Genomic DNA, 72,089 nt, shown 5'->3' with positions numbered 1-72,089 from the left:
GCCAGTGACTGATGTTGTGTACTCCCCAATGCCATCGGAAGAATCCCGGAACATATTCTAGTCGGTGCTAGCAAAACAGTCCTGTAGCTTAGTATCTGCTTCAGCTGACCACTTTTTTATTGACCGAGCACTGGTGATTCCTGCTTTAGTTTTTGCTTGTAAGCAGGAGGATAGCATTATGGTCAGGTTTGCCAAATGGAGGGCGAGGGAGAGCTTTGTACACGTCTCTGTGTGTGGAGTAAAGGTGGTCTAGTTTTGTTCCCTCTGGTTGCACATGTAACATGCTGGTAGAAATGAGGTAAAACGGATTTAAGTTTCCCTGCATTAAAGTTCTTGGCCACTAGGAGCGCCACCTCTGGATGAACGTCTTCCTGTTTGCTTATGGCCGTATGCAGCTCATTGAGTGCGGTCTTAGTGCCAGCATCGGTTTGTGGTGGTAAATAATGTGGTCTAAAGCTTATCATGAGAAACTCTACCTCGAGACTTCCTTAGATTTTGTGCACCAGCTGTTGTTTAGAAATATACATAGACCGCCCCCCTTGTCTTACCAGAGGCAGCTGTTCTATCCTGCCCAAAAAGTTTAAAACCCGCCAGCTGTATGTTATTCATGTCGTCGTTCAGCCACAACTCCGTTTTTGAAGGAACTCGGCAGGTAGGTTGGCCCAAACATCTTGGAGAACTAACCACAGATCTTCTGTGGATTTATGAAGCCTCAGGTGCTTCTCTCTCTTCATGTAATCCCAGACAGACTTGATGATGTTGAGATCAGGGCTCTGTGGGGGCCATACCATCACCCCAACTCCATTTGCAGAAATGCAGCCCCAAACTTGCAAGGAACCTTCACTATGCTTCACGGTTGCCCGCAGACGCTCAATTGTGTACCGCTCTCCAGCCCTTCAGCGAACAAACTGCCTTCTGCTACAGCCACATTTTTCACATTTTGACTCATCAATCCAGAGCACCTGCTGTCATTTTTCTGCACCCTAGTTCCTGTGTTTTCGTACATAGTTGAGTCGCTTGGCCTTGTTTCACGTCGGAGGTATGGCTTTTTGGCCGCAAGTCTTCCATGAAGGCCACTTCTGACCAGACTTCTCCGGACAGTAGATGTGTGTACCAGGGTCCCACTGTTTTCTGCTAATTCTGAGCTGATGGCACTGCTGGACTACTTCCGATTGCGAAGGGAAGTAAGCATGATGTGTCTCTCATCTGCTGCAGTAAGTTTCCTTGGCCGACATTACCCTTTTCTTTGTGCTTCTTCAAAAGAGATTAGACAACACATCTGGAAACCCCTGTCTGCCTTGAAATTTCTGTCTGGGAGAGACCTTGCTGATGCAGTATAACTACCTTGTGTCTTGTTGCAGGGCTCAGTCTTGCCATGGTGTATGACTTTTGACAGTAAACTGTCTTCAGCAACCTCACCTTGTGAGCTGAGTTTGGCTGTTCCTCACTCAGTTTTTTTCCTCCTACAAAGCTGTTTCCCTTTCAGTTAATGATTGTGTTTCAACCTACATATTGAATTGATGATCATTAGCACCTGTTTGGTATAATTGTTTAATCATACACCTGACTATATGCCTACAAAATCCCTGACTTTGTGCAAGTGTACCTAGAAGACTTTATGCTATTTTGAATGCAATGGGTGGTCACACCAAATATGGATTTGATTTAGATTTTTCTTCTGTTCAATCACTTTGTATTTCGTTAATTGATAAATATAATCTATTAACATGTCTATTTTTTAAAGCATTCTTATTTTACAGCATTTTTTCACATCTGCCTAAAACTTTTGCACAGTACTGTACGTGCTCGTAGTTCGTCTATTTTATTATCCAATGATTGTACATTGGCTAATAGGACAGATGGTAAAGGCAGATTACCCACTTGCAGTCGGATCCTTACAAGGCACCCAGACCTACGTCCCCGATATCTCCGTCTCTTTCTCCTGCGAATGACGGGGATGAGGGCCTTGTCAGGTGTCTGAAGTAAATCCTTTGCGTCCGACTCGTTAAAGAAAGAATCTTCTTCCAGTACGGGGTGAGTACTGGAAGAAGATTATCACTGTCCTGATATCTAGAAGCTCTTTTACGTCATAAGAGACGGTGGCAGAAACATTATGTACAAAATAAGTTACAAATAACACGAGAAAAACACACACAATAGCGGTTAGCGGACCGTAAAATGGCAGCCATCTCCTCCGGTGCTATTATCAAACACCCCACTTGTCTATTGTACATTCAACATATTCTTTCAATCCTTAGTGGTGATGGTGAATGTGCCGTGTAAAGAACGTGTTGCCCATATGAGACAGACGCTAGAGCCACATTTCCATGGCACAAACTGTGTGTTATATGAGCTCATGACTAGTACATTGGGACTTCACTGACCTGTTAACTATGGCATATATACTGAGTGTCTCAGTTTCACTGCTTGGGGTCATGACCCTGCCTCAAATGCTGTAGCTCAGTAATTACAACACAACATTGGTACAGAAGTAAAGTATTCCTCTCATAACATTCGAATGATAGGTACGGTTATTGAATCTCATCAGCATGCAGTTCTTGCTTGCTTGAGTAGAGTGAGATTGTCCTTGTCAAGAAATAAAGAAAATTCACAGGCATCCGATGATCAACTACAATACATTTAGAGTAGACCCTGGCAAGCTATGGCAGTATTTGTAGATGGTTATGCCAACACCCACAGGCTGGTACGTCACGGCAAACCCCGTCAGCCTGTGGTGGTTGTTGTGAAGTTGATTTGAGCTATATGAATGTTCTCAAGGTCACAGAATCGAAAAAGCAAAACACTCATATAAGAGGTCAGACTCAAGTATTGTTTTCACCGTTTGGGTTTTCCAGACAAATGACAAACACTCCACTATTTCCTGATATCTCTGACTTACCAACTGCCCAATATCATTTCACCACTAACAGCACAACTGCTGTTGATATAATAACCCTGTTGACATTATCAGGATAATAGAAAGACCATATACAACAGGGTAAGCTGAAGAGTATGTTTAACAAATAGGTTTTATTGTCATGGATTTGAATTAAACTAGACTAACTTTATGAGGACATCATGTTGTGGACGGTGTAAATTGCATTAAATGTTCACATAGTCAAGTAACAATGTAAATGTGTACACGTAGACTGAGCACATCTTGAATTGTGTCTATCCTGACCTTGCATGTCTGCTATTGTTTCTGGTTTTGGCACTCACAATTCAGTGTTTATTCCAGACTTCAAGGCTTCCCTGATGTCCTCGGTGTGTGTGTGTGTGTGTGTTGTGTGTGCCATTCTTGATATCCTGTTTTGACTGAGATTGTATTATTCAAATTGAGTTTCTTGCAATGTGCTCTAATTTCAGGGGGGGGGGGGGGGGTGAGTTAGTTATAAACTTTGTCTCATAAAATTATGTTATAAAAGGAGTATGAAACATAGACAGGGTCACTGCCATCTGTCACTGCCAAATGTGTACAGCATGCAGCAGTGTGAAGAGTAGCCAGGATGTAGGGAATACACCCTCACCCACACAAAAATTAACACGCTTGTCCTAGTGACTGTACTCATGAACACTATGCCACATCCAATGGCAGTAGAGGTCAACTTTGAAGAATATTGGCTGTGAGTGGTTGTAATATTCCTGAAAACATGAGATGAGTGCATGTTCAGTTCATGGGGAAAATGAAAAGTGTGCCAACTTGAAGAGTGGGGGCAGTTGGTGTTCATCCCCATGGCTCAGACACGAGAGGTATGTGGCAGGGTCTACAGTCAATCACGGACTACAAAAGAAAAACCAGCACCGTCGCGGATCACGATGTCTTGCTCCCAGACAGACTAAAAAACTTTTTTGCTCGCTTTGAGGACAATACAGTGCCACTGACACGGCCCACTACCAAAACCCGCGGGCTCTCCTTCACTGCAGCCAATGTGAGTAAAACGTTTAAACGTGTTAACCCTCGCAAGGCTGCAGGCCCAGACGGCATCCCCGGCCGCATCCTCAGAGCATGCGCAGACCAGCTGGCTGGTGTGTTTACAGACATATTCAATCAATCCTTATCCTAGTCTGCTGTCCCCACATGCTTAAAGAGGGCCACCATTGTTCCTGTTCCCAAGAAAGCTAAGGTAACTGAGCTAAATGACTACCGCCCTGTAGCACTCACTTCCGTCATCATGAAGTGCTTTAAGAGACTAGTCAAGGACCATATCACCTCCACCCTACCTGACACCCTAGACCCACTCCAATTTGCTTACCGCCCCAATAGGTCCACAGACGACGCAATCACCATCACACTGCACACTGCCCTAACCCATCTGGACAAGAGGAATACCTATGTAAGAATGCTGTTCATCAATTACAGCTCAGCATTTAACACCATAGTACCCTCCAAACTCGTCATTAAGCTCGAGACCCTGGGTCTCGACCCCGCCCTGTGCAACTGGGTCCTGGACTTCCTGACGGGCCGCCCCCAGGTGGTGAGGGTAGGAAACAACATCTCCACCCCGCTGACCCTCAACACTAGGTCCCCACAAGGGTGCATTCTCAGCCCTCTCCTGTACTCCCTGTTTACCCACGACTGCGTGGCCATGCACGCCTCCAACTCAATCATCAAGTTTGCAGACGACACTACAGTGGTAGGCTTGATTACCAACAACGACGAGACGGCCTACAGGGAGGAGGTGAGGGCCCTCGGAGTGTGGTGTCAGGAAAATAACCTCACAATCAATGTCAACAAAACAAAGGAGATGATCGAGGACTTCAGGAAACAGCAGAGGGAGCACCCCCCTATCTACATTGACGGGACAGTAGTGGAGAGGGTGGAGAGTTTTAAGCTCCTCGGCGTACACATCATGGACAAACTGAAATGGTCCACCCACACAGACAGTGTGGTGAAGAAGGCGCAGCAGCGCCTCTTCAACCTCAGGAGGCTGAAGAAATTTGGCTTGTCACTAAAAACACTCACAAACTTTTACAGATGCACAATCGAGAGCATCCTGTCGGGCTGTATCACCGCCTGGTACGGCAGCTGCTCCGCCCATAACCGGAAGGCTCTCCAGAGGGTAGTGAGGTCTGCACAACGCATCACCGGGTGCAAACTACCTGCCCTCCAGGACACCTACACCACCCGATGTCACAGGAAGGCCAAAAAGATCATCAAGGACAACAACCACCAGAGCCACTGCCTGTTCACCCCGCTATCATCCAGAAGGCGAGGTCAGTACAGGTGCATCGAAGCGGGGACTGAGAGACTGAAAAACAGCTTCTATCTCAAGGCCATCAGACTGTTAAACAGCCATCACTAACATTGAGTGGCTGCTGCCAACATACTGACTCAACTCCAGCCACTTTAATAATGGAAAAATGTATGTAATCAATTTATCACTAGCCACTTTATATAATGTTTACATACCCTACATTACTCATCTCATATGTATATACTGTACGCTATACCATCTACTGCATCTTGCCATCTTGATGTAATGTATCACTAGCCACTTTAAACAGTGCCACTTCATATAATGTTTTCATACCCTACATTACTCATCTCATATGTATATACTATACTCTTACCATCTACTGTATCTTGCAAATGCCGTTCGGCCATCACTCATTTATATATTTTTATGTACATATTCGTATTCATTCCTTTACACTTGTGTGTATAAGGTAGTTGTTGTGGAATTGTTAGGTTATATTACTTGTTAGTTATTACTGCATGGACGGAACTAGAAGCACAAGCATTTCGCTACACTTGCATTAATTAACATCTGCTAACCTTGTGTATGTGACAAATACATTTGATTTGATTTGAGTAGCTTTGTATCCTTGATATCACTATTACTGCATTGTAGTTATTGCTTTACTAAACTCAGTATTATGAAATCTTTCAGTGCTGTTCACAAATATCACCTAGGTCATAGCCATTCTGATGTACCACCATTCTGATGTACCAGCATTCATCATATGACATGTTTTTCCTCTGGTGTTGAATTCAAGCTGAGTAGATCTGGGCTCAGGAAGGACTGGTGGTGCGGGATAGTCGGCGACCCCCAACATGGATAGGTAGATAGTCACTCTCAAATGTCACCAGCCCAAGATATTAGTGACTTTAAACAAACAACTACATCAATCAGTCGCTAACTGGATGGCTAAGAGAAACAACCTTCGTTTAACCTTCTGTCCTAAATGACTACATGAGGATTATGTCATAGCTGAACATTGTAATGTATCAACAACCAAATACAGATGTGCTTTGCAATTCAGTAATATGTCATTCAGGGACGATTGCGTCACTTCATTATAAGTGATATTGCAAATCTATTATAGTTGACAGTATCTTTTATTCATCTACAGTATATAGCTCCATTGATTATGTTGTGACTTGTAATGATTGTGGTAAGTGGTTGTTTCACTGTCCATTCTGCTAAATTACTCAGATGTCAAACTTTCTAAAAACCAGGGGCTATGTAATATTTGCTAATGGTACATACCTATCTTGCTCTTATCAAAATGAATGCTAAAAAAGCGACCAGGTACATTATTACAGTAATGTATGTGAAAATGCATATATACAGTATACAGTACCAGTCAAAAGTTTGGACACACCTACTCATTCAAGGGTTTTTCTTTATTTTTACTATTATTTGTACTATTGTGCAAAGCTGTCAAGGCAAATGGTGGCTACTTTGAAGAATCTAAAATACATTTTGATATGTTTAACACTTTTTTGGTTAGTACATGATTCCATATGTGTTATTTCATAGTTCTGATGTCTTCACTATTATTCTACAATGTAAATTCATCAGAAATACAGTGTAGATATTGTTAATGTTGTAAATGACTATTGTAGCTGGAAACGTCTGATTTTTAATGGAATATCTACATAGGCGTCCAGAGGCCCATTATCAGCAACCATAACTCGTGTTCCAATTGCACGTTGTGTTAGCTAATCCAAGTTTATAATTTTAAAAGGCTAATTGATCATTAGAAAACCCTTTTGCAATTATGTAGCACAGCTGAAAACTGTTGTTCTGGTTAAAGAAGCAATAAAACTGGCCTTCTTTAGACTAGTTGAGTATCTGGAGCATCAACATTTGTGGGTTCGATTACAGGCTCATAATGGCCAGAAACAAAGACCTTTCTTCTGAAATGCATCAGTCTATTCTTGTTCTGAGAATTGATGGCTATTCCATGCGAGAAATTGCCAATAAACGGAAGATCTCGTACAACGCTGTGTACTACTCCCTTCACAGAACAGCACAAACTGTCTCTAACCAGAAAAGAAAGAGGAGTGGGAGGCCACGGTGCACAACTGAGCAAGAGGACAAGTACATTAGTGTCTCAAACAGACGCCTCACATGTCCTCAACAGGCAGCTTCATTAAATAGTACCCACAAAACACCAGTCTCAACGTTAACAGAGAAGAGGCGACTCCGGGATGCAACTAAGAGTTGTGAAATTTTACCACATACTTGTGAAAATAGTACTAAAGCGATAAAAAAAACAGTAAAAGCCCTGATCTCTAATTTACATGGCATGTCATCATCATCACACACTGAATTAATGTAAATTAGACGTCCACCAACCACAGACTATGTGACTGGCACTATTGGCCAATAGGGTAGTGAGGATGGCTCATTATCACAGAAAGGTGTTATCATGGGTGAGGGGGAAATAGTGTGCTTGAAAAGAGGGTGAGGGACAATGTACGAAGGCAAAGTCATGTCAAAGCAAAATCAACCCAACTCTCGCAAAGGGACCCTGAATGAAATGGTTGGCCTTTGAAGAGCTGTTTCTTTTTTTCCCAAATTTCATGTTTAACCTTTGGAGGAAGTTGTAGCAATTAGCCTATATTTAGCGGGTTTGTTGACCATCTCTTCTTATCTTAATTTCCTTTGCTGCAGGATTTGCTTTCAAGGTAGCTATTGGGACATCTTGGGATGGGTTACCTATAGTGCCCTTTTAGGCCAGCACATTTAGGTGAGGAGCATAGATGGGTATATGTGTTACCTTCTTTATAACAGTAGCTGAAACAGAAGTATGATAGAATGCATGCACACTGTCCTATAACTGTAACAAGTCAAAACCTTTAAATCATATAGGGCAGATGTGAGTGAATAAGTCAACCCACTTAAAATACAAAATGGATGTAAGGTTGATTACTGGCCATATAGACTGCAACAGTACTGAAGGACAATGATACAATATATATGTGAGATTAAAAGGACATAAATTAAAGCATTTCAACAAACTGTCTTTGTCAGAGCAACTGATTTTCATTGTGTTGGACAGTACAGCTATGATTGAGCAGTGGTTCAAATGGGCAACATGTACGCGACGGGAGACGTCAGTCACAATCTCGAGGAAAGTTCAAAGTTTAGCTGGTTATATAAACACACATGGTTGAAACACAATGTCCAACAGACCCCAGAGGACTTTTTCACCATAGGACCAAAGGTTTAGCGCGATATTATTAGACCCCAACTAAGTTTGATCTTCGATGCTTGTGCTATATCGAGAGGTGTCAGCTTATAATGTTATCACAGTGGGATATACTCGTTGATATGAGAAGTGTGTCATTGTACTACAACACATACTAACAGTTCTAGGGATATAAAATATTGGGTTATTTTTAAGTACTTATGTGTGTCTCTCTGTGTGTAATATAATTATTTTGATGCATACAGGTTAACAAAAAGAATGTAGTTCTGTTTGGCCAAAAGGAGGCTTGTGCCAAATCATGCCTTGAGATTCCTAGTTGGGTAGGGTTTAGGTGGGCATCAGCCATACTCTAGAGGTAGATGGGGTGTAGTGACAACGACTTACTTGGCAAGATTCTTTGGGATAGCATTGAGTTGGTGGGTCCTCAACAGACAGCTAGCAGGGCAACTAGGAAAGAGAGAGCGAGAGAGAGGCTTTTTTGAGAGGGGTTGCTCTTTGCGAACAGCTGTAGAAGTGAGTAAACAACAGCATAGGGTTTCTGGTGGCTTGCTGCCGGCTACCCAACTTGGTGTGGTTGTCATTAACCACCACCCCAGCCCTCTGCTGTGTAGGCTAACGCATGCATAGAGAGTGCTACATGAATGCCACTTTACGATCCTGTATGTAATGGGAGCAGCGGTAACCTCGATGGGAGGGGGGAATGAGCCAGCAACCTACTGCTGATATTCCCTTGAGCAAGGAACTTAACCCCCTAAACTGTTCATTGGGAACTGCACTGCGTCTATCATCTGCTCCAGCTTCTCCAACCTAATGTGTTTCTGTGTGTGTGTGTGTGTGTGTGTGTGTGTGTGTGTGTGTGTGTGTGTGTGTGTGTGTGTGTGTGTGTGTGTGTGTGTGTGTGTGTGTGTGTGTGTGTGTGTGTGTGTGTGTGTGTATTGGGGTGGGGGGGTTGGATTAAAGCAAAAGACAAATGTCCATCTCATGTGGACTAATAAACTATATCTTATCTTATGTTACGCCAACTGAGTGTTGTTTCTAGATGACCCATAAGTATCCATATGTTTTCCCTGCTTGTCATAACCTTGGCTTATAGTGTACAGAGCCTGTCTGGTTGTCACGTTTGTCCTGCCCAGTTAGGGTAACACTGGATCTTCTGTACCACATAAAGTCAACTCACATAGGGTTGGTCCCAAATTGTTTCCAGCTAATCAGAAACTGTGTGTGTGTGTGTGTGTGTGTGTGTGTGTGTGTGTGTGTGTGTGTGTGTGTGTGTGTGTGTGTGTGTGTGTGTGTGTGTGTGTGTGAGACAGATTGATGCACTGGGTTATTTTGGTCAGCCTATCTGTTCATTTCCATCATTCACCTTTATATATAGTGTATGCTGATTAACCTTTCCCCTAATTCTTCTTGAGATCTTTATTTTCAAACACTATATATACAAAAGTATGTGGACACCCCTTAAAATTAGTTGATTCGTCTATTTCAGCCACACCCGTTGCTGACAGGTGTATAAAATCTAGCACACAGCCATGTAATCTCCATAGACAAACATTAGAATGGCCTTAGTGAAGAGCTCTGTGACTTTCAATGTGGCACCGTCATAGGATGCCACCTTTCCAACAAGTCAGTTTGTCAAATTTCTGCCCTGCTAGAACTGCCCTGGTCAACTGTAAGTGCTGTTAATGTTATGTGGAAACGTCTAGGAGCAACAACGGCTCAGCTGTGAAGTGGTAGGCCACACAAGCTCACAGAACAGGACCGTCAAGTGCTGAAGCGCAGTGTAAAAATCATCTGTCCTCGGTAGCAACACTCACTACCAAGTTCCAAACTGCTTCTGGAAGCAACGTCAGCACAAGAGCTGTTCGTCGGGAGCTTCATGAAATGGGTTTCCATGGCCGAGCAGCCGCACACAAGGCTAAGATCACCATGCACAATGCCAAGCGTCGGCATAAAGCTCGCCGCCATTGGACTCTGGAGCAGTGGAAACGCGTTCTCTGGAGTGATGAATCACGCTTCACCATCTGGCAGTTCGACGGACAAATCTGGGTTTGGCGGATGCCAGGAGAATACTACCTGCCTCAATGCATAGTGCTCACTGTAAAGTTTGGTGGAGGAAGAATAATGGTGTGGGTCTGTTTTTCATGGTTTGGGCCAGGCCCCTTAGCTCCAGTGAAGGGAAATCTTAACACTACATCATACAATGACATTCTAGATGATTCTGTTCTTACAACTTTGTGGCATCAGTTTGGAGAAGGCCCTTTCCTGTTTCAGCATGACAATGCCCCCGTGCACAAAGCAACGTCCATACAGAAATGGTTTGTCGAGATCTGTGTGGAAGAACTTGACTGGCCTGCACAAAGCCCTGACCTCAACCCCATCGAACACCTTTTGGATGAATTGGAATGCCGACTGTGAGCCAGGCCTAATCGCCCAACATCAGTGCCCGACCTCACTAATGCCCCTGACTGAATGGATGTAAGTCCCCGCAGTAATGTTCCCACATCTAGTGGAAAGCCTTCCCAGAAGAGTGGAGGCTGTTATAGCATTAAAGGAGGGACCAACTCCACATTAATGCCCATGATTTTAGAATGAGATGTTCGAGGTGTCCATATACAGGTGTCCATATACTTTGGTCATGTAGTGCACTTATTCTTCCTTTATATTTCCTGGGGTATTTGAATAAGCCAAATGTATATTCTCTTGCTCTTTGATATTTACAGAAACTGTGTGAACAACTTTATGGGAATAAGAAGTGTTCTATCATTTGAACGTCTTTCTATGTAGTCAATAATAATAAAGCCATGTTTGTTTCCATGTGAAAAACATCTGAGCAGTTTGAATTTATGACATTTCATTGGTATCAGTGTCTGTAATTTGGTCATGAGTTACAGTTCATGGTCAGTGAACTACAACAATAACATCAACATTTCATTCTGCTGATGAACTGTGGTTCACCTAACATAAAAGGTCATTAGCAGCAGGTATGTTAATATCGTCTTGATTCCCTGTTGTCAGCTGTCAGCTCCATAATTATATCATTTTCCATGAGTTACTGTTTAGTAAGGCTGAATAAGTGACTTAAATACTAAAGTGTTGCGCTACGCTTCCTATTGTTTCAATGACCGTGTCAATATGCAGCCCCTCTGCTGAGAGGTCATTTATGAAGGGCCATTGGTAAAATGCAGTGGCATTGTGGTTAGTGTCCACCCTGATATTGGAAGGTTGGGGGTTTGAGTCTTACCAAAGACGCCAAAAATGGGACCTGATGCCTCCCTGCTTAGCACTCAGCATTAAGGAGATGGATTTGGCTTAAGACCCTGTTAACATCCTCTTCAATATGTACTTGTACATCAAGCTGCCTCATGCTACAGAAACAAGAGATAGGCTCCTGCCGTTCTGGCTTGGACAAGGGTTACTTACTGTTCAAATGCATTGACAACCTTGCTGGAATAGAACCAGAACACATTCCAATTTGTCAAATCTAGAATAGAGACAAATATTTTTCATTCCTTGAAAGGAAGCAAATATAATAAAGGCAAAGAGAGAGGGAAACAATTCAGAATGTAATATATATTTTTTTCTTTGCATAGAAAACCAACCCATAGGTTCTCCTCATATAAAATACTTCTCGCATTTTCACATACCCAAATTCAAAACATAATGTAGATCTCTCATTTAGTCATTCCCATTCGACAAGATTGGTCGTTACCATGAAAAGTCACTGTCTTCTACCATAAACCACTGAGTTAACATTCATGCTAAATGATCTGGAAGACTATTATGAATACAAAAAGGTGTCATTTTTCATTATCTAATTACAGAGCCATTTATATTAATATAAAGTGCAATAGAATATAACATTAAAACACTTTCTATCCCTTCATTACATTTGCATGGTCACAGCAACGTATCTGTCTGACCTAAAATGATAGCTGTGCACACTCAATGTATGGATGTGAATTCTAACATTGTTTCATTCCTCTGAGAGAATATGGCAACTGTCAAAATGCTCGAACACACTGAAGTACAGAACTACTGTGGAATGGCAAGAGGGTTACAGACAGACATAGAACAATCAGTTTCTGAAGACTGCAATGGTGACAGTGAACGTGGACACCAACATCTACAATCCATATTCATTCAGCCTGAATAGTTTCACTTAAACTTGACTCTCAAGTCCACATCTCAGTTCTGTTTCTTGAAATAAACTTCAGGGCTAGGGTCCCCCACTCTTTCTGCTTCACAGCTGTGCTGCTCTTTAACCAGTCACCAGTCCGTTCCCTGATCTCACTCAGGCAACTCTTACTCGTGGTTCAGCAGACCTGAAGAACATGGCCCTTGCTGTTTGAGATCCTCGTCGACCTGAGAGAAAGTTGGAAAGAGAAACAGTTGGAAAGAAAATAATTAGACTACATTTGCAACGGTGCAAATTCAGTGCTATCTGCTTCACTTTTCACTAGTAACTGACTATATCTGTTAAATGTCCATCTCCTATTCTCCATCTCCTTACCTCGGAGTAGGCAGGGGGAGGAGGGTACCAAAGCTCGGGGGCGCGCATGAACAGTCCTTCATCCTCATCTGCGTCGTAGTCGACCAGCAGTGGTGTGAGGGGGGAGTCGATACGGCAGTCGCGGGAGATGTTGCTGTAGCTGGGGGGTTGTGACGGGAGGCGCAGCGACCCAAAGCTACTGGAGGGGGTGTTCAGGGACTCTGCCTGGCTGCTCATGCTGTTGGTGCGGCTGCCAAAGCCATTGAAGGGGATGGTCCCGATGACCAGGGGCAACTCTAGGACCACCTTGTCACTGCCGGGAATGTGGACATAGATCTGATGGATAGACAGATATATGTCAAGCCTAGGTCACAAGTCCTTTCATTCATTTTCAATGTGAGGTTTATGGTATTAAATCAAGCAACAAGTTGTCTCAAGTTTATGACTCACCCTAAGGGCATAGTCCACGTGAATGATGTCGCACCCCAGGAGTGAAGGCTTGAGCCTGGGCACTCGGATGGTCTTGCCCTGCCACATGTCACACATGCCCGAGATGATATGGTTGCCCCTCACGACTGAGAGCTTCTGCCCTAGGACCTTGGTCCGGCCATTGGCCTGGTAGGTGTGCTTGACCATGATGGCTGCCTTGGGCACCACGATGCGTGAGCAGGTGTTTTCAAACTTGGCATTGATGCAGATGTCCTCGCCCTCGCAGAAGCCCTTGCGGTCGATCTTGGCACTGATGGACACATGTCCATCTGGGATGAACATGCAGGTGAGCTTCTTCTCCTTCATACCTGCAGCTGGAGCCTGGATGAGAAACAATGAGAAACATTAACATGAGTTAAACATAAATCACCAAGCATGTTGATTCCAAGTCAACCATCAAGCCTAACACCAACCACCCAGACCTCAAAATCTCTCACGCATTGCTAGTAATGGCAAAGTTATACAATTGTCATTAACATTATTCATTTTAATATTGAACCTTTATTTAACAAGGCAAGGCAAATTCTTATTTACAATGACGGCCTAGGAACAGCGGGTTAACTGCCTTGTTCAGGGGCAGAACGCCAGATTTTTACCTTGTCAGTTCGGGGGATTCGATCTAGCAACATTTCAGTTACTGGCCCAATGCTCTAACCACTAAGCTACCTGCCACCATGCATTAAGCCATGCATCATCATTACATGGCTCATTCAGGAGAACAAGGTGTATAATGTAATAACTTTCAAGTGGCATATATTCCTTGTGGTGATAATTATGATGATGTGAATGAGCTGTTACGTACCAGGAGGTCAGGGGTGTTGATGTCCAAGGGCTCCTCCACCTCAAAGTGTTTCTCGCACTGCAAGGCTGGCTGGGAAGGCCTCTCCATCACGGCCCTGACATAATACTGGACACAGCCAAACTTCCCCTTGTAGGAAGACACCAGTTGCCTGTTACAAAAGCAGGAGGAATTTTTATTGTGGGATGCTGTCATTATTACATAATGCTATGCCTTTATAGGTAACAAACAACAAGGTTTTTACAGTCCTTGATGCTTACCCAGCATGTGGCAGCTCGAAGCCAAACATGTACTCATATCTGTTCCCTGGTCTGAGAGTTACCGAGCCATTGGAATCTGAGGATGAGAGAAATACATGATGGTCCATTCATTAAACTATGAACAGGTTCATATATTTGAGTCTATTTGTACAATCCACTGTAGACCACAGGACACCCTTGGTCCACTTCTAGTGCTTATGGGCCAATAACAACCACCACTGGCGCATTTGATCACCCATAAACATAGACGTATGCAAATAAAACATACAGCAAGTCCATAACGCATAATTTCTCATGCTCCATCTTTGCATACTGTACTCGCAGAATTCAGTAGCCAACTAGTGGCAGTGCATAAAACCTGAATGACACAGGGTGTAGCCTGCCGACTGCAGTGAATGTCTATATTCACATTCGATACTGACATTTACTTGTGTTTATAATATTACCTCTAGTCTGGTGGTCCAGATAAACGGTATCTTCGTATTTCAGATAGTCAATGTCTTCACGGCATCTGTGCTTTCCTTTCGCGTACTCTACTTTTGCGCATCCAATTCCAAACACTGTCATAGAGGACACCGTGGTCACCTCGGACACCTCAACCACAATATTCCCCGCTACCTTGTCGCCACTGGAGTAGAAAGCCTTAGTAGGGTCATGGAAAACGATCTCAAATATCTTCAATTTCTTTGTAATGATTACCATTTTAATATTCGTTTAGTGTGCCAGTGGGTAAGAAAATATAAGTGGAAAATAGCCGACCACTATTATTAGCTACTTAAGCCTATTGAATTCCACGGATGAACAAATGTCCAACAGTTTGATTGCAATCCAAATCACTATACTGTCACAATGTTAGCTTCTTATCGTCATAAACCGTACAATTCGGAGCTGACTGTAAACAGCAAGACTCCGATTTGGTTTTATATGGATGGGAGTGGACATCCCGACCCAGTCTCGCCGGCTGCATACTCACTATCCTGTTACGGGACTGTGCATGCTGTCGGTGAATGCACAGTCTGAACTGCTGCATGTACAGCGTTCTCATTGGTAAAAATATATTGTTTGTGCCCCTCCTTGCCAATCAGCACACAGAAAGACCGCGTGGACACCTCATGGTAGAGTAACGAAGAAGAGTAGATATATCTCATGTATGGGCGTGGTTCAGGGGTTAGATTCATCTAGATATTGTCCTCCAAAATGAGTCAACCAATCATTACCCAATCAATACCCAACATACACGTGTTAACAGAAAATGTTCTCTCTGTCTCTAATAATAAAATGTTGATTGAACGCAAGCATGAACAAGTTTGTTACCTCCAACAAACACCTTTCATTTGGGTAGGTAGCCAAATGTCTCTGATGGTAGGCTATGCTTGCTGACTGTCAACAACACGCAAAAGGTACGTAGCCAATAGGGTAGAGAGTCGGGTTCAAATCCCAAATCTGACAGGAAGATCTGGTGGGATGTGACAGGATGTTGCAACATGGTCTCAGAGCATTTCGTATTGTAGCGACCCGCACAGACAGCTATGAGTTATGCTGTTTGTTTGTTGTGTTGTACTTACCAGTACCCAGTATTCCGACATGCCAGTCAACCTGCTATCTGCCAGCCTGGAATGTTCCGGTGCGGGCATCCTTGTGGTTGGTGGAGCGGTGGGGGGTTTGGCAGGGGGTGGAGCACCGCAAGTTTAAGACCATGCTTAGCCATTGTTCTCTCTCTTAAGTTTTGTCTTAAAACAGTGTCAAGTCCACGGGATGGTTGAGCTAACGTAGGCTAATGCGTTTAGCATGAGGTTGTAAGTAACAAGAACATTTCCCAGGGAATAGACATATCTGATACTGGCAGAAAGCTTAAATTCTTGTTTATCTATCTGCACATTCTAATTTACAGTAGCTATTACAGTGAAATAATACCATGCTATTGTTTGAGGAGAGTGCACAGTTTTGAACATCAAAAGTTATTAATAAACAAATTAGGCACATTTGGGCAGTTTTGATACAACATTTTGAACAGAAATGCAATGGTTCATTGGATCAGTCTAAAACGTTGCACTTACACTGCTGTCATCTAGTGGCCAAAATCTAAATTGCAGTTGTGCTGAAATAACACATGGCCTTTCTCTTGCATTTCAAAGTTGGTACAAAACAAATACAAACGAACTGTTGTTTTTTTCTTTGTATTATCTTTTACCAGATCTATTTTGTTATATTCTCCTACATTCCTATCACATTTCCACAAACTTCAAATTGTTTCCTTTCAAATGGTACCAAGAATATGCATATCCTTGCTTCAGGACCTGAGTTACAGGCAGTTAGATTTGCGTATGTTATTTTAGGCGAAAATTGGAAAAAAAGGGATCCTGAAGAGGTTTTAACAAGAGATGGGCACTGTACTGTGATCCTTGATTTATTTGGCGTGGGCTACGGCCAAACAGTAGCCTGTGTTGAGTTGGGTTAATAAACCGGGAATTCGTCAACTCAAGCCTCTGTCTCGACATTTGTTCATTTATGATCTAGTCAGGTCATTACATTGGTGTCAGAAGTAAAAACAAAAAAAGTTTGCACGCTGGTTGGAGGATCTTCAATCGTACGACTTCATAGTGGTGCAGAGGGCAGGGGCACGCCACTCCAACGCCGACACCATGTCCCGTTGGCCCTGTACTGCAGACAGGTGCCGCCACTGTGAGTGGAGAGATGCCTGTGAGAGAGAGCTGTGTGCGGAGGAGGGGGTCCGGCCCACAGTGTGTCGGGCGAGCGGGCCTATCTGCTCTGAGCCGCAGTCTGTCGACGTGGCTGAATGGGGGCAGCAGCAGGGACGGGACACAGACCTACAGCCAGTGCTACAGTGGGAAGAGGTGGCAGCGCAGGGTTGTGGTCAAAGTTTGAGAGACTGTGGCTGGCTGATGGTGTGCTACAGCGGGCATTAAAGGAGCCAGCTACGAGACAGGAGAGGTGGCGGGTGGTGGTCCCAAAAGCACTGCGGTAGGCTGTGCTCCATGGCATTCATGGGGGGGTGGGGACTGGACACTTTGGGGTCACAAAAACCCTCCACCGCCTCCGCCAGGGCTTTTACTAGGGGCAGCACAAGAGGGATGTGGAGGACTTTTGCCATTCTCATGTTTGGCTCCAACAGTTCCCAGTTGGGGCTCCCATGGAGAGGGTGGGAGTGGATGTGGTTGGGCCATTCCCCACCACAGACAATGGAAACCAGGCTCCAGACAGCCCACTCATCAAGTCTTCCTCCCTGTGTCACTGAGTGGTTCCCCGGAGCCACGGACTGTATCCCCTTGTCACGACTTCCGCCGAAGTCGGTCCCTCTCCTTGTTCGGGCGGTGTTCGGCGGTCGAAGTCACCGGTCTTCTAGCCATCGCCGCTCCACCTTTCATTTTCCATTTGTTTTGTCTTGTTTTGCGCACTCCTGGTTCACATTCCCTCATCAGACTAAATGTATATTACCCTCTGTTTCGCCCATGTCTGTGTGTGGAATTGTTCTTTGTGTAGGGTGTTACGCTACAGGCTGGCTTGCGCTAGGTTTGTTTCAAACCTAGGTTTGTTTGTTTTTGTTTAATCCGGTTCATGTTACCGTGGTTGTGCTTTGTGCTGCCTCGCCTGTGTCTTTGGGCCAGGGTGTATATTAAAGTTCTCCTGTTATCACCCATCTCTGCTCTCCTGCGCCTGACTTCCCGGCAACCAGTCACTCACCCCGTTACACCCCTGTTCCCTCATCCTTGTCCTCTATGTCCCTTCCTTCATCCCCTGAGCCCCAGAGGGGCTGCCCCCTACCATGGACTGAGCCCCCTGTTCCACATCTGGACACTCTGTTCCCATCACGGCCACACAGGCAAAGGAGACATCCGGGTCGCCTCAGAGACTTTGTTTGTTCCCTCGGGGACGAGGGACTTTGTGGTGGGGGGGCTGTGTAGCACCCCGCACAGACAGTTGTGTGTTATGAGTTATGCTGTTCGTTTGTTTTGTTGTACTTACCAGTACCCAGTGTTCGCGGGGTCTGACATGCCAGTCAACCTGTTATCTGCCAGCCTGGAATGTTTCGGTGCCGGGCATCCTTGTGGTTGTTGGAGCGGAGGGGGGGGGGGGGGGGGTTTGGCAGGGGGGTGGAGCACCACAAGTTTAAGACCATGCTTAGCCATTGTTCTCTCTCTTACGTTTTGTCTTAACAAGAGATGGTCACTGTTGTTTTATACTGTGATCCTTGATTTATTTGTTGTGGGCTACGGCCAAACAGTAGCCTGTGTTGAGTTGGGTTAATAAACCGTGAATTTGTAAACTCAAGCCTCTTGACTGGACATTTGTTCATTTATGATCTAGCCAGGTCATTACAGTATTATTCTGTAAATTTATCTGAGACACTCCATTTTGTATGATATGTTACATTTCGTATGGTATGTATTAATTTCTGGATGTCCATCATCCATTTCTTATGATATGTTACGAATTACAATTCATATGATACTCTACAAATTGCAATTTGTACAATATGTTACATATTTGCAAAATGTACAATATGTATCGAATTTGCAAAACATGTTAGGAATTCCAATTTGTTATGGCTAATGTTAGCTAGGTGGCTAACACTAACGTTTTCTAGCTCTAGGGGATAGGGTTAGGAGTTAAGGTTAGGAGTTAGGTTAAAAGGTTAAGGCTAGGGTTAGCTAAAAAGGTTTGGGTTAGGGGAAGGGTTAGCTAAAAGGGTTATGGGATAGCTAACATGCTAAGGAGTTGCAAAGTAGCTAAAAAGTAGAAAGTAGGTGCAAATTAGCTCAAATTGTCCGTAATGAGATTCGAACAAATAACCCTTAGGTTGCTAGACTTTCTTGTTATATGCCCACCCCGAACAACCACTCTCCTTTTAACTTTTTAACCATACCAAACCAAACGTATATCCTACTAATTTGTGTGTCCCGGATTTACATTTACTATGTTACGTCTAGTCTATAAGACCAGTCTGGATAATGGGTTGTTGCTGGTTTAAATCTTTTAACGCATTCATAAAGCTCCTGTGGTTCCCTTTGCAAGGCATGGTCATAAAGCCTGGTTGCTATCTGGAACAGTGAAAGACAATTTTTCACTACACAATCAGAGGTTAAACATAGGCATAATCATTTCACAGCGCTGAGGTAACAAATAAACCTTCAAAGGCATGGACACACCTGTAGCGTTTGCCGGCAGAGTGTACTTGACAGAGAGTTGGCTACTTGGCACCTTTGGAACAGAATGCAGGCTGTAATGTGCAAACCATGAGCAAACCCATTGTACATTTTAGAAACGGGTGAAAATGTTAGCAGTCAGACACCTACCTAGATTTGTTTAAGGAGAAACATCGCACTGAATGACGGTCTGCCTTGCCTAGAACGTTGGTAAGCCTCTGACTACCGACATTTTCCCCTGAATCCCCTTACTAAAAAAGATTGCAGTCAGAGAGCAGTATAACTGCAATATGCTGCAAATACTGCGTCCAAAATAAGTTTTTTTTAACTGTAGTAATTTTGCAGTGTAACTGCAGTTAGAGTGCAGTATAACTGTAGTTCACCTGCAGTACACTGCAGTTATTATGCAAATACTAGGTCCAAAATACCACAGTTAAATCAAATCTCGAATCAAATTTTATTTGTCACATGCACCGAATACAACATGTGTAGACCTTACTGTGAAATGCTTATTTACAAGCCCTTAATCAAGAATGCTTTAAGCATTTAAGAAGAAAATATAGATAAGTAAACAAAATTGAAAACAAAAGTAATTAAACAGCAGCAGTAAAATAACAATAGTGAGGCTATATACAGGGGTACCAGCACAGAGTCAATGTGCGGGGGCACCATTTACTTGAGGTAATTGAGGTAATATGTACATGTAGGTAGAGTTAAAGTGACCATGCATAGATAATAAACAGAGAGTAGCAGCAGCGTAAAACAGGGTCTGGGTAGCCCTTTGATTAGCTGTTCAGGAGTCTTATGGCTTGGGGTAGAAGCTGTTAAGAAGTATTTTGGACCTAGACTTTGCATTTCGGTACCGTGCGGTAGCAAGGAGATTAGGGTGGCTGGAGTCTGACAATTTTTAGGGACTTCCTCTGACGTCGCCTGGTATAGAGGTCCTGGATGGCGGGAAGCTTGGCCCCAGTGATGTACTGGGCCGTACGCACTACCCTCTGTAGCGCCTTGCGGACAGAGTTCAAGCATTTGCCATACCAGGCAGTGATGCAACCCGTCAGGATGCTTCGATGGTGCAGCTCTAGAACCTTTTGAGGATCTGAGGACCCATGCCAAATCTTTTCAGTCTCCTGAGGGGGAATAGGCTTTGTTGTGCCCTCTTCACGACTGTCTTAGAGTGTTTGGACCATGATAGTTTGTTGGTGATGTGGACACCAAGGAACTTGACATTCTTTACTTGCTCCACTGCAGCCTCGTCAATGAGAATGGGGGCGTGCTCGGTTCTCCTTTTCCTGTGGTCCACAATCATCTCCTTTGTCTTGATCACACTGAGGGAGAGGTTGTTGTTCTGGCACCACACGACCAGGTCTCTGACCTCCTCCCTTTAGGCTGTCTAATCGTTGTTGGTGATCAGGCCTAACACTGTTGTGTCATCGGCAAACTTGATGATTGTGTTGGAGTCGTGCCTGGCCATGCAGTCCTGAGTGAACAGGAGGGGACTGCACCCCTGAGGGGCCCCCGTGTTGAGGATCAGCGTGGCAGATGTGTTTTTACCTACCCTTACCACCTGGGGGCTGCTCGTCAGGAAGTCCAGGATACAGTTGCAGAGGGAGGTGTTTAGTCCCTGGGTCCTTAGCTTAGTGATGAGCTTTGAGGGCACTATGGTGTTGAACGCTGAGCTGTAGTCAATGAATAGCACTCTCACATAGGTGTTCCTTTTGTCCAGGTGGGAAAGGGCAGTGTTGAGTGCAATAGAGATTGCATTATCTGTGGATCTGTTGGGGCGGAATGCAAATTGGAGTGGGTCTAGGGTTTCTGGGATAATGGTGTTGATGTGAGCCATGACCAGCCTTTCAAAGCACTTCATGGCTACAGACGTGATTGCTACTGGTGTGTCCGTGCCTTTAGTATGGCCATCCCACTGGGCACAGACGTCAGTTCAGTGTCTAGTTTTGATTTACATCAGTTTCACGTTGATTCAACGTCATCACATACATTTCTGGGGGTTGAAATGGAGTGGAAACAACGTTGATTCAACCAGTTTGTGCCTAGTGGGAAGGCTCCTGTTCAAATTCCTGCCAATTCAATCAAAACATGCCAGTAGCTGACTATGGCCCAGTCCTTTCTGTGGTTTTTGAGAGTAGACTACTAGAGTGGTGGTCTCTATGGATGTATAATGTTCTGAAACCACTTGTGTCTGTTGCATAAAATTAGTCATACCAGGTAACGTTTGACGAGTGACTGCTGAGGTAGAGGAAATGGGCTTGTTACGATATGGCGCCATCTAATGGTTAGATTAATTGGGGTTTGGTGTTCAGAATGAATGTTCAGAGCTCGACTTGTCAGTTAAAGCAGCCGCATAATTACCACAACAACTGCCTGTCTGTGAACCTACTGCAGTTATTTTTGAAATTCACATACTATTACTTTGGCTATCAGTCCTAAAAATATACCCCCTAGGGCAGGTCATCCTCATCGTGAGCCTATAACGCCCGATTCATACCCGCTAACATTCACCCCCTTGTACCTCCTCCCCCACAAGAGACTGCCCCACATTGGGTGCCATTGTAACGGGCCGGATCTAAACCCTGGTCTCCCATGGGAGAAACTAACATCTTGACCATTAGACCAAAAGGAGATTTCCTTTGGGCTGCGGGTGACATTTATTTTGAAGTCGCAGGCAGGGCTACCTCATAACAAGAACTTGAGCCTGACTCATGTCCACTACATAGACATTTTGTACACATACATGTTGGTTGGTGTAATACGGGTAAAAAGCAATAAAGATTCAAACAAATTGGTTTGGTGACATCAGAGACTCTGACCATGAAGGGTATTGCCTGGGTCACACATCAGCTGGGCCGAAACATGTAACCCCCTCAAGGAAGGCCCCAGTGATAATTGAACTTGCGAACCCTGATTAACAAGACCAGTGTTCTAACCCTGCTCCTCTTCTAGGCGCTGCCCTTCACAGTCGATGGCGTGACACAACCAATGGTTGATGCAGGCGGGTTGATGCAATGAAACGCCTGCGCATTTAGTTGGGCAGGAATTAGACCTATGGGGGGTGATTTGTGCCAGAGTTAAGCCTTGTGAAGCTACTGATACCTCTCACCAAGTCACCAACATCTTCCTAGCGCCATTAAATACCGGCATGAATTAACATGCACTGTCAATGGAGACGTCAAGGCGTCAAACTGCTGACGCGTTCCAGTCACGTTCATGTCACGTGACACGTACACGTCATGTAGACGTAGTGTTCACGTCATGTAACGTGGCACTGACACGTCAAGTGTCAGTTTGCTTGTAAGTTTACTATGAAAGATCCCAGCATGAATGCCTTAAAAATGTCTACATGGCATCTACGTGTACATCATGCTTTCACGTTGTGTACACGTGACACTTACGCATCATGTGTTAGTTTAAGTGTGTTTAGATTATTATAAATCTCACCATGATCTTTGTAACAAAAAATTATAATTGCCAGAGTAATCTAATCAATTTCATTTGTCTATTTAGCTAAAATAGGCATATCACTTCAATACAAATGTTATTAGGCTAGTTGATTTGCAGCCAGCCACCATTACTGTGCACTGTAGATATGCATATTTCTCAAATCAATATGGACACAAGGGCTTCTTTGTTGGAGGTAGCCCTATTCATAAATAAGAGTTAGCCTAGGTCTCAAGGTGCACATTCAAAACAACTCAAAACTCAAAGTCTGCTGCCTCAGTTTGTATGATGGCAATTTGCATATACTCCAGAATGTTATGAAGAGTGATCAGATGAATTGCAATTAATGGCAAAGTCCCTCTTTGCCATGCAAATTAACTGAATCCCCAAAAAACCTTTCTACTGCATTTCAGCCCTGCCACAAAATGACCAGCTGACATGTCAGTGATTCTCTCGTTAACACAGGTGTGATTGTTGACGAGGACAAGGCTGGGGATCACTCTGTCATGCTGATTGAGTTTGAATAACAGACTGGAAGCTTCAAAAGGGGGGTAGTGCTTGGAATCATTGTTCTTCCTCTGTCAACCATGGTTACCTGCAAGGAAGCACGTGCCGTCATCATTGCTTTGCACAAAAAGGGCTTCACAGGCAAGGATATTTCTGCCAGTAAGATTGCACCTAAATCAACCATTTATCGGATCATCAAGAACTTCAAGGAGAGCGGTTCAATAGTTGTGAAGAAGGCTTCAGGATGCCCAAGAAAGTCCAGCAAGCGCCAGGACCATCTCCTAAAGTTGATTCAGCTGCGGGATCTGGGCACCACCAGTACAGAGCTTGCTCAGGAATGGCAGCAGGCAGGTGTGAGTGCATCTGCACGCACAGTGAGGCGAAGACTTTTGGATGGCCTGGTGTCAAGAAGGGCAGCAAAGAAGCCACTTCTCTCCAGGAAAAACATGAGGGACAGACTGATATTCTGCAAAAGGTACAGGGATTGGACTGCTGAGGACTGGGGTAAAGTCATTTTATCTGATGAATCCCCTTTCCGATTGTTTGGGGCATCCGGAAAAAAGCTTGTCCGGAGAAGACAAGATGAGCGCTACCATCAGTCCTGTGTCATGCCAACAGTAAAGCATCCTAAGATCATTCATGTGTGGGGTTGCTTCTCAGCCAAGGGAGTGGGCTCACTCACAATTTTGCCTAAGAACACAGCCATGAATAAAGAATGGTACCAACAAATCCTCCGAGAGCAACTTCTCCCAACCATCCAGGAACAGTTTGGTGACAAACAATGCCTTTTCCAACATGATGGAGCACCTTGCCATAAGGCAAAAGTGATAACTAAGTGGCTCGGAGGAACAAAACATTGTTATTTTGGGTCCATGGCCAGGAAACTCCCCAGACCTTAATCCCATTGAGAACTTGTGGTCAATCCTCAAGAGGCGGGTGGACAAACAAAAACCCACAAATTCTGACAAACTCCAAGCATTGGTTATGCAAGAATGGGCTGCCATCTGCCAGGATGTGGCCCAGAAGTTAATTGACAGCATGCCAGGGCGGATTGCAGAGGTCTTGAAAAAGAAGGGTCAACACTGCAAATATTGACTCTTTGCATCAACTTCATGTAATTGTCAATAAAAGCCTTTGACACTTATGAAATGCTTGCAATTATACGTCAGTATTCCATAGTAACATCTGACAAAAATATCTAAAGACACTGAGGCAGCAGACTTTGTGAAAATTAATATTTGTGTCATTCTCAACTTTTGGCCACAACTGTACATTCAAGAAAACTGGGAACTCTGAAAAAAATGAGCTCAAACTGGGACAAAATGTTTAAACGGTCATCCAACTTGGAATTCCAACCTAAAAATCACTGATGTCATGATTCAACCTTATTTTCCCCCCCAGAGTTCCCAGTTTACCACAAGTTGAACGATTTAACAGACACAATCACTGTCACCATTCAATCCTTAGGCTATACATTTCTGTGGAGATGTTTTATGGTTAAAAGCAGGGCTTGAATTGAGGGGGTATGTGAGGATATAGGCCTAACCCTTGTTATAGAGATGGGAAAAAAGCATATGCTACCCCTTGTTTGCTTAGCCTTAGAAAAAACAATGGTCCAGATTATATAATGTGATCTAGGCTATAACAATGATTAACTCCACGATTATTTCTGCATAGTCTACTAGCCTATCATAGGTCTTGCTCAGCCTCAGTTTAACAGATAAACACATTTCTGTTAAGGAGAATCGCATTGAATCAGGCTATTCATTTCAGTGCAATTGCATTCTTATGCATAACCTTAGCCTAAATGGAACCGAAAACACCCCAGGCTGTTTTGATCACAGATCATGAAGCCTGAACATTTCAGCTGTTTGTCATTGATTTAGCCCAAAATTGCCTACAGATTTGATACACATGAAGGCCTATATTTAATCTGGATTTGACAAACAAAAGCTTGACTAGGATCCTGACTTTTCCCCACATTATATTTGTTCCCATTTAGGCTAAATGTAGTCCTATTAATAAGCTTTTAATGTTTTCCTGTTAATTTGCATAGGCTAACCATTGCGATTAATGTTATTTACCATCTTCCGCTTTTTATGAATAAACAGGCATCGGGGTAAAACATTTTTTATATCATTTCGTTGCCACCCCCACACACATTGTTACTTGCCTTACAGATCACAAAGTCAGCTAATTTCCACTACATTCATATACATTTGATTAGTACACTGGCTTGTCTGGCTGACATGTTTTCATTTAAAACTGGCCTTCCCTCATCTACACTGAAATAATATTATTTCAGTAGTCCTCTATTATGATTGAAATATTTTTTTTAGTACACCCTTGTGGTTGAATATATATCTATCGTATGTCCTAGGATACAACAATGCATAATGTTGAACTAACAAATACCATCAATGGATACCTTACAATTTACAATGAACACCTTGTGAAACAGCTGTGAAAACCAATCTGCCAATATTTAAGGGATTTTTTTGGTACATGTGTGTCAATTGACTTTCACAGATTTTTTTGTACACTCACATGGCAATCATAGACAAATACTGAATTATGGCGTGTGGAATAGAGAGGAGGTGCGTGCTGTGTGGATGGGAGGTTCTGCCTGTCACTTGTTCTCAACAGGCAGTCAGTCTTCGAAGGGGGACTCAAAGATAGAGACTGCCAAGTCCAGGCACTGCTGCTCTCTTTGTTTTGAGTGTTTGTATTGCATATTATGTGCCCCGTATGATAGTTTTCTTGCTCTTTCTTTCCTCCACATCCTTCTCAGCCCATGCTTAAAGGTGGTGGCTCCCATTCGCACATCAAGCGATAGGGTGAGTAATCTGGAGGCCTGCACGCTGCTGTTGTGTGCAAAGATAATTACCTTCAGGTTGTCCTCCCACCATTCCTGGTACCCGTCAAGGGATTTGCCCATGGCAGTCTTGAGTGTCTGGTTGGTCTGCTCATCCAAAGCTGGAGTCACCATACATTATACCCCATACATTATAAATAACTCACTTTACTATCAGTGTCATTTTCGAGAAAAAAAACTATACATTACTGGAGGCCTATGTGCAACAATGCTACAACCATTACATTATTAACCACTAACATGTAAGCTAACAATGACTAAAACCAACTAGCCTAGGGATGACCAACATTTGCGTTTAGCGAACTGTTAAATGCTATTTTTGTACAAATATTAACACTAACATATTTTATCGTGACATCACATATTTGCACATACAGTTGAAGTCGGAAGTTTACATACACTTAGGTTGGAGTCATTAAAACTCGTTTTTGAACCGCTCCACAAATTTCTAACAAACTATAGTTTTGGCAAGTCGGTTAGTACATCTACTTTGTGCATGACACAAGTAATTTTTCCAACAATTGTTTACAGACAGATTATTTCACATATAATTCACTGTATCACAATTCCAGTGGGTCAGAAGTTTACATACACTAAGTTGACTGTGCCTTTAAACAGCTTGGAAAATTCCAGAAAATGTTGTCATGGCTTTAGAAGCTTCTAATAGGCTAATTGACATAATTTGAGTCAATTGGAGATGTACCTGTGGATGTATTTCAAGGCCTACCTTCAAACTCAGTGCCTCTTTGCTTGACATCATGGGAAAAATCAAAAGAAATCAGCCAAGACCTCATCAAAAAAAATTGTAGAGCTCCACAAGTCTGGTTCATCCTTCGGAGCAATTTCCAAATGCCTGAAGGTACCACGTTCATCTGTACAAACAATAGTTCGCAAGTATAAACACCATGGGACCACGCAGCCGTCATATCGCTCTGGAAGTAGATGCTTTCTGTCTCCTAGAGATGAACGTACTTTGGTGCGAAAAGTGCAAATCAATCCCAGAACAACAGCAAAGGACCTTGTGAAGATGCTGGAAGAAACAGGTACAAAAGTATCTATATCCACTGTAAAACAAGTCCTATATCGACATAACCTGAAAGGCCGCTCAGCAAGGAAGAAGCCACTGCTCCAAAACTGACATAAAAAAGCCAGACTACAGTTTGCAACTGCACATGGGGACAAAGATCGTACTTTTTGGAGAAATGTCCTCTGATCTGATGAAACAAAAATAGAACTGTTTGGCCATAATGACCATTGTTATGTTTGGAAAAAAAGGGGGATGCTTGCAAGCCGAAGAACACCATCCCAACCGTGAAGCACGGGGGTGCCAGCATCATGTTGTGGGGGTGCTTTGTTGCAGGAGGGACTGGTGCACTTCACAAAATAGATGGCATCATAAGGAATGAAAATTATGTGGATATATTGAAGCAACATCTCAAGGCATCCGTCAGGAAGTTAAAGCTTGGTCACAAATGGGTCTTCCAAACGAACAATGACCCCAAGCATTCTTCCAAAGTTGTGACAAAATGGCTTAAGGACAACAATGTCAAGGTATTGGAGTGGCCATCACAAAGCCCTGACCTCATTCCCATAGAAAATTTGTTGGCATAACTGAAAAAGTATGTGCGGGCAAGGAGGCCTAAAAACCTGACTCAGTTACACCAGCTCTGTCAGGAGGAATGGGCCAAAAGTCAACCAAATTATTGTGGGAAGCTTGTGGAAGGCACCCGAAACGTTTGACCCAAGATACACAATTTAACCTCTCTAGGGTAGGTGGCACCAAATCGTCCCACCTACGTAACAGCCAGTGTAATCCCGTGGCGCGTTATTCAAAAACCTAAAAAATGCAAAAACTTCAATTTTTCAAACATATGACTATTTTACACCATTTTAAAGACAAGACTCTCGTTAATCTAACCACACTGTCCGATTTCAAAAAGGCTTTACAACGAAAGCAAAACATTAGATTATGTCAGCAGAGTACCCAGCCAGAAATAATCAGACACCCATTTTTCAAGCTAGCATATAATGTCACATAAACCCAAACCACAGCTAAATGCAGCACTAACCTTTGATGATCTTCATCAGATGACAACCCTAGGACATTATGTTATAGAATACATGCATGTTTTGTTCAATCAAGTTCATATTTATATCAAAAACCAGCTTTTTACATTAGCATGTGACTAGCATGTGACTAGCATTCCCACCGAACACTGCCGGTGAATTTACTAAATTACTCACGATAAACGTTCACAAAAAGCATAACAATTATTTTAAGAATTATAGATACAGAATTCCTCTATGCACTCGATATGTCCGATTTTAAAATAGCTTTTCGGTGAAAGCACATTTTGCAATATTCTCAGTAGATAGCCCGGCATCACAGGGCTAGCTATTTAGACACCCAGCAAGTTTAGCACTCACCAAAGTCAGATTTACTATAAGAAAAATGTTATTACCTTTGCTGTCTTCGTCAGAATGCACTCCCAGGACTTCTACTTCAATAACAAACGTTGGTTTGGTTCAAAATAATCCATAGTTATATCCAAACAGCGGCGTTTTGTTCGTGCGTTCAAGACACTATCCGAAAGGGTAAATAAGGGTGACGAGCATGGCGCAATTCGTGACAAAAAAATTCTAAATATTCCATTACCGTACTTCGAAGCATGTCAACCGATGTTTAAAATCAATTTTTATGCCATTTTTCTCATAAAAAGGCGATAATATTCCGACCGGGAATCTGCGTTTAGGTAAACAGACGAAAGAAAATAAAGCATGGGGTCGACTCGGGCACGCGCCTAAGCCCATTGTACTCTGATCGGCCACTTGCCAAAAGCGATAATGTGTTTCAGCCAGAGGCTGCCTCGATATCGTTCAGCTTTTTCCCGGGCTCTGAGAGCCTATGTGAGCCGTAGGAAGTGTCACGTTAGAGCAAAGATCCTCAGTCTTCAATAAAAAGAGCCAAGATGAAACACAACTTGTCAGACAGGCCACTTCCTGCATGGAATCTTCTCGGGTTTTGGCCTGCCATTTGAGTTCTGTTATACTCACAGACACCATTCAAACAGTTTTAGAAACTTTAGGGTGTTTTCTATCCAAAGCCAATAATTATATGCATATTCTAGTTACTGGGCAGGAGTAGTAACCAGATTAAATCGGGTACGTTTTTTATCCGGCCGTGTCAATACTGCCCCCTAGCCCTAACAGGTTAAAGGCAATGCTACCAAATACTAATTGAGTGTATGTACATTTCTGACCCACTAGAAATGTGATGAAAGAAATAAAATATTAAATAAATAATTCTCTCTACTATTATTCAGACATTTCACATTATTAAAATAAAGTGGTGATCCTAACTAACCTAAGACAGGACATTTTTACTTGGATTAAATGTCAGGAATTGTGAAAAACTGGGTTTAAATGTATTTCGCTAAGGTGTATGTAAACTTCTGACTTCAACTGTATTACCTAAACTAAACTGAGTCTTTGTTCATAGAAAATAAAACAAATAGGATCGAAAAAAGTACAGAAAGTTTGGATGCCATCTTAATCCCTTCTCATGTAAACTATTAGCAACCTAGCCAACCACCATTACTTACAATGGGGAAAATACCAACCAGTTATTCACTCGGTTAAAGCTCCCTTCAATTGCCTTCAAACATCACCAAACTAAATATTTGAGAGTCATATTGCACTTTTGCACATTACATACCTGAATTAATACGTTAAAATGATGAGACAGAGAAACGTTAGTTTTCAGTAGTAAACATTCTCCAAATTGAAGAAGAAACCTCCAAGACCTCACGATCTCACTAACGCACTCCATTGACATCACAGCTTCCCCTAGCGGCAGTAATCATATACATTACTTAAATGTAAATACCTGGGAGCCCTAGAAAATGATACAAGGGATGGCTCCATAAAATATCAAATGAAATAAAACATCACAAATATGACCATACATATTTGTATGTCACATATACACATGGCATATGCTTGGGGACCACCTTGACATCTTTGATCTGCTTGCCTCAATAAATGAATGCTAGAACATTGGTATCCAGGATTAGCTGTTTGTATCTCGTCTCTTAATAATTGCATAACGGTGCAAGTTAGACACATGTTATCTTTTGTTTGCATGTGAGCATGTCTTTTTTGTACAGTGAGGGAAAAAAGTATTTGATCCCCTGCTGATTTTGTATGTTTGCCCACTGACAAAGAAATGATCAGTTTATAATTTTAATAGTAGGTTTATTTGAACAGTGAGAAACAGAATAACAACAAAAAAATCCAGAAAAACGCATGTCAAAAATGTTATAAATTGATTTGCATTTTAATGAGGAAAATAAGTATTTAACATTTTATATTCATTTCTCAATTTAGGATAATACTGTTTATTTTATACTTTACTTAAATTGTATTATTTATCTTGTCTCATACCATGCTAATACACTACCAAGCCATGCAAACAGATGTGGAATTAACCCCATAACAGGTGTGTGTCTTTTTGGGATCAAGAATTGATAAAGAATTCCAATAGGCTTGATCTGATCCTCGTCCATATTACGACATTATATAATGCACAGTCATATGCAAAACCATAAAACTCCGACAAGAAAACATTGAAAACATTAACATGACTACTTGCAATGTCATTATTTTTGCAACCATCCATCAACGGTTGAATTGTGTTCTTTGTATTTGTACATGCACCGAGCTTCCAAGTGGCTGGAGCCAAGCAACAGGCTAAATTAAAAAGACCCAAATAAAATGTATGCGAAAAGATGGGGTCAAATTACATTTTTGTTTTGTTTTTGTTACAACCAACAGGTCTTCCTAACATTTGACATAACTAGTAAGCCTTACATCCTGAATGTATAGTTTAAGCAAAGTATAAAATAAACAGTATTATCCTAAATTGAGAAATGAATAAAAAATGTGTTATCACATCAACATCATAATCTTTCAGAATGTACCTGTTTTCAGTATAGAATGACATGTATACAGATTATATTAAAACTTGTTGTTTTGTCTTAGGGATTGTTCTTTAGTAAATAGTAAACTCAACAGTGTGTTAGTCCGAGAAACATTATTTAGATGGTTGTTTTATTGTTGTTGAAAGCTTGAAATGTACACAATGAGAAGTGATATTGTAACAACCGTTTTTAATGGGGTAATTGTGTCAAATATATATCTTTGCATGTTTGAATTAGAGCTCCTTTAAAATGTTTTCATCACTGCCTGGTAAACACATTCTTGTAAGTTGTCTGCGTATGTCTCGCATGTAACATAATAATACTAAAGATTCTGATAATATTATTATTTATTTTATATAATAATACAACACGTATTGCTTGTTACAGAAGACTACTGTTGTACATTGAATAGCCATTCATCCCTGTTACCCCTTGATGTGATGGCGCTCTATGTCTGTACATAGTGTGAAAAGTGGTTTCCATAAAGTTATTACCCCCTAAACCTGAATCTGAAATATGATTGTTCTATAGTAAATAGGAAACTCGACAGTGTGTTAGTCCGAGAAACATTATTTATATATTTGTTTTATGTTATCTGAAACCTTGAAATGTACACAATGAGAAGTGATATTGTAACAACAATTTTTTAACGGGGGTAATTGTATCAAATATATATCTTTACATGTTTGAATTAGAGCTCCTTTAAAATGTTTTCATCACTGCCTGGTAAACACATTCTTGTAAGTTGTCTACATTGACATTTCTGGGTATGTCTCGCATGTAACATAATAATAATAACGATTATGATAATAATCTTATATTAATTTTTATAATAATACATATCTGTCAACCAAATGTATTTCTTAAAACCCCTTTTTTGCATCTTCAATAGTTATAACCGTACATGTTGGATGCCTCCAAATCAATTATTCCCGGTCTCAGCTGAGTATCCTATAGACGTTTTAAATATTTGAAAGATTAGTTGAATCTGTGTTGGTAGCTGGACAGTTAGTATGACTGACAGTGAAGGTGAACAGGTTCCAGAGGAATGGATGAGACTGTGGCCTGAATTCCTTTAACCTCTCTGGGCTAGGTGGGACGTCACCGTCCCACTCTATTCAACAGCCAGTGGAACAGCGTGGCGCGAAATACAAAAACCTAAAAAATGCAATAATTTCCATTTTTCAAACATACGACTATTTTACACCATTTTAAAGATAAGACTCTCGTTAATCTAACCACATTGTCCGATTTCAAAAAGGCTTTACAGCGAAAGCAAAACATTAGATTATGTTGTAGAGTACATAGCCAAAAATAATCACACAGCCATTTTCCAAGCAAGCATATGTCACAGAAACCCAAAACACAGCTAAATGAAGCACTAACCTTTGATGATCTTCATCAGATGACACTCCTACGACATTATGTTATACAATACATGCATGTTTTGTTCAATCAAGTTCATATTTATATCAAAAAACAGCTTTTTACATTGGCGTGTGAAGTTCAGAAAATGTATTCCCACCGAAAACTTCCGGTGAATTTACTAAATTACTCATCATAAACGTTGACAAAATACATAACAATTATTTTAACCTGTTTAGGATAGGGGGCAGTATTTTCACTGCCGGATAAAAAACGTACCCGATTTAATCTGGTTATTACTCCTGCCCAGAAACTAGAATATGCATATAATTGTTTGATTTGGATAGAAAACACCCTAAAGTTTCTAAAACTGTTTGAATGGTGTCTGTGAGTATAACAGAACTCATATGGCAGGCCAAAACCTGAGAAGATTCTAAACAGGAAGTGCCCTCTCTGACCATTTCTTGGCCTTCTATAGCCTCTTTATCGAAAACAGAGAATCTCTGCTGTAACGTGACATTTTCTAAGGCTCCCATAGGCTCTCAGAAGGCGCCAGAACGGGGAACGATGACTCTGCAGTCCCTGGATGAAAAACAGTAGCGCATTTGGATAGTGGTCGATCTGAGAACAATGAAATGGGCACACGCGTGCACGTAAAGAGTCCATTTTACATTTTCAGTCTTTGAACGAAAACGACGTCTCCCGGTCGGAATATTATTATTTTTGTCACGATACGCGCCGGCGTGTCACCCTTCGGATAGTGTCTTGAACGCAAGAACAAAACGCTGCTATATGGATATAACTATGGATTATTTGGAACAAAAACAACATTGGTGTGGAAGTAGAAGTCCTGGGAGTGCATTCTGACGAAGAACAGCAAAGGTAATCCAATTTTTCTTATAGTAAATCTGAGTTTGGTGAGTGCCAAACTTGGTGGGTGTCAAAATAGCTAGCCTGTGATGGCCGGGCTATCTACTCAGAATATTGCAAAATGTGCTTTGACCGAAAAGCTATTTTAAAATCGGACACCGCGATTGCATAAAGGAGTTCTGTATCCTTATTATCTCTCTGCGAGAGAGAAAACGACCGATTCCCGTTCGTTAAAGGGTGAGATAATTTTAAAACCATTTATTTAATTCTAAATATTTAGTACAGACCTTTTAAAACATGTTATAATTAATTAAACAATTTTACTATTCCTTTCTTACAGATAAAGGGCCCGGTTATAGGTTTATACATCCTGCCGTTTCCAATTCACCATCGTCAAGACAGGCTCTCTTGCTCGCACGATATCCCACACAAGCCCCGCTCCGTAGGTTTTCCTGGCACAAAGTAGTTCACATCCAGACAGGCTTTGGAAAATACATCTCTACTATATCTGACATGTTACTGTGGTCTTTTTTTAAGTCAATAAACATGTGTGTAAAGTGTACACTTTTGTTTCACAGTAGATTTGTTTAAGACCACCAAATTACTCTTTCAAAAAGAGGCTGGCATGATTGACTGTGACAGGCCCCACCCTGGAGACACACACACACACACACACACAGGACAGATCAAATGCATACACATGCTTTAACATATACAGATGCACTATCTTGTTAAATAAACACCTACTAATGCGTGACAGCTTCAAAGGAATAGATGCACTATATGCATAAATTAACACTCACTCTAAGGCGTGAGAACAGGAACAGGATGTCCTGACAGGATGCCCATATATTGGCACTCCCTAGAGCACATGATATCTTCCCACCAGGATGTCCTGACCGGATGCCCAAATATGGGCATGCACACGTCATCCGGACATAGTGTCATAAATCAAACTTCTGACCCGTGCCATCTACTTTATTCTCTCTTGCCTGGCTACAGTGTTTTCAGGAGAGACAGAATTGAAGGAAGAGGAGGGGATCTGATGATTTACATTAAAGAACATATCCAATGTAAACAAATTGAGTGGTCATGTGATAATGAACTAGAACGTTACACTGACTCCCCAAATGTCTTTTACCCTTATTGGAATATATAGACCACCTTCCACCAAAAGTGTTTTTTGATCAGTTTAATAACATGCTTAGGGAATGTGATTTTGGGAAAGAGGTCATCTTAATGGGATATTTTAATATTAATTATGAAGACAAGTCTTGTAGGAAAACCCTCAAACGGATCACTAATACCTTTGACCTTACACAGCTAGTTAAAGGGCCGACCAAGATGACTTGTTGTTCTAAAACAGATTGATTTGGTGTTCAGTAATAAACCAGAGAGAGTGACTAAATCATTCAATATGGTTAATGGGCTGTCTGATCATAATCTGACACTTATAGCCAGAAAGCATTCCAAGAACAGTTTTAACCTCTCTACTGTTAGAAAGCCTGATCAGCTCAGAATACCTAAGAGTGAATTAAATTATTTTGAAAATGCAATTAAGGGAATTAACTGGAATGATCTCTTGTCCTATACAGATGTGGAAGCTGACAGTCAGGTTTTTCTATCCATAATCCAGACTACAATAAATCCAAACCTGGCCAAAAGAGCACTCCTCCTTGGCTAAATGGAGAAATCTGGAAACTGATGAAAGAACGAGATCATGTTCTAAAAACAGCCCTAAAGTCCAAATTGGAGCATGAAATCCGACAGACCAAGGCAAGCTTTTTTATCAACATAATTGGTGAAGCAAAGGGAAATTCTAAATTGATCTGGGAGAATCTAAAAAAAGTTAACAGGGAAATACCATAGTAACACTGCAAAAAGACTAGAAATCATGGTGAATGACAATCTAACACAGGATGCAGTCAAAATAGCAATAGCCTTCAATTTCTACTTTGTTGACTCTCTCATGGTACTGACACAGAACCCCTCTACTGGTTTCTTGGGCTCAGTGCTAGTGAATGACACTCAACCTGTCTTCATCATAAGGGAGATTTCTGAGTCAGAGGTGAACAAGGTGATTAGCTCACTAAAGAACTCTAAAGCCAAAGATGTGTTTGGGCTGGACTCTACCTTTCTTAAAAACTACAAAGAGTCACTCAATGGCCCCATTACTAAGGTCACCAACACATCTATTGGTCAGGGGGTGTTTCCAAGGGTCTGGAAGTCGGCCATAATAGCAGTCATCTTTAAATCAGGTGACCCTGCTGACGTGAGTAATTACAGGCCCATTTGTATACTACCTGTGGTGTCGAAAGTTGCTGAAAAAAGTGTGTAGCAGAGCAACTGAAAGCCCACCTCAACAACAGCCCCTTCACATTACACTCCATGCAGTTTGGCTTCAGAGAAAAACACTCCACAGAAACGGCCAACTGCTTTCTTCTGGAAAATGTGAAGTCCAAGATGGACAAAGGGGGAGTTATTGGGGCTGTAATTCTAGACCTAAGGAAAGCTTTTAATATGGTTAACCATGAGGTTCTCATCACAAAATCGTCCAAGTTCAACTTTTTCCCCTATGCCTTGAAATGGATGAAATCATACCTTGAAGGCATTACCCAGTGTTTCAGATACATTTGAAGTTCAAATGTATGCAGATGATACAGTGATATATGTGCATGCAAAAAGCAAACATCAAGCTGCACAATAACTCACTACTGTAATGGTCCAGGTTACAAAGTGGCTCAGTGACTCATGTTTGCATCTCAATGTGAAAAAAAAAAACAGTTTGCATGTTCTTCACAAAGAGGGCAACTGATGCTACTGAGCCAGATGTCTATATGTCAGGGGAGAAGCTCTAGGTGGTATCCGATTTTAAGTACCTTGGCATCATACTTGATTCTAACCTCTCTTAAAAAAGCAGGTGAAAAAGGTAACTCAAATAACCAAATTCAACCTATCTAAAATCCAATTTATGCGAAAATGTTTGATTACAGAGGTAGCAAAACTGTACTTCAAATCTATGATACTCCCCCACTTAACATACTGCTTGACTAGTTGTGCTCAAGCTTGCTGTTCAACATTAAAACCCATTCGGTCTGTCTACAAGCAGGCTCTCAAAGTGCTTGATAGGAAGCCCAATAGCCATCATCACTGTTACATCCTCAGATAGCATGAGCTCCTGGGTTGGAAAAATAAAAATAAAAAATAAAATAAAATCGCCGCAGGTCTTGTATTCAAGATCCTAAATGGCCGGGCTCCCTCCGCTCAGTACTTCTGTTAAACAGAAAACCCAAACCCATGGCAGCAGATCCACAAGGTCTGCCATGAGAGGTGACTGTATAGTTCCCTTAAGGAAAAGCACCTTTAGTCAATCTGCTTTCTCTGTGAGAGCTTCCCATGTCTGGAACACACTGCCATCGGACACACACAACTGCACCACCTATCACACCTTCACAAAAAACATGAAGACATGGCTAAAGGCCAATCAGACTTGTGAACATAATCCCTAGCTGTGTATTGTCGCTTTCCATGTTGTCTGTAGCTTGTGAGATGTGGAAACACTTTGTTGCTTTTATGTATTTTGTTTTGTTGCTTCTTGTGCTATTGCTCTGTCTGCATGCTACGTGTTGCTTGTCCTATGTTGCTCTGCGTGTGCTCACTGCTCATTGATTGTCTGTACTGTTATTGTAACTGTTTTTAATAACCTGCCCAGGGACTGCGGTTGAAAATTAGCCGGCTGGCTATCACCCGCACTTTTACTGAAACGTTGATTCATGTGCACTGTCCCGGTAGAAATAAAAAATAAACACCCCACCACCAATTAACCTTTTTTTTTAAACAGAAAACCACAGAACCACCACTGCAATATAGGCCTACACTATCTACAACCTAAAAGGATTATTTCGCTGTCCCCATAGGAGAACCCTTTTTGGTTCCAGGTAGAACACCTTCTGTGCCTAGGTAGAACCCTTTTGCGCTCCATTCCACAGAGGGTTCTACATGGAACCAAAAAGGGTTCTCCTTTGGTGACAGCCAAAGAACCCTGTTGGAACCCTTCTCAAAGAGTGTACCCAACAAGTTTATCCTGTTAAGTTTACACCATTTAATTCTGTACTCAAACATCTGCCTGGTTTTCAAGATAACACGCAACATAGCACCACCACCTTTGAAGGTTTTCGTCAACCTCTGCTCAGACTTAAATCGCATTGTTCCAAGAACCTCCACCAGGGGTGACTGTAGTATCCCATTCACTATCTCTGCCATCTTCTCATGTCTTTTCTTGGAACTCCATCCATCCATCCATCCATCCACACACGCACACACACACGCGCACAACTGTAGCATCTTGTTTACATTTCTCACATTTTAGGTGTCCAGCTAAGGCCTTGGATGGATCATGTTACACTGAGATGGGCACAGGGGTATATGTACAGTCATTTTCAGTGTGGTGGCAAATTAGTTGAACAGAAGAAGAGGATGTGGTTGCTTGTGGAGGGAGATCAGTGTGGGTGGTGGGTAGAACAGTTGCAGTGATGCTGATTGGTTGCTCTTGCTCATCACTTCTTGACTAAAAGAAAGATGGATTTAGAAATTAGTTTGACATTGCCATAATTCAACAGCTGAAAAGCCTTCATTATCATACTCCCAGAGATAGCAAGACATTCAGTATTCACTGAATGAAGTACCAAAACCCGCGGGCTCTCCTTCACTGCAGCCAACGTGAGTAAAACATTTAAACGTGTTAACCCTCGCAAGGCTGCAGGCCCAGACGGCATCCCCGGCCGCATCCTCAGAGCATGCGCAGACCAGCTGGTTGGTGTGTTTACGGATATATTCAATCAATCCTTATCCCAGTCTGCTGTTCCTACATGCTTCAAGAGGGCCACCATTGTTCCTGTTCCCAAGAAAGCTAAGGCAACTGAGCTAAATGACTACCACCCTGTAGCGCTCACTTCCGTCATCATGAAGTGCTTTGAGAGACTAGTCAAGGACCATATCACCTCCAGCCTACCTGACACCCTAGACCCACTCCAATTTGCTTACCGCCCCAATAGGTCCAGTGACGACGCAATCGCCATCACACTGCACACTGCCCTAACCCATCTGGATAAGAAGAATACCTATGTAAGAATGCTATTCATCGATTACAGCTCAGCATTTAATACCATAGTACCCTCCAAACTCGTCATTAAGCTCGAGACCCTGGGTCTCGACCCCGCCCTGTGCAACTGGGTCCTGGACTTCCTGACGGGCCGCCCCCAGGTGGTGAGGGTAGGTAACAACATCTCCACCCCGCTGATCCTCAACACTGGGTCCCCACAAGGGTGCGTTTTCAGCCCTCTCCTGTACTCCCTGTTCACCCACGACTGCGTGGCCATGCACGCCTCCAACTCAATCATCAAGTTTCCAGACGACAACAACGACGAGACAGCCTACAGGGAGGTGAAGGCCCTCGGAGTGTGGCGTCAGGAAAATAACCTCACAATCAATGTCAACAAAACAAAGGAGATGATCATGAACTTCAGGAAACAGCAGAGGGAGCAGCCCCCTTTCTACATTGACGGGACAGTAGTGGAGAGGGTGCAAAGGCACAGGACGGCAGGCAGGCTCAGAGTCAGGACAGGCAAGGGTCAAAACCAGAGGGACGAGAAAAAGAGAGACTGGGGAAAAGCAGGAGCTGAGACAAAACGCTGGTTGACTTGAACAAACAAGACGAACTGGCACAGACAGACAGAAAACATAGGTATAAATACCCAGGGGATAAGTGGGGAAGGGGGGTGGAGACAAGCACAAGGATAGGTGAAACAGATCAGGGCGTGACACAGTATACATCCATACAACCACAGCGCATATTAGACTAGACACTGATGGACATTATACTATACACTGAAATTCTAAATGTCTGAAATGAGATAACAGAAATAACAGGGTTAGCAAGCTTACAGTTGCTAGCTCGCGGTAAAAACGCTAATTACCATAACAAAGTGGAGTGTGTCCACAATACATGAATAGTAAGAAATATGAACTCACATTTTTGAAGTACGCACACTGGCCTTGGCTAAAACAAAAAATGCTAACTAAAGGTAATCACAGAAGATGGCTGGAACTTATCACTTGGCTTGTGTACTTTCTCTAGTTACTTCCTTCTCCTTAGTTAGAGATCGCCTAGCATGCTCTGCTCCACATCACCGGTGGGCGGAGCTACAGCTCTCCTATGATGAACTAATATTTACTCTCAATAGTCTTTCGTACAACTCGTTATCAACAAAACGTTATTATCAACACAGTAGGACTAAATATTTCCTAACGATATCAAAACTTAAATATTGGGTACTTACTCCTCAATCGGATCAAGGACATTTTGGTAATTAGTTTCCTTAGAGACGATGAAAATATCTGGGGCAGACACTCTCGAAAATCGCATCTGCCGCTTAAATTTTTTTTATGTCTGCGTCGCCACCGAGCTCTCAAATATCATGCCCATCTCTCACTCTATGAACAGTCACTGCTATCCAGATTCTATCCAGATATCCAGCTATCCAGATTCCAGCTATCCAGATTCTTTGTTACGTCCCTAAATTGAACCCTGAACTATAACCCTTAACCTCTTACATCTAGACGTTCCGCTAGCGGAACACCTGCTCCAATATCCAATGATGGGCGTGCAGCGAAATACAAACTCCTCTAAAATCCGAAAACTTCCATTTTTCAAACATATGACTATTTTACAGCATTTTAAAGACAAGACTCTCGTTAATCTAACCACACTGTCCGATTTCAAAAAGGCTTTACAGCGAAAGCAAAACATTAGATTATGTCAGCAGAGTACCCAGCCAGAAATAATCAGACACCCATTTTTCAAGCTAGCATATAATGTCACAAAAAACAAAACCACAGCTAAATGCAGCACTAACCTTTGATGATCTTCATCAGATGACAACCCTAGGACATTATGTTATACAATGCATGCATGTTTTGTTCAATCAAGTTCATATTTATATCAAAAACCAGCTTTTTTACATTAGCATGTGACGTTCAGAACTAGCATACCCCCGCAAACATCCGGTGAATTTACTAAATTACTCACGATAAACGTTCACAAAAAACATAACAATTATTTTAAGAATTATAGATACAGAACTCCTCTATGCACTCGATATGTCCGATTTTAAAATAGCTTTCGGTGAAAGCACATTTTGCAATATTCTCAGTAGATAGCCCAGCCATCACGGCTAGCCATTTAGACACCGACCAAGTTTAGCCCTGACCAAACTCCGATTTACTATTACAAAAGTTTGATTACCTTTGGTGTTCTTCGTCAGAATGCACTCCCAGGACTGCTACTTCAATAACAAATGTTGGTTTGGTTCAAAATAATCCATCGTTATATCCAAATAGCGGCGTTTTGTTCGTGCGTTCAAGACACTATCCGAAGTGTAAATAAGGGTCACGAGCATGGCGCAATTCGTGACAAAAGATTTCTAAATATTCCATTACCGTACTTCGAAGCATGTCAACCGCTGTTTAAAATCAATTTTTATGCAATTTTTCTCGTAAAAAAGCAATAATATTCCGACCGGGAATCTGCATTTAGGTAAACAGACGAAAGAAAACAAAGCATGGGGTCGACGCGGGCACGAGCCTGAGTCTCACAGTACTGTAACCAGCCACTACCCAAACGCGCTACTTTTTTTCAACCAGAGCCTGCAAAGCCACGATTCAGCTTTTTGCCGCCTTCTGAGAGCCCATGGGAGCCGTAGGAAGTGTCACGTAACAGCAGAGATCCTCTGTAATGGATAGAGATAATCAAGAAGGGCAAGAAATTGTCAGACAGGGCACTTCCTGCATGGAATCTTCTCAGGTTTTGGCCTGCCAAATGAGTTCTGTTATACTCACAGACACCATTCAAACAGTTTTAGAAACTTTGGAGTGTTTTCTATCCAAAGCTAATAATTATATGCATATTCTAGTTTCTGGGCAGGAGTAATAATCAGATTAAATCGGGTACGTTTTTTATCCGGCTGTGAAAATACTGCCCCCTAGCCATAACAGGTTAACTAACACTAAACTTAACTATTTTACATTTATACTTGATTGAGGTAGGGACATCCCAAGGAACCCGAATAGCACGGACCTTCTGGGAAAGCCTATAAACTCCTCTATTTGACTAAAAGCCACTGACAAAACTCTTATTGGTTGTCTGACACTGGGAACGGGTCTGTGATTGGCTAACAACATTTAGATCTGTATACAGCGAGATAAGATAACATACCATTCCATGAGGTGTTGAGGGAAAGACAGACTTTTTCTAGGCCATTAGCGATGACAGGAAATACACAAGCCGTAGGCTACACTATAGCTCAAGGTGGCTACATTGGAATGTCGGCTTGCACAGGAAAATTTTTACTTTTCTAACATTTATGGTTGATATTTAATTAATATAAATATAAACTATGCATCTTATGACTTTCATTAACACGTATACGTTAGTAAGGCATTGGTATCATGTCATGTCAGTCAGACGTTCAATGGCGTTCACATGGTGGTACGGTTGTCTAGGTTAAATTCTGGCACTTATCACCCCCCATAAGACCGTTGCCAACTAATCGACAAGCGTAAGGCCACACCTCATGACACTCACTCAACCTTACTCAGCTGTTAGTGCAGTCTGCCCCAAGCAGCTAAACAGGCTGTTAGCAAAGTCAACTACTCTAGGCTTGAGTGTCCGCTGGTTTTCAGTCTTTCCATTACATACAAATGTGATTCAGACCTAAGAAACATACATTTTTACATCGCAATTTGATCAGAGAACACACACACACGCGCGATCTCCGTAGTACTGCCCGGACTAGCCACTAGAGAGCAGCAACAGACCATAAGATGCAGAGACATTAATATACAGAAAACAAACACCTCGAGGTGATGGGTCCATACTTACGACATATGCCTATACTGCTATCTGACAGTTGCCCTCCAGCATCAATGACAAATCCTTTGTAACCTGGAATCAGGTAGAGGATTCAGGACCACACCGCATGCTTTGATGGACAGACAACACCATTGAAATTCACAAGAGTACTGTCCCTGTACCACCACTGGGTAGCTAAGAAAACCATATGGGTTTGTTGGGCAGGTAGCCTAGCGGTTAGAAAGGCGAGCCAGCAACTGGAAAAATTTGAAACCTTAATAAATTATGTGTGTCTTTTTGGAGTGGTTGGGTTAAAAACGGAAGTCAAATTTCAGTTGCATAATTTACCGATAAAATGATTTTAATCTTAATAATTGCGATTAGTGTTGGCGGAGAGTACCATCGAGTCACTATCAGTCGATACTTGAAAAATGTCCATTCGTTAATCCTTACCTTGTACCTATGTTTGTCCAGTGTAACTGCGTTTTTTTATTTGGGTGCTGCAATCAGTAGTTTTAGTTAGACACTTCGTTTGTTATGTGCCGCAATCCGCAGTGTTCGTTAAAAACTTAATTCTACACACGGTTGTTTAGCTATCGGGAAACGGCGTCCAGAGTTTGGTCACACAGGCACTCCGTTTTTTCTACACAGAGAGGAGATCCACTGGAGTTGGTGGGAGGAGAGGGGAGCGAGAATGGGCGGGGTAATCTCACCGGCGCCACTTAAAAAAAAAAAAAAAACAGCCGCACAGACCTGTCAATCAACAAGCAACCCAGACAGACATCAGCCCCCGGTGGCTGGCTGTGAGCTGTAAGAGAGCAGCGTCATAGTTGGCGGAGAGCCCCACCGTCTGGACTGAAACGGGCGCAGCGATTGGCTCGACTTTTTGCCCGAGACAACTCACGCGTACGATGTTCTCTCTCTCCCCCCTTTTGTTATTGCAAGCAAACTAGAGAAGAGCCGAGGGAGCAGCAGGATGAACGAAGGGAGAGAGAGAGGGTGATAGACTGACAACAGTCGAGACAGACAGCTCCACAGAGAGAGGGGTAAAGGTAGAAATACATTTGGAATACTGCTTCAGAGCTCCCTCTACATATTTGTCCAGTTCTCCTGTTGATTTGTAAGTAAACTACATTTTGGTATTGATTATTCCCATAGGGATTTTTTAGCTGACCAAACCAATCTGAGTCACATGGAATGTTGACAGACCTATAGCCTACAGTTAGTGAGACAGACAGCCAAGACAGAGCCACCCCCCCATCCAACTACTCTCAAGTCAATGTGTCTATCCTCTGTCAAAGTACTGTGTACACTGTAGCCAACATGTAGCCTACACATAACGTTGCTTTGCTTGTAGAGGTGATTATGTGTTTTTCCCCAGTAGGTCTACATGCTTTTGTAAACATGTAAACAAATTACTTTTGACCTCCTAAATGCTCTTAGAATTTCTTGAGTGGAGCGTTTATGTTTATTATAGTTTATTACAGTTGTATTATCGTTATCAAAGTGGATTGTTATATAGCCTACTTTAGGAAATCACACATTTTCTGCATTATTGTTTTTTTCAGACTAGTTGTGCAAAGCAAAACAAGCTCAACTTCATGACACACATGGAGGGATGTTTGTAAACAACACACTCAGTCACCTACATTTACATCATTTAGCAGACTCTCTTATCCAGAGTGACTTACAAGAGCAATTAGGGTTAAGTGCCTTGCTCAAGGGAACATCGACAGATGTTTCACCTGGTCGGCTCGGGGATTCAATCCAGTGACCGTTTGGTTACTGGCCCTACGCTCTTAACTGCTAGGCTACCTGCCGCCCTACACTTCAGATGGATCATAAGAATGTCAATTTTCTTTAGGTTCATGTAATGTATTTTCAAATAAGTAGTAAATACCAATTTAAGGATAAAGTTATTTTGGCCAACTCAATTCTGTGTTTACATGGCCTGCTTTGTATCTTCTGCTTTGTAAAAGTCCCATACATTTTGTGTTGTTAATACTGGTAAAGTTGTTATTGGATTGTTATAGGGACCTTGGTTGCCGATAGCCTATGACTTGAACCTTGATCTGAAGTACCATCTCAGGTCCAGACTTCAGTGTTGTGTCAGTGATCAAACAATGATCAAATAAATAAATTGCATTCGGTTGCTTCACCATAGTGGTCTCTCACCTCCTCTCAACCCCCCTCAACCCAGGGAGATGTCAGTGAACCCCCCCAACAGCAACGATGCCTGCCTGAGCATCGTGCACAGCCTCATGTGCCACCGACAGGGCGGTGAGAATGAGGGCTTTGCCAAGCGTGCCATAGAGAGCCTGGTAAAGAAGCTGAAGGAGAAGAAGGATGAGCTGGACTCGCTCATCACCGCCATCACCACCAACGGAGTTCACCCCAGCAAGTGTGTCACCATCCAAAGGACGCTTGATGGACGCCTGCAGGTAGGCTACTGTTATGTTGGGTTGAATGAGGCCTAGGCCGGTATGGTATCACTGATTATAGAGGGACTGTTTATGAAATCAGTGGATCTCATTAATTAATTATTCACTGATGAATTGTTATTGGTGGTATGGCACAAAGACGCTGTCAACTCAGTGACCAATAGCTGGTCGCTTTTGATGACTGACTAATACACCTTTCAGGTACTGCCAGCAACAAAGCCTATACTTTTATTTCAGCCAGTCATGATTGCGGTAATACACTACATGACCAAAAGTAGGTGGACATCTGCTTGTCGAACATCTCATTCCAAAATCATGGACATTAAAATGGAGTTGGTTCCCCCTTCGCTGCTATAAGAGCCTCTACTCTTCTGGGAAGGCTTTCCCACTGGAACATTGCTATGGGGACTTGCTTCCATTCAGCCTCAAGAGCATTAGTGAAGTCAGGCACTGATGTTGGGCGATTAGGCCTGGCTCGCAGTCGGTGTTCCAATTCATCCCAAAGGTGTTCGACAGGGTTTATGGTCAGGGCTCTGTGCAGGCCAGTGAAGTTCTTCCACACCGATCTCTGCAAACCATTTCTGTATGGACCTTGCTTTGTGCACGGGGGCATTGTCATGCTGAAACAGGTAAGGGCCTTCCCCAAACTGTTGCCACAAAGTTGGAAGCACAGAACTGTCTAGAGGAGGAGGAATAATGGTCTGGGGCTGTTTTTCATGGTTCGGGCTAGGCCCCTTATTTCCAGTGAAGGGTAATATTAATTCTACAGCATACAAGGACGTATGCTGTAGAGTTAATATTACCCTTCACTGGAACTAAGGGGCCTAGCCCGAACCATGAAAAACAGCCCCAGACCATTATTCCTCCTCCACCAAACTTTACAGTTGGCACTGTGCATCAGCTGAGCCGTTGTTGCTCCTAGACGTTTCCACTTCTCAATAACAGCACTTACAGTTGCAGCTCTAGCAGGGCAGACATTTGACAAACTGACCACGTTGAAAGTCACTGAGCTCTTCAGTAAGGCCATTCTACTGCCAATGTTTGTCTATGGCTGTGTGATTTTATACACCTGTAAGCAACGGGTGTGGCTGAAATAGCCAAACACTAATTTGAAGGGGTGTCCACATACTTTTGTATACATAGTGTATGTTTAAAAGTCCCGCCAACCCCTCAGTAAATGTCCCTTTTCATCTTACCGGTTTTGGCTCGCGTTAAATCATGAACATTCTATTGTTGTTCTCAGACATCAAACTTGTCCTTTTCATTATGAAAAAGTATAAACAAAACGTCAGTCTGCATGCAGCAACGTTACCTGCTCTTATGTTTTGCCCCCAAAAAAACATTTGTTAAAAAATGTATTTAGGATATGTAAATCTAGCAAGCCAGGCAACTAAAAGCAGCTTCCTGACAATGTTTTGGTTTGTTGCTAGCTTGTTAGCTAGCTAATTTAGCTAGCTAGCTATCGATCTGGCTAGCCAGCTCATATAATTTAGGGTGTCCACCCACTCTTTGGTGATGAAATTCACTTCCTTATGTTATAAAATTCATTTTACCAAGACAAATATGATTATTCATGTTTTGAATCGTTCAGTGGGGTCTTTCTTTAACATTTCATTAACAGTAACCTAATACATCCAATAATAAGCACTGAGCTTTGTTGACATAGCGGTGCATGTTTCTCGTAACAACTTTTGAGGATTTTACATTTTGAGGTCGTTGTCTTCAAAGTTGTTTCTGCTGGTCGCAAAAAGCAAAGTTATCATGACACAAGAAGAATTAAATGTAAAAGGCTTTGAAAACTTAAAATCTTGTTATACGCTCAGTGCACCGTTGGCATTTCACAAAGACACGCTTGCTTGGGCAAAAATCCGGTGTTTCTATGTCAAACGGTTTTGTCATATTTCAGTCTTCTGTGATGTATATAAAGTGTAATATTGTGACGCAAAATCAAACTTGAATACATTTCAACTCTATATCTGACATGGTACAGGTGTCTTCCTTTTTTTAAGCCCATACCATGTGTGTGCAACCTGGTGTCAGAGCATTTCATATTATTCTGTACATAAATCTGAGACACTTCATTTAGTATGATATGTTACGTTTCGTATGGTGTATATTCATTTGTGGATGTCTATCACCCATTCCGTATGATATTTTACGAATTACAATTCGTATTATATGTTGTGAATTTGCAAAACATACAATATGTTATGAATTTTCTAAACTTATGATATGTTACGAATTCTAGCCATGTGGCTGTTAGAGTTAGGTTTAAGTTTAGGGGAAGAGTTAGCTAAAAGGGTTAAGGTTAGGGGAAGGGTTAGCTAAAGGGGTTAGGGGAAGGGTTAGCTAAAAGGGTTAGGGGAAGGGTTAGCTAAAAGGGTTAGAGGAAGGGTTAGCTAAAAGAGTTAGGGGAAGGATTAGCTAAAAGGGTTAGGGGCAGGGTTAGCTAAAAGGTTTAGGTAGAAGGATTAGGCAAAAGGGTTAGAGGAAGGGTTAGCTAAAAGGGTTAGGGGAAGGATTAGCTAAAAGGATTAGGGGTAGGGTTAGCTAAAAGGGTTAGGGGAAGGATTAGCTAAAAGGGTTAGGGTTAGGGTTAGCTAAAAGGGTTAGGGGAAGGATTAGCTAAAAGGGTTAGGGGAAGGATTAGCTAAAAGGGTTAGGGGCAGGGTTAGCTAAAAGGTTTAGGGGAAGGATTAGGCAAAAGGGTTAGAGGAAGGGTTAGCTAAAAGGGTTAGGGGAAGGATTAGCTAAAAGGATTAGGGGTAGGGTTAGCTAAAAGGTTTAGGTAGAAGGATTAGGCAAAAGGGTTAGAGGAAGGGTTAGCTAAAAGGGTTAGGGGAAGGATTAGCTAAAAGGATTAGGGGTAGGGTTAGCTAAAAGGGTTAGGGGAAGGATTAGCTAAAAGGGTTAGGGTTAGCTAAAAGGGTTAGGGGAAGGATTAGCTAAAAGGGTTAGGGGAAGGATTAGCTAAAAGGGTTAGGGGCAGGGTTAGCTAAAAGGTTTAGGGGAAGGATTAGGCAAAAGGGTTAGAGGAAGGGTTAGCTAAAAGGGTTAGGGGAAGGATTAGCTAAAAGGATTAGGGGTAGGGTTAGCTAAAAGGGTTAGGGGAAGGATTAGCTTAAAGGGTTAGGGTTAGCTAAAAGGGTTAGGGGAAGGATTAGCTAAAAGGGTTAGGGGAAGGGTTAGCTAAAAGGGTTAAGGTTAGGGGAAGGGTTAGATAAAAGGGTTAGGGGAAGGATTAGCTAAAAGGGTTAAGGTTAGGGGAAGGGTTAGCTTATGTGCTAAGTAGTTAAAAAGTAGAAAAAAAGTAGTAAGTAGTTGAAAAGTTACTAATTAGCTAAGTTGTCCGTGATGAGATTCGAACTCAACAAGTGAATCATTCAACACGTGGGTTACTTACACACTTCAGGGAGGAGGAACAGGAGAAAACATTCAAGGAGTTTAGGTCTCCCTATAGGCTAACTTCTAGAGAATGAACATACTATTGAATATGTAGAAGTGTAACCCACAAGTTGCTTACAGAGAGAGCAAGGGAATGAGAGAGAAGGAGACAGAGGGAGTTCCCCTCCCCCAGCTCTTGTGTGGGAGAGAGAGGGAGGGAGTGCTGGAGGGGTAGCGCGGGTTGTTTTGTCTGAGACACAGGAAAGGGGCAGGGTTATGTTAAGCCTGTCTGTCTCTGGTGTGTGTGTGCGTATGTGCGTGTGTGTTTGTGTCTGGAGTTTTTCAGTGTTAAAATTTGTGGAACTATATTTGTAATCTCAGACATACCACAATATTTTGTGTGTGTGTGTGAGATTGTGATTATGAGAGAGAGAGAGAGAGCGAGAGAGAGAAAAGTGTTTATTATTGAATGCAGGTTTTGACTTACATCAACAGTTTCTACATTTGAGATTGCCTGTGGATATATGGATGTTAGTGACACGTATTAATGTGGTGTGAGAACTAGATATGAGAATGTACTGTATTATTCTCTGTTCAGGACTATAGGCTGTGTGTGTGTTTGTCAGTCTGCTGGCTGGAATTGGGCTGGCACTCTGCCAGCTCTGACTCTTTGTCTGAGGAAGGTCACTTTGGTTTTCAAGAAGAAAGAATAATAAAAAAGAAAAGGTAAAAGTTTATGGAGTCCATTTTTGCTTTCTCTTTATGTTAGTGGAGAAAGGGTATGTTGATCCCAAAATACTTATCTCTGTCTGTCACACACACACACACACACACACACACACACACACACACACACACACACACACACACACACACACACACACACACACACACACACACACACACACACACACACACACACACACACACACACACACACAGAGCAAAGGTGAGACAATGTCATTCCTCTCCAGCTCAGCTTGTTGAGTTAACCCTATACCAGCTCCCTCTTTTGTCACACTCACACTCTTCCTCAATAGCAAATACTCAGATAGTCACTATTTGTGCTATTCATCTCAGTCTGAGATGTTTTAATGGCTCCAAGGCTATTCCTCCCCATCCAGAGTGTGTGCCTGGAGAGAGTGTGTGTGTATGTGAGTGTGTTTAACGTTGATGTAAATTTCCATTCATGACCTGTTTCCTCGACCACTCCCTGTCTACCAGCTCCCTCTTGCTCTCCTCCTTCTCATTCTCATTCTCCCTCTCCCATCTTTTCTCTCCGTTTCTTTCCCCTTTTCCCCTCCACTTAGATTCCCCACAGTTACACTCCCTCCATGCTCAAATTCCAACCCCGTCAAAGCCTCCATACTGTCCCCCATTCCCTTTCTGAGACTCACCATCCTATTGTAAATAATCACCCTAAAATTCCTGGATGGATGTTGGAAAGGAATTACCTCCATGCCCTCATTCTCCATTCTCTCTCGATCCAGGTAGCTGGGAGGAAAGGGTTCCCCCATGTGATCTACGCTAGGCTCTGGCGCTGGCCAGACCTCCACAAGAATGAACTGAAGCATGTCAAGTTCTGCCAGTTCGCCTTTGACCTCAAGTATGACAACGTGTGTGTCAACCCCTACCACTACGAGAGAGTGGTATCGCCAGGCATTGGTGCGTCTGTTCACAATTTCACTTCCTCTAATGAAATAGAAGCACAAATGGGGAAGGGGAATATGAAGTTGTTAACAGGCTCTTTGGGTCACAGGCTTTTTCAGAACTACCATGCTGTTTCTAACTTTGTTTCCCTTTCTGTCCCTCTCCTCAAGTTGGTCTCAGCATTCAAAATGCAGGTGAGGAGGAAAACACTATTTTTAGCATCATCAAACATCATCAAAATGGTAATAAGCAATAGCGAGTCATTCTAACCAATCTGTTTTTATCGCATTTCCCAAAGTGCACAGGCAATACTACTGTTTTGATACAAATATACTGTAGATGTGCTCTTGGCAATCTGATGAAAAATATGGAATGCAGAGCTTCCAAACCAGCCAGATTCATACCTGTCTGAGCTAGTCTACACTACAAGTAGGACACCTCAATCAAATTGCAACAAGGTGTCACAGGCTGCATGGCAGGGCAAAAATCACTCCCAGATAGAGGCCACAATAAATAGGATCCATCAACTTGATCTAAATTACAGTAAATTCCCGAATTTATTCAAAATGTATCCATTCATGAATCGAAAATATTATAATTATCAGGTATGAAGGTAAGACCCACATGCAGACAATGTCGAATTAACAATGGTTTAATAATTCAACAGGGGCAGGCAATAGACAGGTCAAGGCAGGCAGGGGTCAGTAAACCAGAGGTGAAGCAACGGTACCGAATGGCAGGCAGGGTCAGGGTAGGCAGAGGTCAATAAACCAGAGGTGAGGCAACGGTACCGAATGGCAGGCAGGGTCAGGGTAGGCAGAGGTCAATAAACCAGAGGTGGGGCAAAGGTACAGGTCCACATTCAGGGTCAGGGTCAGGCAGAGTGGTCAGGCAGGCGGGCCCAGAGTCAGGACAGGCAAGGGTCAAAGCCAGGAGGGCGAGAAAAAGAGAAACTGGGAAAAGCAGGAGAAGAAGCAAAAACAAAAACGCTGGTTGACTTGACAAACAAGACAAACTGGCAACAGACAAACGGAGAACACAGGTATAAATACACAGGGGATAATGGGGAAGATGGGTGACACCTGGAAGGGGGTGGAGACAATCATAAAGACAGCTGAAAGAGATCAGGGTGTGACAATAATAACATGACATGACTCATGCCTGATTTCTGCCTGTCTCTGTCTATCTCTATCTCTCTCTCTCTCTTGCTTTCTGTTTCTCTCTTTCTCTGTTTCTCTCCCTCTCCATCCCTCTCTCTCTCTCCCTCCCACTCTGTCTCTCTCTCTTTCTCCCCCCTCCCTTCATTACAAGGTCCTCCAGGTCGGCTGATCAAAGAGGAGTACATTCATGACTGTTATGAGATGGACCTCCCCTCCAGGATGCCCCCCCAGCCCGAGCACTACAACCAGCCCCTCCCCCCTCTGCAGATGCCCCCCGAGCTGCCCCGCGCCCCATCCTCCGTCAACCTCTACCCCAGCATGCCCCTCTCTCCGCCAGGTGAGATAGACTAAAACTGAACTTGGTAATAAGAAGTACTACCGTACAAGCAATTCAGCTGAGAAGAACTAGACTCTTTTGCTTTCATGTCTAACTCTATCCCTTACAATGTCCATCCTTTGTTCCCCTTCCCCCATCTCCCTTCTCCAGTGAGCAGCTCCATGATGGGGCCCATGTCTGGGGGCCACGGCGAGGGCCTGCTTCAGATCGCCTCTCCCCAGATCCAGGGCATGCCCCAGACGCCGCCCCCCACCACCCCCACACACGGACCACCCCCCCAGCCCCCTACCCCTCACAGCCAGAGTGACTACAGCAGCAGCTCCAAACACACACAGACACAGAGCTCCTATCACAGTGAGTTACTAACGAACCAGGTTGGCAGTGTCACAGAGATGGTGTCAATTCCATGGTGTCAGTTTCAACTCTGTTTGTTCTCTTCCTTCACAATCTTCCAGCGACCTGGACAGGCACCAGCACGGCCTCCTATACTCCTGTAGGACCCCAGCAGAATGGGCGTAGCCACCAGCAACCACCACTGCACCACCCCAACCATTTCTGTATGTCAATCACCTGTCAATCAATCTTTCTGTCAGAAATGCAGGACTGTTACTATATTTATATGGTAGCGTTGTCATATTTGCTAATTAATTTCTCTTAAAAGGGTCTCAGCAACATCACAGCGCACCCGCCTTTCCTCAGCCAGTCTCCAACCATCCAGGTACACACACAACGTTTACCCACTCACACACACTTACCCACACACATGGTGTTGGGCATCTCACCCCATCCACCACCAATGTACAGTACCCACATGAGGGACACATGGCAGCCATTTTGCAATGTTTCATATTATATTTCATGCTGTGTGTGTTGCCAGGTCCAGAGTTCTGGTGCTCCATCTCCTACTTTGAGATGGACATCCAGGTTGGGGAGATGTTCAAGGTCCTGGCTAACTGCCCCGTGGTGACAGTGGACGGATACGTGGACCCCTCGGGGGGTGACCGCTTCTGTCTGGGCCAGCTCAGCAACGTGCACCGCACCGACGCCAGCGAGAGAGCCAGGTCTGTCAGCGTGCCCCTAATATACCCACCATGCCTAACCGCTAGCTATTGGAGAACTTTGTTGGGGTGCAGAATACACAGGGAAAACGTATTTATCGCCTGTATAGAAATAAATACAATCCCCAGTGTCTGGGATTTTCTCTTCACTAGTGTGAACTCCCATCTCCATTTCACAGGTTGCACATTGGGAAGGGGGTGCAGTTGGAGTGTCGTGGTGAGGGGGATGTGTGGATGCGTTGCCTTAGCGACCATGCAGTGTTCGTACAGAGCTACTACCTGGACCGGGAGGCGGGGCGAGCCCCGGGAGACGCAGTTCACAAGATCTACCCTGGGGCCTACATGAAGGTGTTTGACCTGCGTCAGTGCCACAGGCAGATGCAGCAGCAGGCAGCCACGGCCCAGGCTGCAGCAGCAGCACAGGCTGCAGCAGTGGCAGGCAACATCCCAGGGCCTGGCAGTGTGGGGGGAATCGCCCCGGCAGTCAGTGAGTGCTTCTGTCCTTCTCTCTCACTCTCTTTCTTTCTCTCTTGCTCTCTCTTTCTTTTTTCCCTCTCTCGCTCTCTTAATCACTCAGTAAATCTCTCTTCTCCCAGGTCTGTCGGCAGCAGCCGGGATAGGTGTGGACGACCTGCGGCGGCTGTGTATCCTGCGGCTCAGCTTTGTGAAGGGCTGGGGGCCCGACTACCCCCGGCAGAGCATCAAGCACACCCCCTGCTGGGTGGAGGTCCACCTGCACCGTGCCCTGCAGCTGCTGGATGAGGTGCTGCACACTATGCCTCTGGCTGACCTAGGAGGACATGGACATGTCAACTAAGCAGTGTGTGTGTGGGTGTGTGTGAGAGAGAGGTGGCGGTGTCTCAGTTGCTTGGTTTGGATGATAACCTTCATGAACACTACAGTACGTTTTGGATTGGATACCCTTTTCCTCAGCACCTGAAACAAAGACTGTAGACTTTAATAGAAACTTGTATCGAACTTCTATCGAAAAGGTATTTTAATGCTTTTATATATTTTCCTGTTTGAATCGCCTGATTTTCCTGAAGCAGTTTAGACTGCAAAATGTACTTGCTCAACAGCCAATCTTTTCACAGAGACTGGAACTTGCACTAAAGGCATCAATGCTTTTTAGTAGTGGTAGAGACTGTAAGGGGTGGACTGTGTCACAACAATGGAAACTGGCCTCGCACCGCCAATGACCTGGTAACCTGCCTGGATAAAACACTTTGGCAATTGTTCAGAAAGTCAGAATAATAGCACATGTGCTGCAGTGGATTCTCACTTAAGCAGTGTTAGAATGATGCCTTTATTACAGGGCAGCAGACTCAGACATGTATATTGCATCTGGAGAATGCTGCTGTCCTTTAACTGCCTTCAGTAGGGTCTTTTGTTCTTCAGGGAGAAATTGAAATAATAGTCACCACAATCTCCATCAACCTTTTCTCTTATCAGTATTTGTCATTAACCTGCATCATGTGACTCAGTTATATTTATACTGAACAAAAATATAAAACGCAACATGTAAAGTGTTGGTCCGGTGTTTCATGAAAACCCTGACATTTTCCATACGCACAAAAAGCTTATTTTTCTCAAATTTTGTGCACAAATTTGTTTACATTCATGTTGGTGGGCATTTTGGCCTTTGTCAAGATAATCTATCCACCTAAGAGGTGTGGTATATCAAGAAGCTGATTGGACAGCATGATCATTACACAGGTGCACCTTGTGCTGAGTACAATGAAAGGACACTCTAAAATGTGCAGTTTCGTCACACAACACAATGCCACAGATGTCTCAAGTTTTGAGGGAGCGTGCAATTTTCATGATAACTGCAGGAATGTCCACCAGAGCTGTTGCCAGAGAATTCAATTCTCTGCCATAAGCAACCTCCAATGTCGTTTTCGAGAATTTGGCGGTACGTCCAACCAGCCTCACAACCACAGTTCTCATGTAACCACGCCAGCCCAGGACCTCCACATCCGGCTTCTTCACCTGCGGGATATTCTGGGAGTGGGGTATTTCTGTCTGTAATAAAGCCCTTTTGTGGGAAAAAACGAATTCTGATTGTCTGGGTCTGGCTTCCCATTGGTTGAGCCTGGCTCCGAAGTGGGTGGACCTATGTGCTCCTTGGCCCACCCTAGGCTGCTCCCCTGTCCAGTCATGTGAAATCCATAGATTAGGGTCTAATTAATTTATTTCAATTGACTGATTTCCTTATATGAACTGTGGCTCAGAAAAATCTTTGAAATTGTTGCATGTTGCTTTTATATTTGTGTTCAGTATAGCTACCAAAAACAAGAAATGGAATATCAAGAATCTCATTGATTATATTTATTGATGGAAGGTTCTACACAGTATTTGTAACGTTTTCTTCATTCAGATAAACAGACCAAAGTTGTCAGAAAGTGAAAGATTTTTCACTGCTATTTTATGGCCATAAAACCTTTGCTGAATGTGCCTATCTTTGTTTTGTGTCCTGGCTTTGTTCAACCAAAGTATGTATTTGTGTTGATGTATGTCAAGATATGCCTTTAACTAAAGTACTTCTAGGCCTGATTAAAGAATCGGTAATTAATTCATTAAATTGGTGCCTTAATTTTAAAGTACTAACAAAAGATTACAAACCCCACAGAAAACAATGGCCTTCATTTGTTGGTTTTCTCAGTACATTCCTGCTTCAATGCTCCTCTTGTCAGCCAAAGTGATGTATCTACTGCAACTTAAGATTGTGTGTTAGTAAAGTGAGAAAACAAATAGCCTCATGCTGTACATGTCATACAGGATGACTTCATTGGCTGTATTAAATGTGTCCAGTAGGACACCTTGTGAACTTTCTGGGTACTACGTGCATTTGCAGTCCATCCATGTTGATGTAGGGCCTGTGACTGGTTTACTTCAACAAAATGATATATCCAGAATATAGTGATTTATAAAACAAATGTATTGTTTTATATGTTTATTTATGTCTAATTTGGCACACTTATAAAACACACATGAGGGTCTCTGCTTCTCTTCAAGCTCCTAATGGTAATCATGTGAGGGTTAAAGATGAGAACATATCTATAATATTAAATTATTTGTTATGTATTCTCCTTGTAAATGATAATATTAGCAGCAGTCATTGTTTTTTACAGTATACTTTCAGCTGTCTGTAGTCAGCTTGTTTCGGTTTCTAGTAGATATCAATATGATTTATTATTGAGTTAGAATTGACCAAAATATACTATATTTGCATTAGTCTTGAACATAGCTTTATAATGGTTGTTTTAGTGGGGTTTTTTTTATGTCAAATGATGTGCTTTCCAAATGCTGTATGTATGTTATAACTATTCCAAAGTTTGCCAAGAATTAAACAGTTTTTATAAAAATCTGTATGGTGCTTAGACCTATTGTGTAACGTTGCCAAGCAGCTATTTGAATGAAAGTGTTTTACCCATCCACCAGTAATTGCTCATTTACATACATACACTGTATCATACAAGAAGAAAATGACATTCTGACGCCACCCGGGGGCGGGTCTAAACCCTCCTGCGAGTCCGTGAGTACCAGTCTCGAGCCCCACGCAGCATCCGAGATATAATAGCATCATTGAGTTTGGCGTATAGAGGCGGCCATATGAAAAGAGGAAGACAATCATTATTTATTAACCTGTGAGCTCATTTACTGGAATATTTGGTTGAAGTATCGTTACTCATTCTCTATGGATATAAAATAGGGACAAACCATCTTTATATTCTTTCATTTACCTTTTTTATCTGGACGGCCAGTAAAGCATCCTGCGTTAATTCTCAAAATGGCTGAGATTACAGAATTACGACCTGCATATGGTAAGTAGCAGACATTTTTCGGAATTATTTAGCATTTTGCTTATTGTGTCGTCAGATGTTAACGTTATATGATGTCTGGTATTTACATTACGCAAAATGTTAAAATAATGCCCATTCGTTTTAGAAATAAGGCCATATGAGAGTGAACACACCCAAATAGCATGATTAACTTTATTACTACCGCCAAAGATTGCCAAATTGTACATTTGACATTTATTCATTACCATGGCCTATGTTAATGTAAATAGCATCGAATGTAATTTGGAAATTGAACGAAACTGATTACACAGGCCTATTCAACAGAGATAGTAACATTACTAGGCACAGACGTCAATCAATTCAACGTCTATTCCACGTTGGTTCAATTTAATTTCATTGAAATGACGTGGAAACAACGTTGATTCAACCAGTGTGTGCCCAGTGGATGCCTATTATTACAGTATTTGCTATTATGAAATTATTTGTTTTCAATCAGTGAGTAATTTGGTCCAACAACATAATAATTGTAGGCCTATTCTATCAAAATGTATTGAGTACTGCGGCCCATTCGCAACATTGTCACTTCTCCCGGTGATCTTCAATGTGCGCGTACGATGGGGTGGATAGGATGACGTGATGTCTATTCCTGCATAAGCATCGCCAGCCCCCGTTCCTTTGTTTTTGTTAAAGCAAGGATCCCGGAACTAGGAGCTTGGCCAAATTGACATATTTTCATTGGATCAGACCTCGAGCTTTAAATTAAGATCCCTGAACAGTAGTTTAATGCCACATTGCCATAATAAGAAGTGTAGTGCTCTGAAGGCAAGGGATGTTGGTGACCAAAACAGTGCCAGATCCTCTCAGCAAGTGACATGAATAGGTGATGGAGAATGGGGAGGGTTATGGATATTATATCAGAAGAATAGGACAACCCAAGTGCAGTAACAAAACGGATTGTTCTAAACCCTAAAAACCAATAAAATATAAACCAATAAGCATATTAACACTGTCAGGAATGGGCCTGTAACTTATTGGAGTTGATTAATGTCCATGTGGAAGAGGAGGCTTTTGTTAATAAATGCATTGTCACATTTCTTGGTTGATTTAAGATTAAACCATCAAGAGCATCTAGACATTGAACTGCTTGAAGAACCTCATTACAACAAGCACTTGGCCTCATCTCAAACAGGCTCAAGATAAACAGTTGTGCAATCAAGGCTTGAGTGTTAGAGATGTGTTATTGCAAACATAATGTTGGCCCTGAGCCTGCTGGATGCAGCAGAACATTTCATGGCAGCAAAGAAACAAGAGAGTACTGGAGTTGGATATCTGCAATTCAGCCCAACATGCCCCAGAAACCCAGATTACAGCCAATGATCTAATCTGGGTCACTCATCAGGATTAAGACACATCTGGTCCACATCACAATCTGAGTTCTGCAAATCAACTGAATCTTATGCTCACAGGCAGTATACAATAAGACATGTTGCCAATGCAGACAGATTGTCTCTCAGTGCTCCATGGTCACTCAGCACTGTTTCCCAGGCTGGTGGATGATGGGGTTTATGCTGTACCAACCGGTGCCAGGCAGAAAGAAAGACAGGCAGTGGTCAGAAGTTGGATAATTTTGCATTCTTTAAACACCAGAAACAGCTTTTTCTTGCAATCTAGAGCCATAGTCATTATGACTAATTATATGTCAAAACTATGTCTATTTTTCTGCATAAATTATCTAAGCATATCTCTTTACCTGTTCAATTGTCATTTTAATTAAGGATGCACATTGATTCTTTAAGAACCGTTTTGCCTTAGAAGTTTAGTACAACTGCCACACTGGTATATTGTATCATAACCCAATAATTAAAGCAATTGTAATCAATTATGTATCAATTTATTGTCATTTGAGTTTTGAAAAGAACAATCAAAATGTCTGTCAATCTTTGCATGCATAGCTCTGTCTATGAATTTCACAGTGGTTACATTTCCCCAGCCCCATTACTCAGTTTATCAAACAAAGTGGAAGGGTCAGGCACTGGAAATGGCTAAAATCAAATCAAACGCTGTGTGTGTCACTCTACACTCTCTCCTGACGATACCTATCGTCCTGCCGAGGCATCTCTTTGCTCTTTGCACCTTGGAAGGAACCACTTACTAGGGGAGAATAGGTAGAGGGGTACACTTTGCCTGGTCCAGTCAGTGTGCCCCCTGCACAAAGTACCGCTGACATATCTTTTTATAAATAATTATGATCAAATTCATTTTAAAACATGACAAATCTTAGGGGGCACATGACTTTGTGTCCCCTATAGGCATGATGCCACTGACAGTAGCTGTGCATATTTATACAAAAGGATGTCTTGAACTCGGCATGTGTGTGCTGTTCATATTTGGAATGTCAAACTACCTTCACAGTAGTGTGGTCTGATCTGTAATCTATGGTTAGATATAATTTCATAATTCCTTGCAAATCAACCTGATTTCTTGATGAAGGATCTGAAATGGGTTATGCAGAAGGCTAACAGATGGAACCCACAGAAAAAAATATCTTTAAAGTTACCCACAGAAACAAAAACTGAACTGAGGAGATTGGCATTGTGTCTAATTAGTAAAAAAATGTAGGGTGTATTTTTGGTTCTGTTAATCGGCACACTCAATTTATGCTTTTACTTAACACATTTTGTGGACAATGCCTGGACCCACTGAAGCAGAAGATTTGAGAGCTCACTACTGCCATCCCCTGGGGTATGTTTCCAGGGCAACGGGCTCAGCTGGCATTAAGCTCCTTCCAAAATCTGACATCATCCTCCCGGTATCCCTACCCAGAATGCCAATGAACAACAACAGGAAGGAAGGGCACGGTATTTTTGTTGAAAGACAGACAGTTGAAGGGAGAGGAGAGACAGACAAAGACAGATGAAAATGGAGACGGGAGAGAGATAGAGAAAAACAGACGTAATATAAATATAGTTCAATAGCTGAGGTATAGAGGGTGAAAGATAGAGTGTGTGCATGCATGTGTGCCTCGTGCGTCACATATGTGCATGCTCATGCACATTCACTGTATAGACTGACAAGTTTACCAATTGGAGTATGGTGACATGCTCAGAAGGCCAGCGCAGCTAGGGAAATGAAGGGGGGGGTGGGGGGGGGTGGGGGGTGGGGGGGGGGGGGTGAAGGGGGGGGGAAGGCAACAATGCGTCTCTTTTCAGGGGCTTGGCCAAACAAAGGGCCCTCTCCCGGCCCTCCCGCCCCGCTGCAGCAGGCTCTGTCCACTGAGTCCCATTACAGCTGGGATCAGCACAGTCAGCCTTACCATGTGTGCACAGCACATAGTCACAGTCTCACATTAACCCCAGCAGCAAATGAGTGAGTGGGGGCTCACACACACATTCACACATAGATTCATGCGTACCTGCATGTGCACAGACACTTAGACCCTCACCCCTCGCACATACACAGACACACAGAGACAGGGTATGGGACTATACCTCCCAGACACATTGAGACAGACGATACACGCCCTAGTCTGGTGTAATGACCAGTCCTGGAACACGGTCTGTCTGCTAGATAAAGCACACCGTCACTGGGATCAATTAAGGGAGGCAAATGACTAATGACTTAAATAAAGAGGTGGACTGTGTGTGTGGATGTGTTAAACTATAGTAAATTAACACTAAAACATGTTTTATCAACTGGGGACATTTTGTTGGTCCCCACAAGGTCAAATTATATTTCTAGGGGGTTTAGGGTTAAGGTTAGAATTAGTGTTATGGTTAGAATTAGGTTTAGGGTTAGGAGCTAGGGTTAGTTTTAGGGTTAGGGTTAGGAGCTAGGGTTAAGGTTAGGTTTTTGTTTTAGGGTTAGGGTTAAGGTTAGGTTAAGGGTTCGGGTTAGGGAAAATAGGATTTTGAATGGGACTGAATTGTGTGTCCCCACAAGGTTAGTTGTACAAGTCTGTGTGTCTTTGTGTATGTGCGTGTGTGTATGTAGCCTGACCTGGCTGTGTGTGTTTCTACAGACTGCTCCTAGCCTGACTCTGGAGGGCTAGGAGCAGAGTCAGACAGACATAGTTGCATTTGCATGCAGTGCATGTATGTGTGTGTGTGTGTGTGTGTGTGTGTGTGTGTGTGTGTGTGTGTGTGTGTGTGTGTGTGTGTGTGTGTGTGTGTGTGTGTGTGTGTGTGTGTGTGTGTGTTTGTGGGTGTGGGGGGGCTGACATTTTAGCAGCCTGGTGATACCTGGTTGAATGGCGTCCATATTGCTCATGTCTTTCCCACTCACACCTTGCCTTGTGCTCTGTGACACTGCAGTGAAGTCACTCCTGCTGTATGGCACAGTCACAGTATTGAGTCACAGTGGAGTCACTCACCCTGGGTGGTGTGGTCACACGACTTACATTATTTAACCTACCTGACAATAATGAGCCACTGGAGGGCAGTTACATGATTTCCTATTTGATGTTCAGTGCTGCATCACTTGGTGCAGCTGAAAGAGTTGAATTTCTTTAATCTGAGTCAGTTCCAGTTCATGGCTGAACTAAATGCAACCGACAGTTTGACTATCTACTTTATTTAGAGACTCCAGTATGAATATTTCCTACACCAGACATTGCAAACACATCCCAGTCTAGACTGTGCAAAGGTGTTAACTCATTCTATCTTCCCCTCTCTTTTAGACATGTCACCGGTGCTGGCTGGTTTTATCGGTGCAGCGGCGCTGGTGGTTGCCGTGGTGATCCTGGTTCTCCTGTGGTCCTTCTGCCAGCGTCGCAACCTCCGGGTGATGGGCCGCTACAAGCCCCATGGCAATCAGTACTGTGACTCGGCTGAATACCCGCCCTACAAGTTCATCCACATGCTGAAGGGCATCAGTATCTACCCAGAGTCCCTCAGCAGCAGCAAGAGGATAGTACGGGTGGCCAGGCGTGCTGGGTGGCAGGGGGAGAGAGACAGAGAGAGGGGTGGTGGCCGTGGGATGGTCCTGGTGGATGCTGAGAACAACATCCTGGATGCGCCTACCCATCTCCAGATGAGCCACCTGGTGCCCCCTGCTGGCCAGCCCAGAATGGAGCGGGCACTGCCCGTCAGGGCCGACTACTGCTGCCTGGATAGCTCAGCTACCAGTAGCGAGAACAGCAGCAAGACCGTTTCACCTTTCACCCCCGCATCCTCCGACCCAGAATCAGAGCCTGAAACCAGCCTGGGCTCCCTCAGCCTGGCTTTAGACTACAACTTCCCCAAGAAGGCCTTGGTGGTGACCATCGTTGGAGCCCATGGCCTGCCTGCAGTAGACGAACAGGGGAACAGCTCCGACCCCTACGTGAAGATGACCATCCTCCCTGAGAAGAAGCACCGGGTGAAGACCAGGGTCCTGAGGAAGACGCTGGAGCCGGTGTTTGACGAGACGTTCACGTTCTATGGCGTGGCCTACAGCTCGCTGCCCGAGCTCACACTGCACTTCCTGGTGCTCAGCTTCGACCGCTTTGCCCGAGATGATGTCATAGGGGAGGTGGTGGTCCCGCTGACAGAGTTGGAACCCAGCACGGGGCGGGTGCACATCACCCAGCAAATCAGCAAGAGGAACATGCAGGTGAGGAAGGGGGGGGGGGGGGCGACCTAGACATGTTTAAAAGCATGAACAGACAATTCCGACATATCAATCATTCTTAAAAGTAGGGGCCCGGCTCACACATATACACACACACACATACACACATGGAATTGAGCGCAGTGCAGTACACAGAGGCGATTGTCTGACAGGAAGGTCAATGTGTCTCTATTGATTCGGTCCCCATTCAAGTCTTAACTGCAGCCAAACTGAGGAGACGAAAAAAACACCTCCATGTAATCTCTCAATGCAGCCAGCCATCCATCAGGCTCCCTTCATCATCACAGCCACACGTGTGCATGTGAGTGTGTACCCAACTCGGACTCACCAAGAACTTGTTTTGTTTTTTGTTCCTACATGTACCTGTGGCACTAGTCCTCACTGTGTGGCCATTGTGTATAACCCATCTGCTGTTCGATATAAGAAGGGATTGATATGTTTTGTATGGATACAATGCAGGAGTTATTACTTCCTCATTGAAAGAAGACGTCTGATTGTAAAAACGGGTGGTGTTCCTCAGTACACATTGTGGAGGGCAAGGTATTGCAGTAGCATGGGGGAAGTCGATACACCATGCATGGGAATCGACCTCATACCTGACTAGGATACTAAGTTGCAGGTGTATTAAAACTACACTAGAATGAGAAGAGAACTTTGGCTCACTGAAGTGGCGTCAGGGCACATTTGTGTGGCTAAGCTTTCGGTCAAACAACCTTCATCAAAGCAATGTCATCTTCTTGCTTATTGAAATAATCCATCATAAGCATACAAATCACCAGGACACTCACCTAGGGATTTTTCTCAGCAAATCCTCATTTTATAATCATTAGATAAGAAAATGCCCTTTTAGTGATGGGTTGGAATAATATGAAATCAATTGCAAGTCAGTGAATATGAGAAAGTGCATGTGTGTGCTGGTCTGTAGCATCATACATCATGTCAACTTACTGTCTATTAACTATTAATATATACAGTACCAATATCTGATTTATATGGATATAGAGTGTAAAGGCCCGGCATGACAGATTATTTTCACAGTTTATCTGATTCAATGTTTAATTTCCTTTCTCTTACTACGCAGAACACCTAGATTATACAAACCGCTATACTGTATATGTTGTGCTGTTTCTCACATAAACACTAAAAGAATCACACTAGTCTGTTTCCACATGCAGATATGTATGGTATATTTACAATCAGGGAAAAAAGTATTTGATCCCCTGCTGATTTTGTACGTTTGCCCACTAACAAAGAAATGATCAGTCTATAATTTTAATGGTAGGTTTATTTGAACAGTGAGAGACAGAATAACAACAAAAAAATCCGGAGAAACGCATTTCAAAAATGTTATAAATTGATTTATTCTGTTATTCTGTCTCTCACTGTTCAAATAAACCTACCATTAAAATGATAGACTGACCATTTCTTTGTCAGTGGGCAAACGTACCAAATCAGCAGGGGATTAAATACTTTTTCCCTCACTGTAAGCAATAAGGCCTGAGTGGGTGTGGTATATGGCCAATATACCACGGCTAAGGGCTGTTCTTAGGCAAGACACAATGTGCCTGGATGCAGCCCTTAGCCGAGGTATAATGGCCGTATACCACAAACCACAAATACCACAAACTTATTGCTATAATAAACTGGTTAACAACGAAATTAGAGCAGTAAAAATAAATGTTTTGTCATACAGCCAATCAGCATTCAGGGCTTGAACCACCCAGTTTATAATTGTGCATGTAGAACAAGGTTGGCAAATAGATAATCCCAAAGACTGCTGAGTTTTATTGTCTTGGCAGTTGGTGCCCAATTATTATTTTAATCTATGACTGTACGATTATGGCTGTTCGCTGCTCTGGCACCCCAATGGTGGAACAAGCTCCCTCACGACGCCAGGACAGCGGAGTCAATCACCACCTTCCGGAGACACCTGAAACCCCACCTCTTTAAGGAATACCTAGGATAGGATAAAGTAATCCTTCTAACCCCCCCCCCCCCTTAAAAGATGTAGATGCACTATTGTAAAGTGGTTGTTCCACTGGATATCATAAGGTGAATGCACCATTTTGTAAGTCGCTCTGAATAAGAGCGTCTGCTAAATGACTTAAATGTAAATATGTAAATGTATTGTGTCTTAAAGGCTGAGTAGGTGGGTTTGATGATTGTTCCTTTTGAATGAATCAATAGTTAAATCCTCTATGTGTCTGTCTCTTCCTGCAGTGCGAGAGCCGTGGGGAGCTGTTGGTGTCTCTGTCCTACCAGCCTGTCTCCCACCGCCTCAGTGTGGTGGTGCTGAAGGCCAAACACCTGCCCAAGATGGACATCTCTGGCCTGTCCGGAAGTGAGTTCAACCACTGTGTATGTCAGTGTGTGCCTGTGTTCCTGTGGACAATTAAAAAATGCGGAGCTTGTGTAGATGTTCCCTTTACATATGACAATATTCCAAAATCTCCTTCTCTCCCTTAGACCCATATGTGAAGGTCAATGTGTTCTACGGACGCAAGCGCATCGCCAAGAAAAAGACGCACGTGAAGAAGTGCACGCTAAACCCCGTCTTCAACGAGTCCTTCATCTACGACGTGCCCCCCGAGCTGCTCCCTGAGATCTCCGTGGAGTTTGTGGTGGTCGACTTTGACCGTACCACTAAGAACGAGGTGGTGGGGCGTCTGCCCCTCGGCCTGCACAGCCCCTGTCCCTCTGGCGCCGCCCACTGGCGGGAGGTCTGCGAAAACCCCCGTCGGCAGATCTCAAAGTGGCACAACCTCAGTGAATACTAGCTCCTCACAACACCTAATGCATATAGTTCTACCTGTGTATAGGGGGAGGTGGAGGAGGGGAAGAGAGGGACTTCTTGCCGAGAGAGTGGCTTTTCCTCATGCCATACTTTCTCTTGTGAATAATACCAACAAAAAAATGGAACAACATTCCTGGTGGGACTTGTACAGTGGACTTTACAGTGGTTAAGGTTCAATTACAGGATCGAATCAAAGTAACAAACATGCATACAGATAAACATACACATATATAACCCACACCACTACAGAATTATAGAGACACTCAGTCTCCGCATTTGGTTAAGAGTAATGAAAATAAAAAAGTTGTTTGTTAACCAAAATCTGACCAGGATCACACATTGAAGGCTGTTATGAATTATTGTCTGGCCATGTTGTATGAAGTTTAGATGACGGGATACATGCAAATGCTTAAAAAAAAAGAATTGTCAGACTTCAAAATCCTCCCCTTGACATTATTGTACTTCATTTCATTGCATGTCTGAATTAAACAGAAATATCATCAAATCAAATGTAGTAAGGAAACAGAAGTATTGCTTATATTGATAGTGAGAATTTTTTTCTCTCTCTTAAAATGAGAAAATCTCATGCAACCGACTGTCTGTTGAGTTTCTCTGAAGGTAGCAACAAATAGGACAGCTAGAAATTTCTACCCCATGAAATGTTTTGGGGCCTAACTGTTGTCGTTTAGTGGCATTACCATATTTGATGACAAGCTCTGTATCTAACATGAAAACCATCTGCAAATATATTTATTTTGGGTCCATTTTTAGAACTAATTCGGTCTGAAAATATGAACGTAATAAACAACCAAAACATTATTACATGGATACATGTGATCACAAGAAATATGACATCTTCTCATACTGTGGCATTAAAAAAAGCATTCACCACAGTATAAGCGAATATACTGAAATATCACTGCAGGAGGTTAGTCTTAGTACTGTAATAACCAGGTAATAACACATGCTAGTTAGGAGCTTGTAGTGCCAGAAGATGTTTTTTGAAAGTCACTGATATTATTGTGAAAAATGGTTTTGACATGAAGAGTTGTAAAGGGTCATGTTTTGCTGTGTGGTTTCCAAAAGGTTTATACAGTATGTTCCACTATTTTTGCCTTTGCTGACATACTCATCTTTTAGGACTCGATTCAATCCGAATCACCGAAGTTCTGCGCTATAGCGAGCTTGAAATGTAAACGTAATTTTTTATTGAGCTGACATATGCAGCGTTTACCGTGAATGCAGTCTTCGCGAACTTGGGAACATTGCCTTTACATTGCCTTTACATTTCAATAGCACTGAACTTGAGCGATACGGATTGAATCGAGCCCTTCGTGTGTTTTTGCCTCTTTCATTTGGCTAATTTCAAGAATATATTGTATAAAAGAACAGTACTTTATATCTTGAAGGCAACAATTTTCTATAGTGAATAGCCTCACAGGTTGAAGCTCCTGTATGTTGTTGGTGATACTCTGTGTGTGTGTGTGTGTGGAGACTGCAGAGCCCAGGTGCACTGTTTAGAACAATATAAGTGGTGATGGGGTTCAGAGCAGGACATGGCAGTGGGGTGGCTACTGCTAGCTTCTGGCTTGGCTAGGCTTTTGACCAGAAGGACGAGACACAGGTGGGCAAACCCCCACGCGTCCATTGTCACCAACCACTCCATCCTCTCTTCCTCCTCTTTTTCTCTCGCTCTCTCACTCTCTCTCAATCTCCTTCGCACTTTCTTTCTAGCTCTCTCTCTTTACAGTCCCTTATTTCCTCAATCTCCTTCGTTCTCCCCTGTCTCCTCTCTTTAACTCATCTTTGCACCTTCTTTCTTTGTCTTTTTATTTGGATCACTAATATCTCAAATTCTTTTTAATGCTTCATTCCTCATAATGAGAGAAGCCACAGTATTTGACAGATTAGTGAACCCATCATAACACCTATCACACTCTGTGAGGATTTGGCTGTATGACTGTGATGCTCTGTCATCATTGTACCCCGTAGGCCAGGGGTGTCAAACTCATTCTATGGAGGGCCTAGTGTCTGCAGGTTTTTCTTTTTTCTTTTCAATGAAGCCCTAGACAACAAGCTGTGGAGAGTTCCTTACTAATTAGTGACCATAATTCATCAATCAAGTACAAGGGAGGAGCAAAAACCTGCAGACACTCAGCCCTCTGTGGAATGAGTTTGACACCTGTGCTGTAGGCCTACTCAGTGGAGACATGGGGAGCTGTAAGTCTAGCTGCAATGGCTTTACATCACACTGTGTAACATTTACTGCAGTGCAGTCTGGCAAATTGACTGTACAAAACTCTGGGAGGACAGTAATCTCAGTGAAGCCAAGGTGAAAATACTTAAGACTACAGGTTTGTGTCTTGACAGGGCAAGGGGAAGGCATAAAATTGTGTTGCAATACATATAAGCTGCCTTGTTTGCTTATAGCAGCAAAGTCCTGTGATCAGAACCCCCACCATTTTGACTGTCTATAGCCCCGTTTATACCTGGCGCTAACATGGGTCCTTTGTCCTGATCTTGTCTACATTCTGATTGTGCCCACCTTTCCAGAAGTGTGTCTACACATGGTATTAAAATGAGTCTGTTATCCGTCCACTGTGTCTGCATTGTGACCAGAGTTCCTGGTCCCTTCCTTTATGCAAATAATTTCACAGCTATAATATTTGTATATGTATTTACTGTAAGACACATATTGATGTAATCAGCGAAAACTGATTTTAGAGACCGGAGTAATGATGATTTAAATGGTTTCTCTGTACAGATCTGTCTACACTTGTAAGATGTCCAGACACAATAAGATCACAATCAGATCACAATGTGTCTTTTGATTGTCAACACCTGTCTAAAAATGTGGGCACAATCAGAATGTGGACAAGATCAGGACAAAGGACGCAAGTTAGAACAAGGTATAAAAGGGGCTTACTTCACCTCGTCTCCCCACCTTTGACCTTCAGTGTAGTTCTTTCCTTTGTTGAAATACCCTTGTTAACCAATTTGGAATAAAATATGAAACGTAATGTAAACAAACTGTAATAATGACTGATCGTGGACTGGTACAAATTATTATTTCAAGGTATCTTCTGTCCAAATACATGGAGTTAAACTATGTAATGAAATACTTGCCAGTAATGCAATCAGTGTCTAAAACTTTAATTTTCCTATATGCTGAGTATATTACGCGGATGCTAACTTGTGTGTTTTTTTCATTAACAGTCATTCAACGTGCAAATAAAAAGTTATACTCCAGTGTTTGCAGCTAATTTTTTTAAAAACAGCTTACTTCACCAGAATCTTGACACACATGCATGGAGGCATGCGTGCACACGGGCTTGTAAGCATGTACACACACTCACACACTCCTCATAACTGAGCTACATTAAGCACAATATGCAACATGAAAATATTGAAAATATCATAACAATCAACACCCTCTTCTGGTGTAATCTAGTTCTAAGTCCTGTGACTGAAGTAACACTAGTCGTCTGTGTAATTGAAGAAGGGGTCACATACATAGATCAGTGGAATAAAAGTGTTGATCATTGGTCCGTAACGATTTTTCATTTGAACTGTTACAAACAACAACAAAAAACAAGCAACAATATTCATACAACTGTAATAGAGTAGCAACAAGGATAACTTCAATAATCATAGAAGTAGACATCAAGGTCAAATTTAACAACAAAAGAATCATGTAGAAACAAGATGTGAATTGTTATGTGGATTATAACTAATGGACATTTTTGTAGGGGTTATAACATTTTTCATTAGTGCAAATCAAGTCTGAAATTTTAAAGTGGAAATTACAAATTTAAGAAGTGTTACACCCTGATCTGTTTAACCTGTCCTTGTGCTTGTCTCCACCCCCCTCCAGGTGTCGCCCCATTATCCCCTGTGTATTTATACCTGTGTTTTCTGTCTGTCTGTTGCCAGTTCATCTTGTTTGTTCAAGCCTACCAGTGGTTTCTCTCAGCGTCTGGTTTTCCCTAGTCTCTCTTTTTCTCGTCCTCCTGGGTTTTGACTACTGCCTGTCTCTGAGCCTGCCTGCCGTCCTGTACCGTTGCTCCATCTCTGGATTACTGACCTCTGCTGACCTGAGCCTGCCTGCCGTCCTGTACCTTGACCTCTGCTGACCTGAGCCTGCCTGCCGTCCTGTACCTTGACCTCTGCTGACCTGAGCCTGCCTGCCGTCCTGTACCTTGACCTCTGCTGACCTGAGCCTGCCTGCCGTCCTGTACCTTGACCTCTGCTGACCTGAGCCTGCCTGCCTGCCGTCCTGTACCTTGGCCTCTGCTGACCTGAGCCTGCCTGCCGTCCTGTACCTTGACCTCTGCTGACCTGAGCCTGCCTGCCGTCCTGTACCTTGACCTCTGCTGACCTGAGCATGCCTGCCGTCCTGTACCTTGACCTCTGCTGACCTGAGCCTGCCTGCCGTCCTGTACCTTGACCTCTGCTGACCTGAGCCTGCCTGCCGTCCTGTACCTTGGCCTCTGCTGACCTGAGCCTGCCTGCCGTCCTGTACCTTGACCTCTGCTGACCTGAGCCTGCCTGCCGTCCTGTACCTTGGCCTCTGCTCTGGATTATCAACCCCTACCTGCCTTGACCTGTCATTTGCCTGCCCCTGTTACAATAAATATTGTTACTTCACACAGTCTGCACTTGGGTCTTACCTTAATTCCTGATAAGAAGCCTTTTTAAAACTTGAATACACTGCTGTGCGGGAAAATGTTCCGTTACAACAGAGATTCGGTACCGGTAGGAGGCATGGGGTGGATCACCTGATTGGAGGAAAGATGGCAGAAGCAGATGCTGATGTGGATTGTGAATCTAATGGCAGTAGACTCAAGGAGAATTGGAATATTATCCCAAAAAATTGACATTATCTTGTAGGAGCATTGTTTGTTAATGAGGAGCAGCTGATCAGATTACCAATCTTGAAGAATCCATTTACGATATCCAAACTGGTGGAGAGAGTACTGGGTAAAGTTAAGGTTGTGAGGATCACGAGAGGCGGGCTTGTTTCGATTTTTTGTACTTCTGAGGATCAGAAGGAACGTGTGTTGCGTCTCACCCGATTTGAGAAGTTTGACGTGTCGTGTGTGTCTCGAGGGAAGTCAATGTTGAAGAGATTAAAAATATTCCTGGAGTGATTGATGCACGTCAGATGAATTGTGTGGTGAAAAAGTGAAGAGTCTCTGTTCTTTTGTTTTTTGATATGGAGTCTCTTGCTACTCAAGAGCAGTTGGGGTATATCAACTACAGATTCAGAGCATTTATCCCAAGACCAATGATCACTGTAAAGCTTTTGGACATGTTTCAACTGTTTGTAGAAGGGAGAAGCCAATATGTCCAAGTTGTGGAAAAGATCATGTGTTTTAAAAGGGATAAAAATGTGACAAGTTGCAATTGTGGTTGGAATCATGAAGCCACGTCTTTGGAATGCCCGACAAGGGTAAAAGAGAATGAGAATGAGGTGGCCAAAGTCAGGGCTGTCCAGAGCATTTCATATGCAGCGGATGTTAAAAGGGTTCGAATGGTGCTCCTGAAGAGTCCATAGTGGTGGATAGGCCTTCACTGCAGACTGTATGTGGACACCCCTTCAAATGAGTGGATTCGGCTATTTCAGCCACACCCGTTGCTGACAGGTGTATAAAATCGAACACACAGCCATTCAATTTCCATAGACAAACATTGGCAGGAGAATGGCCTTCCTGAAGAGCTCAGTGACTTTCAACGTGGCCACCTTTCCAACAAGTCAGTATGTCTCAGCTGCGAAGTGGTAGGCCTCACAAGCTCTCAGAATGGGACCACCAAGTGTTGGAGTGTGTTGCACTCACTACCAAGTTCCGAACTGCCTCTCGAAGCAACAGCACAAGAACTGTTCGTCGAGAGCTTCATGAAATGGATTTCCATGGCTGAGCAGCCATACCCAAGCCTAAGATCAGCATTCGTAATGCCAAGTTTCGGCTGGAGTGGTGTAAAGCTAGTTGCCATTGGACTCTGGAGCAGTGGTAATGCGTTTTCTGGAGTGATGAATCACGCTTCACCATCTGGCAGTCTGACGGAAAAATCTGGGTTCGACGGATGCCAAAAGAATACTACCTGCCCCAAGCATAGTGCCATCTGAAAAAGTTTGGTGGAGGAGGAATAATGGTCTGTGGCTGTTTTTATGGTTCGGTCCAGACCCCTTTGTTCCAGTGAAGGGAAATCTTAATGCTACAACATACAATGACATTCTAGACGATTCTGTGCTTCCATCTTTGTGGCAACAGTTTAGGGAAGGCCATTTCCCGTTTCAGCATGACAATGACCCCGTGCACAAAGTGAAGTCCATACAGAAATGATTTGTTGAGATTGGTGAGGAAGAACTTGACCCCTGACCTCAAGCCCATCGAACACCTTTGAGATGAAATGGAACGCCGACTGCGAGTCAGGCCTAATCGCCCAACATCAGTGCCTAATGCTCTTGTGACTGAATGGAAGCAGGTCCCCGCAGCAATGTTCCAACATCTAGTGGAAAGCCTTCCCAGAAGAGTGGAGGCTGTTATAGCAGTAAAGGGGCGACCAACTCCATATTAATGCCCATGACTTTGGAATGAGATGTTCGACGAGCAGGTGCCCACATATTTTTGGTCAGGTAGTGTAGCTATGGTGATTAATGGCACTGCCAAGATGGAGAGGAGGTCCAGGAAAATTGATTTCAGTGTGGATGAGAAAGGAGTGGTTCTTGGGACTGAAAGATTTCTCTGTGGAGGAGTTGCATGGAGTATTGTCACAAGCCGTACCACCCTCTCAGGCCCTAGAGCCTGAGAAGGGAGATATGGAGATTTGAAGGAAGGAAGAAGTGGTCTTTTTATTTCGTTTCTTTCAATGTACAATTATTTTTGGGGGTGATTAAGTTAGTTTTCCATATCACGCATGGATTTTCTTTTAATCTTGTTTGAGTCCATACGGGAGTTGCAGCGATGGGACAGGACTGTAACTACCAATTGGGGAGAAAAAAAGGAGAAAAAAACTGTGGTTATATGTAGAAACCAGACAACAAAGTTTTTAAATTAAGCCTCTAAATTAATAAATCAACATACAGTATCCCCAAGCAACTAGGAGAGAATGAGCGGTCAGTTATGTACAACAGCGAACCAATCAGTTGGTAAAGCGCCGCCGTGACACAAATCCAACAAGCCCCCAGAGGAAAAGACAAGGAGCAACTAGCAGATGCAAACTAGAGTAATGAACAGTTAAAGGATATCC

At 43.0% G+C, this 72,089-nt stretch overlaps 3 protein-coding genes across 4 annotated transcripts; 2 read left to right on the top strand and 1 right to left on the bottom strand.

Annotated features, from left to right (window-relative positions):
- Positions 1–11,992: 11,992 nt before the first annotated feature.
- On the bottom strand, positions 11,993–15,354 carry LOC106580182 (thioredoxin-interacting protein). Its single transcript, XM_014160959.3, has 6 exons — positions 14,926–15,354; positions 14,480–14,555; positions 14,223–14,370; positions 13,382–13,741; positions 12,953–13,267; positions 11,993–12,804 (listed from the first exon to the last, which is right to left on the bottom strand). Exons 1-6 carry the CDS (start codon positions 15,179–15,181, stop codon positions 12,745–12,747), a joined length of 1,215 nt encoding a protein of 404 aa, XP_014016434.1. The 5' UTR covers positions 15,182–15,354; the 3' UTR covers positions 11,993–12,744.
- Positions 15,355–43,344: 27,990 nt separating this feature from the next.
- LOC106580167 (SMAD family member 4) lies at positions 43,345–56,003 on the top strand. Of its 2 annotated transcripts, none has more exons than XM_014160937.3 (11): positions 43,345–43,721; positions 44,802–45,042; positions 49,917–50,091; positions 50,247–50,270; positions 51,397–51,573; positions 51,724–51,927; positions 52,029–52,130; positions 52,235–52,291; positions 52,451–52,634; positions 52,811–53,118; positions 53,228–56,003. In XM_014160937.3, exons 2-11 carry the CDS (start codon positions 44,806–44,808, stop codon positions 53,446–53,448), a joined length of 1,689 nt encoding a protein of 562 aa, XP_014016412.1. In that variant the 5' UTR covers positions 43,345–43,721; positions 44,802–44,805; the 3' UTR covers positions 53,449–56,003. The 2 variants fall into 2 exon arrangements, with proteins under 2 accessions (XP_014016412.1, XP_014016404.1); XM_014160929.3 differs by having other exon boundaries at positions 51,388–51,573.
- A 186-nt stretch (positions 56,004–56,189) lies between these two features.
- Positions 56,190–68,087, top strand: LOC106580174 (synaptotagmin-11). Its single transcript, XM_014160948.3, has 4 exons — positions 56,190–56,458; positions 61,113–62,026; positions 64,265–64,385; positions 64,511–68,087. The coding sequence occupies exons 1-4, from the start codon at positions 56,425–56,427 to the stop codon at positions 64,819–64,821; spliced, it is 1,380 nt and encodes a 459-aa protein (XP_014016423.1). The 5' UTR covers positions 56,190–56,424; the 3' UTR covers positions 64,822–68,087.
- The last annotated feature ends 4,002 nt before the right edge of the window (positions 68,088–72,089 follow it).

This window comes from Salmo salar, chromosome 02 (assembly GCF_965601325.2).
Source record: "Salmo salar chromosome 02, fSalSal1, whole genome shotgun sequence".
NCBI classification, from domain to species: Eukaryota; Metazoa; Chordata; class Actinopteri; order Salmoniformes; family Salmonidae; genus Salmo; species Salmo salar.
The sequence above is the reverse complement of the archived record's forward strand: the minus strand, read 5'-3'. Positions and strand labels throughout refer to the sequence as shown.

Coding starts and splice junctions, on each gene's coding strand:
- LOC106580182 (XM_014160959.3), bottom strand. CDS start 15,181: ATGGTAATCATTACAAAGAAATTGAAGATATTTGAGATCGTTTTCCAT. Junction 14,371..14,479: donor TTCGAGCTGCCACATGCTGG/GTAAGCATCAAG, acceptor CTTTTGTAACAG/GCAACTGGTGTCTTCCTACA. Junction 13,268..13,381: donor ACGTGGACTATGCCCTTAGG/GTGAGTCATAAA, acceptor TCTATCCATCAG/ATCTATGTCCACATTCCCGG.
- LOC106580167 (XM_014160929.3), top strand. CDS start 44,806: ATGTCAGTGAACCCCCCCAACAGCAACGATGCCTGCCTGAGCATCGTG. Junction 51,574..51,723: donor CATGCCCCTCTCTCCGCCAG/GTGAGATAGACT, acceptor TCCCTTCTCCAG/TGAGCAGCTCCATGATGGGG. Junction 52,131..52,234: donor GCACCACCCCAACCATTTCT/GTATGTCAATCA, acceptor TTCTCTTAAAAG/GGTCTCAGCAACATCACAGC.
- LOC106580174 (XM_014160948.3), top strand. CDS start 56,425: ATGGCTGAGATTACAGAATTACGACCTGCATATG. Junction 56,459..61,112: donor AGAATTACGACCTGCATATG/GTAAGTAGCAGA, acceptor CCTCTCTTTTAG/ACATGTCACCGGTGCTGGCT. Junction 64,386..64,510: donor CATCTCTGGCCTGTCCGGAA/GTGAGTTCAACC, acceptor TCTCTCCCTTAG/ACCCATATGTGAAGGTCAAT.